The 72,089-nt window shown below is 38.9% G+C and overlaps 4 protein-coding genes and 1 non-coding gene across 7 annotated transcripts; 1 reads left to right on the top strand and 4 right to left on the bottom strand.

Moving 5' to 3' along the window:
* Positions 1 to 19,278: 19,278 nt before the first annotated feature.
* Positions 19,279 to 21,580, bottom strand: LOC118484819. The gene is made up of 2 exons (XM_035980850.1): positions 21,437 to 21,580; positions 19,279 to 21,104 (listed from the first exon to the last, which is right to left on the bottom strand). The coding sequence occupies exon 2, from the start codon at positions 21,099 to 21,101 to the stop codon at positions 19,392 to 19,394; it is 1,710 nt and encodes a 569-aa protein (XP_035836743.1). The 5' UTR covers positions 21,102 to 21,104; positions 21,437 to 21,580; the 3' UTR covers positions 19,279 to 19,391.
* Positions 21,581 to 27,260: 5,680 nt separating this feature from the next.
* Positions 27,261 to 27,366, top strand: LOC118485260. The gene has a single exon (XR_004875565.1). It is a non-coding gene; the product is annotated as a small nucleolar RNA R71 (small nucleolar RNA).
* A 16,193-nt stretch (positions 27,367 to 43,559) lies between these two features.
* LOC110894381 (14-3-3-like protein GF14 iota) lies at positions 43,560 to 49,240 on the bottom strand. Of its 2 annotated transcripts, XM_022141604.2 has the most exons (8): positions 49,096 to 49,240; positions 48,908 to 48,996; positions 47,364 to 47,670; positions 46,428 to 46,515; positions 44,906 to 45,015; positions 44,672 to 44,820; positions 43,918 to 43,967; positions 43,560 to 43,825 (listed from the first exon to the last, which is right to left on the bottom strand). In XM_022141604.2, exons 2-8 carry the CDS (start codon positions 48,978 to 48,980, stop codon positions 43,814 to 43,816), a joined length of 789 nt encoding a protein of 262 aa, XP_021997296.1. In that variant the 5' UTR covers positions 48,981 to 48,996; positions 49,096 to 49,240; the 3' UTR covers positions 43,560 to 43,813. The 2 variants fall into 2 exon arrangements, with proteins under 2 accessions (XP_021997296.1, XP_021997297.1); XM_022141605.2 differs by lacking the exon at positions 49,096 to 49,240 and having other exon boundaries at positions 48,908 to 49,089.
* A 3,096-nt stretch (positions 49,241 to 52,336) lies between these two features.
* LOC110894379 (probable methyltransferase PMT5) lies at positions 52,337 to 58,408 on the bottom strand. The gene is made up of 10 exons (XM_022141603.2): positions 58,188 to 58,408; positions 56,604 to 57,399; positions 55,978 to 56,113; positions 55,579 to 55,819; positions 54,981 to 55,185; positions 54,122 to 54,291; positions 53,719 to 54,022; positions 53,488 to 53,620; positions 53,198 to 53,404; positions 52,337 to 52,663 (listed from the first exon to the last, which is right to left on the bottom strand). Exons 2-9 carry the CDS (start codon positions 57,119 to 57,121, stop codon positions 53,255 to 53,257), a joined length of 1,857 nt encoding a protein of 618 aa, XP_021997295.1. The 5' UTR covers positions 57,122 to 57,399; positions 58,188 to 58,408; the 3' UTR covers positions 52,337 to 52,663; positions 53,198 to 53,254.
* Positions 58,409 to 60,127: 1,719 nt separating this feature from the next.
* On the bottom strand, positions 60,128 to 64,965 carry LOC110894378 (COBW domain-containing protein 1). Of its 2 annotated transcripts, XM_022141601.2 has the most exons (9): positions 64,748 to 64,964; positions 63,861 to 64,078; positions 63,646 to 63,760; positions 63,387 to 63,476; positions 61,335 to 61,496; positions 61,122 to 61,241; positions 60,907 to 61,017; positions 60,746 to 60,827; positions 60,128 to 60,604 (listed from the first exon to the last, which is right to left on the bottom strand). In XM_022141601.2, the coding sequence occupies exons 1-9, from the start codon at positions 64,886 to 64,888 to the stop codon at positions 60,540 to 60,542; spliced, it is 1,104 nt and encodes a 367-aa protein (XP_021997293.1). In that variant the 5' UTR covers positions 64,889 to 64,964; the 3' UTR covers positions 60,128 to 60,539. The 2 variants fall into 2 exon arrangements, with proteins under 2 accessions (XP_021997293.1, XP_021997294.1); XM_022141602.2 differs by lacking the exon at positions 61,335 to 61,496 and having other exon boundaries at positions 64,748 to 64,965.
* Positions 64,966 to 72,089: the final 7,124 nt, after the last annotated feature.

Raw genomic sequence — 72,089 nt, 5'->3', positions numbered from 1 at the left:
TTATAATAACTCAAACAAGTGTGCACTCCCGTACCTCCTAACTTATTTGATGTGTATTATTATTCGTTTTGATCACCAAGTTAATCCCGATTACACTAAAATATCTAACATGTGGTTCCCTCTAACCTTAATTATATGTTTAATTCGCAAATGAATACTCACAACAGAAAATATATCAACTTGCCAACCCGACACGATTGACCCATTATTATTGTATATGTATCTACACTTACACTATGTTCCCGAGTATCATTTAACAGGGGGGGGGGAGGAAAATTTTCTCTCCTAATCTCTCCAATTTGGGACTATGAATATATGGTCATATTTTCTTCTCTTTTCCCTCTCCTCCTATCCTTAAAAAAACTCGAGAACATGGTTTTTTCATTTTTTTCATCTCTCCAGGGGCTCTGCCCCTTAGACCCCGCCAGGGGCACTGCCCCCGGACCCCGGCCAAGGGGACGTTGCCCCCTTGGAACCCCCGTAGAATATGGGCTCCGTCTGTACACTTCGAATTATAATAACTCAAACAAGCGTGCACTCCCGTACCTCCTAACTTGCTTGATGTGTATTATTATTCGTTTTGATCACCAAGTTAATCCCGATTACACTAAAATATCTAACATGTGGTTCCTTTAACCTTAATTATATGTTTATTTCACAAATGAATACTCACAACAGAAAGTATATCAACTTGCCAACCCGACACGATTGACCCATTATTATTGTATATGTATCTACACTTACACTATGTTCCCGAGTATCATTTAACTGGGGGGGAGGAAAATTTTCTCTCCTAATCTCTCCAATTTGGGAGTATGAATATATGGTCATATTTTCTTCCCTTTTCGATCTTTTTCCCTCCCCTAATATCCTTAAAAAACTCGAGAACATGGTTTTTCATTTTTTTCATCTCTCCCCCCTGTTAAATGAGACTCCGGACCAGAATGTTAAAGTTAGATATTAATTTCTGGTAGCGGCGCAGCTTGTTGCCCGTTTACCAACTATCTCGATGTAAATTATCAGTAATCTGAGAATTTCCAGGAGTATTGTTTTTAATTAACCTTAAGTGTCATTCTAAGATACTACATATCTCACCCTCCAGTTTATATGTTACCATGAACATCTAGTCTTTTGTATTGAATTTAGGGTGTGATTTTTCAACTTTGATATTATGGATCTCATATTTCTGGTGGTCCGGTTTTAACGTCAAAGGGTAAGTGGGGATCTGACAACTGGATTGATCCTTGATCAGGCTAGGTAAATAGTAAATGGGAGAACAATGAGCGCGATTTCAATAATGATTTGAACGTGTGGGTGGAGAATCAATGTTGAAGGCGATGCTGGCCGGTTAGGATAACTGGGAAGGGTTGCGACACATGGTAGCAAACTCGGGATAAATGGAAAAAAGTGTGACACTATTTTTCTTGTTCTTCTTTTTGTAACACCTCGGAAATTTGCGTCCTATAATGTATTGACACGTGTCATAGGTTTGCACGTGGTAATAAATACTAAAGAAGGACTAAAGTTGACAAACATAGAAAGTATGTGAATTTAAGGGTTCAAAACGTCAATGAGGGATAAATATACTTTACAGTGACCCTACAAGATGCTCGTACCTTCAAACGAATGAATCATGGATCATACGGAACGAAATGTGGAAGAAAGTGAGGAATTACAAACTATATGGGCCAAATGTGTCAACATGTTTAAGTCATACCTCTGAGTGACCCTTTGGCATACCCGAGGCTTTGTAATAGTAAATTATACTCACTAGAATACGCGATATAAATTTCATCACGTTCCGTTACCATATGAGGAAGTTATGATCGAATTCGTTTAAGAAGGGCTAAAAGCGTCAACATTGAAAGTTATGACTTTTCGGGTAGTTGTAAACTAACCGAGGGCTTAATAAGTTGGGTAAAAGTCCCGAGGCCCTTATTCGTAAATAAGAAAGGCCCAAAACGCAAAGTTACCCCTTCGAAACGCCAAGAGCCGACGGTAATAATTGAAAAAGATTTGAAAATCTTACAGCAGGCCTCAGGCGGGCCGCGTAAAGGTTGCAAAGGGCCTTACGCGGGCCGCGCTGACAGTGGAAGATATGGGCTCTGACAAAAGGATTCAGACGGGCCGCGTAAAGGTTAAGAGGACCCTTACGCGGGCCGCGTCAGCCTCCCAGATACAGAAAATGCGGACAGAAGCACTGTTTGCTGTTTTAACCGACTTAGGAGCCATTATGAGCAGCATGGGCACCCCCTAAACGACCCCTAGCACTCAGGGACACTTGTTGGTGATCTAGGAACTCTTGTAGACCTTGTTGTCATGATCTAATTCATCCAAGATTGCTATAAAAGGCCACTAAGTTGCATCAAGTTCTTCACACCTCATTTCTTCACTCTTGGAGCATTTCTGGAGCACAAGAGTCCTCTCTAAGCATCTCTGGTCGTTCACTAGACTTCATTAAATGTGCCTAACCCTTCTTAGTTAAGTTTTCGCTTAGTTATTGCTTAAAAGTCAATCCGTCGTAATTAACGATTGACTTAACGGTTAATCACAAATGGTCCAGTGATTAGTTGAATCAAAGGTAGTTATATGTTGGTAATTATGTGGGCATTAAACCCTTAAAAGGGCACTCTCTGATTCCCACTCTAACTAGTCCAAATGACGGGTCAAAGTTGCTTAGAAAAAGTCAACAGAATGCTAATTTTCGATTTAACGCATAATTAACAATGTAGATGGCATGTAACCTATTTTATCACTCATATAACTTGATAATAAGTATTATAACTGGTCTAAGCTCGTTTGATCCGACCATTTTCTGTTTTGACCCGGTTTGGAACCGAAAGTCGCAAAACTTTGACTTTTGCTTTGACTTCAGTTCTGACCCGCTTTGGTATGTTTTAGATATGCCTTAGGACTCTCTTAGGACCAGGTTACATGATGGTATAACCCTCTGTGGCTGGTCCGTTGTTTGTCCGAGTCGTTTGCACATTTCCGTTATATGCTTAAAGTTGACCATAATGCCCTTTTGACTTTAAAACAAGAATTTTGGATATGTAAAAGAACAATAACCTTATTTACTGATTTCTAAACATGTCCCTAAAATTTCATGTCAATCCGAGGTCTAGAATAGGAGTTATGCTAAATAGCGCAATTAAGAAAACTTTAATGATTAATCTGCGCAATTAGCCTAAAGCCTATCTAAACCCAGATTTCGACACCAAACCTTTTACACCCTGATGTAAAATAATATTTTTAGATTTTTAAAGATTTTTAATTATTTTTAACCTGCTCATAACCTGCGGTTATGGCATTGATTCGGTAAATACCGAATATACCCTTTTCGAACATAAAATGAGTTCTACGTGGTATTTTGACCCGAATCCAATTGCTACTGATTTCAAATAATAAATAAAGTATTTTGAACTTTATAACCTGTTCAGAAAACTCAGGATTCCTGTAGAACCCGGAAATCTCTTTCATAATCTTTAAAAAGACCAAATTACCCCTACGGGGCGTATATTGGGATTTAACTCATTATGGGCGTAATGGAAGGTATCCTACTGATACCACAACCTCTTCGGGGCATATTAACTTAGGAAACCTGTGTAGGACTCATACGGTTACCCGTTACGCCATTTACGCGTTTGGTCTGGTTTATGTAACTAGTTTACATAAATTAGCCGAAACGGGTCAAACCTTGTCGTTTTTACCTCAAAATCCAGAATGTGTCTAGTTTGCCCATAATATACGAGTCTCCGAACTTGTTGGGTCCAAACCACATTCCATTCCCGGTTTTTGCCTTTCATGCGATTAAACCGTCATTATCCTTTGAAACTAACCGATCTAAGCTTAGGCTAAATTAAAGACCCGTTAGGATTCTAATAGGTTATTATAAACCTTCGTTCCAGAATAGGAGAACAGTAAAAGATACTTGCATTTGCTTGTTGTGGTTATTACTTGCTCAGGTAAATACTTTTAACTTATTTCCCTTATACGGGCTTGGGGTACGGTATATAAAGTACCGCTTGGTCGGGCAATTGACCCTAACTCATTAGTAGTTAGGTATTATCAATGTGACCCGCTTGAAAATTGGTTTTGTTTGTTTTATGCCTTTGGGAGTTTAATGACCATGTCCCGAATATCCTTGGCATCATTTTACGAAATGGCCACGACCTTGACACGCGGGTGTAGGCGTACACCCGACAAAGTGTCCATATTTATAAAGGTATAACCGTTGGTTTCCCGCCACGGTTTTATACTATGTGGTGTGTTAATTAACCTTAAATCCGGCACGAACCGGGCGGCTGAACGCATAACGACATGTAATTCTTTTACAAGATTAATTTGATTAATTATCCAAAGTTATAAAAGTTTGTGCCTCGTGCATTCAAATCAATTTTATTAAACTTTTTAAAAGTGTCGGTTGAATGTATTTACCAGTGTAAACTGACGTATTTTCCCCAAAAAGATTAAATGCAGGTTCTGCATGAAATAGGCTGGCCATTCCTTAGCATCGTTAGAGTCTCGCAAGCCTGGATGCCACTATCTGTTGAACATTATTTCCTATTTTATTTTTGATCCCATGTGGATTATTTCGACTACTTGTGATACTTGGATATTACATTTAATGGTTGAAATATATCTATCTTTATGCTTCCGTCGTGCATTTAAATATTGTGTGGTTTGACTATATTGTTGCCAACTACGTCACGGTAATCCCCCACCGGGCCCACCGGTGAAACGTGTGGAAATCGGGGTGTGACAGGTTGGTATCAGAGCCAACGTTGAGTGAATTAAACACTATCCTTATGTGTTTAATCTCAATGACACAATTGCACATACTCGAGTCTAGACAAGAACATAGGACAAATTCGAATTGTGGTTCTAGTTTGTCTTTTATTGTTTGTTGTTGATTTAAAATTTGTTAAGCAGGAAATATGCCACCAGCAATCAGAAGAGGAGGAAGAGGCAAAGGGCCGATCACTACCCACAATGATCACGAGGCCGGACCTTCACACATGCGAGCTCCTTCCAGCACAAGGAGTGAAGAACCTCAGAGGCGTAGGAGGAACCTCTTTGAGCCCGCTAGACGGTCTACCTCACACAGTTCGACGCCTTCATACCGTCACTCTTTGGGGCCGAACTCAGAAAACGAGCCTAGTAACCCTCAACCTTCGTTCATACCTCTCCAGCGTTCTGTTTCACACCGTTCATATGGCGATCCCACTCCTTTCTTCCAACGCCAGTTCAACCCGGCAGACTATGTCCAAGAACCAGTAGGTTTTAACCCTCTAGGACCAGAGGACCATTTCTCCGAAGACAATGCGGTAGACATGGATGAGGACACGGATCCCATCGAACCTGCAAGAGGTACCCCCAACCATCCTATCGAGATCTCTGATGGGTCATCCTTCCATGGAACACCCTATCAGGGTCCAGACAGCTATCAGGCGAGGTTCAACCAGTGTGAGTGGTACTTTACACCCTCTCACCATTCATCACCTCACCAGCAGCAGCAGGATCCCTCCGAGGATTCGCGTTTCGTGGCAGTTACGCCACCGCCTCCGCCGCCACCAGTTCAACAAGCACCTCCGGATCCGCCAAGGCGTAGGAGATCAGGCGCGCGGATATCCGCACGAAGAGGGGATTTTCATTTCAGCACCCCTCGACACTCCAGTGGCAGTCATTTTCCGCCACTGCCAGAAGACCCACAAATGGGTGGACCTTCGAGTCACCCTGCAGAGGTGAATTCTGCACCAGTTGCACCACCTCCGCCACCATTCGGTTATGATAACCCGATACCTGCGTACGCCGGTTCCACCGCGTACAACCCATTTGAGCAGCCAACTCACACTCACTACAACTATATGGGTGGCGACCCATACATAGAAGCGGCGGCAAATTATCACTCCCTTCACCCAGAAGTACCGTATGAAACACATTGGGGAATGGGATACTCAACTCATGGGTCTCCAATAACTGCTAGAACTCCGGCTCAACACTTATCGCAGCAGCCACGTTTTTCCCTACCAGAACAGGTAGAAATCCTCCACCGTTTGAACAGAGTGGAACGAGACTTTGAGCAAGAGCGTAGGAACAATCGTGGATTCCTCAAAGGCCTAGCAAACCTGTTAAAAGGGAAGAAGAAGCGAGATCACTAGTCTCTATCTGTATTATTGTATTTCCTATTTTAATCAAGTCCCTGCGTGGACATTTATTGTGTATTTAGTCCCTGCGTGGACTTGCCTTTCAGTCCCTGCGTGGACTTATCTTTCAGTCCCTGCGTGGACATCTATCCTAGTATTTGGTCCCTGCGAGGACTTGTTTTCTGTATAACCTCTGCGTAGGTATTTCGTCTTTTAAAAGTCCCGTTTAGGGCAGTGTGTAACTTTTTATATATATATTGGAATGTTAAGTTTATAAATTTCATCTCTGTCATTATATGCATAATTATATGAAATAAATAAATCAAAAATCATTCCTTTTAAACTAATCTGCCTACTAGTTGTTAAATAAAGAATCTTAATGGTGAAACCTAGCCTGGTGTCGTTATAAGACCCGGCCAAGATGGTAAGACCTGATTAAAAGATTCAGATTCCGGTTAACCTCTACAAACATGTTAACCCTCCTGGCAGATGTGATTCGTTAAAATCACACGTGTCATTTTGCACAAGGATCCTTCTAAGGATTCCAAAACCTAAATTAATGATTTATAAATCATGGGTTTACATCATCAAGTAGATGATTACTTATCAAACATCAATTAGTGATGTAGTACCTACGGGCTATACTCATTGTCATATAAGACAAAAGACAGTTGTAGTCTATGACTCCCTGTCAGAAAGATAAGGAACTATGTTCAAACCTGCAGGCCTTGATTTTCTGAAATCCTGGCTTATAATATAAAAATGTCCCTATGACTAGGCTTCTGTGCCACTAATAATATTATTTGTAATTAGGATAAGTTATATTAGAATCCTAAATAAATGTGAGTAACAAATTAACCAGATATGGTCTATGTTTACCATGGTTGATGAATTACCCAATAAGGGTAATTCCATAATAAACTCACGAATAAGACTTCATTTATTATCTTTTGTAGCAGATCAAGATTTCAATGGCTGACTCGGACGAAAATAACAGTCATCCAAACGAGAATGAGAATGATAACGCCCAAGTTAATATAACGGGTGCTGAATTAAAAGCGTTAGTAGACAACGCTGTTAAAGAGGCCTTAGAGCGGCAGTATGAAGAATATAGCGAGTCTCGAAGTAGGACCCGGTCTGCACCACACTCTAAACCAAGAACCCATTCTGAATCTCATAGCAAACCACCCTCTAAACCTAAGAAAGATGATGATCGGCACTCATCAAATGAGAATAGTGTCCGCCCTAAGAAGATAGTGTTTGATAATGCACCTCGCGCCAAGGGTTGCACATATAAGTATTTTGTTTCCTGCAAGCCCCGAGATTTTACTGGGGAAAAAGGCGCTGTAGATTGCATGACATGGCTGGACGAAATGGACACTGTTGTGGACATTAGTGGTTGTGCTGAAAGAGATGTGGTGAAGTTTGTATCCCAGTCATTTAAGGGTGAAGCCCTAGCGTGGTGGAGGTCGTTGGTTCAAGCCTCAGGAAAGGTTGCTTTGTACAGCATGTCATGGGAGCAATTTGTTGCTCTCATCAAAGAAAACTACTGCCTTCAACACGAGGTCGAGAAGATAGAATCTGATTTCCTATCTCTGGTCATGAAGAACTTGGATTGCCAGGCATATCTCACAAGTTTCAACACCCTGTCCAGATTGGTTCCGTACCTTGTGACCCCGGAACCCAAACGGATCGCGCGTTTCATTGGGGGTCTGGCCCCAAAAATCAAAGCTAGCGTGAAGGCCTCTCGGCCCGCTACATTTAGGGCCATAGCAGATATATCTCTGTCTCTCACACTGGATGCAGTGAGACAAAGATCATTGAGAAATGCTGACTCTGAGAAAAGAAAACGTGAAGATGATAATTCACGTCGATCGAGCAAGAAGCATAGGGGAACCGCGACCACAAGAAGGGATCTGAGACCAAGAAGAATGACCAACAGTCGGGCGATAAGCCCAAGTGCAATGTTTGCAAGAAGCACCATTTCGGGAGGTGCAGGTATGAACAGAAATCCCAGCCGAAGGCGTGTGGGATTTGCAAGTCCTCTGAGCATAGGACTCTTGAGTGCAAGAAACTAAAGGATGCAACTTGTTATAGTTGCAATGAAAAAGGGCACATCAAGACTAACTGCCCAAAGCTGGTGAAGAAGGCTGAAGAAGGGAAAAAGACCAATGCCAGGGTCTTTCAGATGAATGTTCAAGAGGCTATCCAGAATGACAACGTTATAACCGGTACGTTTCTCATTAATGATGTATTCGCAAGAGTATTATTTGATTCTGGAGCAGATAAATCCTTTGTGGATAGTAAGTTTTGTGAGTTGTTAAAATTGCCTGTTAAAGCCTTGAGTGTAAATTATGAGGTAGAGTTAGCAGATGGGACTATGGAAACAGTCTCAACTGTATTAGATGGATGTATCATATCCATTAGGAACCACCCATTTCCTTTATCCCTGTTACCCTTTAAGCTAGCTGGTTTCGACATAGTGTTGGGTATGGATTGGTTATCGCATAACCAAGCTCAGATTGTGTGCAACAAGAAACAAGTGGTGATCAAGACTCCGTCTGGAGAGCCACTTACCATTCAGGGAGATACTCGGCATGGATTGCCTGCGCATGTGTCTATGCTAAAGGCATCCAGATGTTTGAAAAAGGGATGTGTCATCTATATGGCACAAGTGACCATTGGTGAGGAGAAACCCAAGATTGAAGACATCCCAGTCATCTCTGACTACCCGGAAGTTTTCCAGGAGGAACTACCTGGTTTGCCACCAGATAGGCAAGTGGAATTCAGTATCGACATCATTCCAGGAGCAGCGCCTATTGCAAGGGCACCTTATAGATTGGCACCCACATAAATGAAAGAATTGAGAACACAGCTAGATGATACTAGCCAAAGGTTTTGTGAGACCTAGTTCGTCTCCATGGGGAGCGCCAATCTTGTTCGTCAAAAAGAAAGATGGTTCGATACGTCTATGCATCGACTACCGTGAGCTTAATAAGGTTACTATCAAGAATAGGTATCATTTGCCCAGGATCGACGATCTGTTCGATCAGTTGCAAGGAGCAAGCTACTTTTCCAAGATTGACCTAAGGTCAGGCTACCATCAATTGAAGGTCAAGGACGAAGATGTGCACAAGACTGCATTTAGGACTCGTTATGGTCATTTCGAGTTCCTAGTGATGCCTTTTGGGCTCACTAATGCACCTGCCGCATTCATGGATCTCATGAACCGCGTTTGTAAGCCTTATTTGGATAAATTTGTCATTGTCTTCATCGATGACATCATCATATACTCAAAAAGTCAAGCCGACCACGAGAAGCATCTTCGATGCATTCTTAAACTGCTTCATCAAGAAAAGCTTTATGCCAAATTCTCTAAATGTGAATTTTGGCTACGAGAAGTCCAATTCCTTGGACATGTAGTCAGTGAGCGTGGTATCCAAGTGGATCCCGCCAAGGTTGAAGCCGTCATGAATTGGCAGGAGCCGAAGACGCCTACGGAGATTCGCAGCTTCTTAGGGCTGGCGGGATACTACAGGCGCTTCATCGAAAATTTCTCAAGAATTGCAGCACCCCTAACTTTGCTGACTCGCAAGAATAGCAAGTTTAATTGGGGCCCTAAGCAGCAAGAAGCTTTTGATTTCCTTAAGCAGAAGCTAAGCAATGCTCCTGTGTTGACATTGCCGGACGGAATGGAAGAATTTGTAGTATACTGTGATGCATCACACACCGGGATGGGATGTGTGCTTATGCAAAAAGGCAAGGTCATTGCCTTTGCTTCACGTCAGTTAAAAGTGCACGAAAAGAATTACACCACCCATGACTTGGAGTTGGGTGCCGTTGTATTTGCACTAAAGCTATGGAAGTATTATTTGTATGGCATTAGATTTGTGATCTATTCTGATCACAAAAGCCTTCAGCACCTGTTCAATCAGAAAGATTTGAATATGAGGCAGCGACGTTGGATGGAAACTCTGAACGATTATGACTGTGAAATAAGATACCATCCAGGCAAGGCCAACGTAGTCGCAGATGCCTTGAGCAGAAAAGAAAGAGTGAAACCAATAAGGATCAATGCCAAGAGCATTGAAATCAAGAACAGTCTGAATGAACGATTGTTAGCTGCATAGAGGGAAGCTGTGTCAGAAGCTAACTATCCCAACGAAAAGCTAGGAGTAACTGAAGAACAGTTATCCTATGGCAAGGACGGAATTCTGAGATTAAATGGAAGGATATGGGTTCCTGTTTATGGAGGTCTTCGGGACGTTATCCTTCAGGAAGCCCACAGTTCCCGATATTCCGTTCATCCTGGAGCAGACAAAATGTACCAGGATTTAAAGGCAAACTTTTGGTGGATAGGCTTGAAGAAGTCTATAGCCACCTATGTAGCAAAGTGTTTGACTTGTCCGCAAGTAAAAGCTGAACATCAAAAGCCGTCAGGCTTGCTGCAACAGCCTGAACTTCCCGAGTGGAAGTGGGAGATGGTGATGATGGATTTCATCACCAAGTTGCCAAAGACAAGGAAGGGAAACGATACGATATGGGTAATAGTTGATAGACTGACTAAGTCAGCACATTTCCTACCCATTAAGGAGACTCATAGCTCGGATATGTTAGCCCAGTTATTCGTAGATAAGATTGTATCCCTTCATGGCGTGCCTATGTCTATTATCTCTGACAGAGATACCAGGTACACGTCACACTTTTGGAAAAGTTTCCAACAATCTTTGGGCACACAACTAAACTTCAGTACGGCTTACCACCCTCAGACAGACGGACAGAGTGAGCGTACAATCCAAACGTTGGAAGACATGCTTCGTGCATGTGTGATTGATTTAGGTGGTAGTTGGGATAACCACCTACCATTAGTCGAGTTCTCATATAACAATAGCTACCATACGAGCATTAAGGCTGCGCCTTTCGAAGCCTTGTACGGTAGAAAGTGAAGAACGCCCGTTTGTTGGGCAGAAGTTGGAGATGTCCAGATGACAGGACCTGATATAATTTTTGAAACGACGGACAAGATTGTCCAGATTCGTGACCGATTGAAAGCTACCCGAGATAGGCAGAAGAGCTACGCAGATTTGAAGCGTAAACCTTTTAACTTCGAAGTAGGTGACAAGGTATTGCTTAAAGTATCACCCTGGAAGGGAGTGATGCGATTCGGTAACAAAGGCAAATTGAGCCCGAGATACATTGGACCCTTCGAGGTAATCGAACGTGTCGGATCGGTTGCCTATAAGTTAAACTTACCGGAAGAGCTCAGTAGTATTCATAATGTGTTCTACATCTGCAATTTAAAGAAGTGTTTCGCTGATGAATCACTAGTTATACCGCATACAGATGTACACATCGATGAGAGCTTAAAGTGTCACACCCTGGCTTTGCGGAAGCGTGGTTAATTTGGTGTGACTTCTTAATACCTTAGCTTAATCATAACAAAGCTATATGAATTAAAAACATGCAAGATCATCCATTAAGTTTTGAAAACCAAATACAATACCATTGTTTTAACGGGAATACACCCTAACAACCATAGTCATGTTCAACAAACAAACAAAACATAAACACAGTTTAAGGACTGTGACTTGTCCAGGAAAGAGTCACATTCCCTAAACCCCGGATGACCTTGGAAACTAGTGTAGCGGGAAAACGTGCCATACCGTGCCAGATCCTTTAATTCCCTGAAATACATGTAAGTTGAAAAATCAACAATAATGTTGAGCGAGTTCATGCGTTTAGTATGTGCGCGCGAATAAACCTTTATAATCATTGTAAGTGTGAATATTTTGTAAACTCTGGTATGAAAGCAAATAAGGGAACATATCAGTTAATGTGTAACCACATGGTCCAACCTGCGGGCGCATGGGAGGGGATAGGACAAGGTCACCACATGGTCCAACCTGCGGGCGCATGGGTGGTGTTACGACAAGGTCACCACATGGTCCAACCTGCGGGCGCATGGGTGGTGTTAAGACAAAGTCACCACATGGTCCAACCTGCGGGCGCATGGGTGGTGTTAAAACAAGGTCACCACATGGTCCAACCTGCGGGCGCATGGGTGGGGTTTGTTATGCTCAAATAGGCCTATCACTTGTATCCCTCGATCGTACTACGAGGACTAATGTTCTTAAGGTTTCACCTACCCAAATCACATAACCTAACAGTTCCTTCCTTAGCTGACCATACCATGTAAGAAATATTCGTAATCATAGTAACATGTATTTCACCCCCGCAGTTTAGAAAACTGAAAACAGTTAAGAGAAAAGGGGGACATGAACTCACAGTCAGTACGTCGCTATACCAAGCACTCCAAATATCCGATAGCTGTGCAACGACCTACATGTGCTAATTCTATTAGACGGATGGCCGTGCCTTAGCTTTATAGTTTAAGTTTTGGGAAACGGTTAGACAACCGTTCCTTGTATATACTTGGTAATTTAATTTCCTTCCCAAGGATGGGGGATTTAATACATGTGTATTCGTATCATCTCATTAAGTCCCACTTAATATATTTTTACTTCTCATTCCAAAATATAAATATTTTTCTCAAAAATATTATATTTTCTCTTCACTTAATACTTTCCAAAATAATACGTTGACAAAATACGCGTTTATGAATATTTCCGTATAAAGCGTAAGTTACGTTTTAACGATTAAGTGGTAATAATAATTACCGGTGTAACTTATATATTCGTCGTGTAAGCGTTTGTATTATTTTGGGTTCATCAACGTTTGTAAATATTATTTTTACTCTAAAAATAATATTTATATATCTTCACAAAATAATCATAAACAGTGTGGTGAAAAATATATTTACTGAATATATATTTATCACGTTTAGTTTTGTGAAAATCCCACCTCCGAATATTCGTAAATAAAGTCATGGCGAATTATTTTTGAAAATATGTCAAAAGTAGTCTAACACTTGTAAATAATTCTAAGTGTTAGATTTTAGAAAAATTTTGCCAGAGTTTCCCCTGTAACTGGAGGTGGCCACGCTTTCAAGCGTATCATTTTCTTTTACAAAATCACTTCAACACTTCTTTAAATCATCCAATCAATTTCCAACACATCAAACTAATTTTCAACACATGAAACTTGCCGACTAGTATGTAAAATCGCATTATTACATGAACTTGTAGTTTTTCCGAAAGTTATAGTGTAGATCACCTTATATTTAGTGGATCTATGTATAAAATAGTTTAGTCTTGTAAAACCCCGTTTTTGGAACAAATCATCCTTTACAACTTCCCGACAACTTTTATAAAAATTGTTACTTTGTCGGATCTTTCATTTCACAAGTGTTTATACACTTGTAGTTTGTAAAAATCATATTTGTTAACATGTCATCCAACTTTTATAAAACATGATTTTCTCGACACTTGGTTCTACGAATATACCACTTGTACATACGTAGATCGGCTCGTTTTAAATACTATTTTACAAGTCAAAATACTTTTACACAAGTTCATGTTTCTCGTGTGGTGGAGTTTCACCTTTTAACCCTCGTACTGATAGAAACAAGCGTATGTCAAGATTCGTGATCTTAACAAAGTCGGGTTAAATGATGATAAGAGCCACCTCATCGTAGATCGGGCCTCAATAATCAACATGTTCGAATACTACAACATTTACACATGTTATGAGCTTTTAACCAACAATATTCGAGTTTTAGTAGACTTTATAGATTCAAAACGCATGATTCCGACTTTTAACCGTTAAAATCATGCTTCCTTATACGTGATCCGTAAGCCTTGTATAAGCTTGGAATGTATTGATCAAGAGCCGACAATGGGTGTGTTGAAGTGTGGGTGTTCGGCCGAGAATTAGACAAGAGGGAGAGAGAGTGATTTTGGTGAAGTGTGGATGTGAGAAGTCTTGTGTGTTTGGTGAGGATTTTATAGACAAAACTTTGTTCATCGTCCAACGGATTTTATGTTCTCTAGATATCCACACAATCAAATAAAATATTCAAATGTGTACTTCCTTGTCTACTCTAGTTTGGCCGATCCCATTAGGGGGGGGGGTATCCGGTTGGGTTTCAATTGTTCAGTTAGAGTTTAGTTATGTTAAGTCGGTTACTTTAGAGATTAACCCCGTTAGTTGCATGACGCGTTATAAAGCGGGTGTTAGGGTAATCAGGGACCCTAACTGGCTCAGAAAAAAGCTAATAATATTTTTGGCAATATTTTTGTGTTCCGGGTATAGTCCGGTTGTTCGGTTGGATGGTAATCCGTTAAAGTGCTTAAGTAATCTTTTAAGCGTCGTTAATAATATTTTTAGCGACACAATTTATTCTGCAAAGTGTCAGGAATATTTCCTTATGTTTTGGCACTTTATTAGTTAGCTAGAAGCTAGTATGTTGATAAAAGTGCTGTGTTTTGTGCTTAGAGTACGTTTTAGGCACATCCAATCATTACATCTTATTCCTAGAGACGCAGTTATACAACCCTTGTATCCCTACACACACTATGGGTGTAGTAAAATATTTCTGGCTCATTCAGGCCTTTAGAGGCAATGTTTGACTGATGCTGGCTATATCAGCATGTTCAATAGGTTATCCGTTCAAATGCTACTGTGCTTTTGTGCATCATGTTTGTCACTAGAGTTCAATAAGTAAATAATGTAGTGACGGAAAGCAAAGTATGATGCAGATATGTACAAGTATCAACAGTCAAGTAGCAGTTCATCAGTAATCTCAGTTTAAGCACAGTAATTAAGCAGCAATTAATAGTTAATTAAGTCGTACGGATACCTGGTTTAGTGAGGGTTGTCACATTCTCCCCCTGTTAGAAGAATTTCGTCCCGAAATTTTAGGTTCTGCTTGTAGAAGCAGGGTTCTTAGGAAATAAGTGGGGGTATTTCTCTTTCATTCGGTCCTCACGCTCCCAGGTGAATTCAGGACCATGTCTAGCATTCCAACGAACTTTGACGAGCTTGACACTGCTCCGGCGGGTCTTGTTTACTTTCCAATCCGTGACCTCGACAGGTTCTTCAACGAGGTGGAGCGTGTCATCAACATGAATTTCGTCGGTAGGAATGGCAACGTTATCTTGAGTTGGACTTCTCTTTAGATTGGATACATGAAATGTATCGTGAACACCATTCAGTTCGGCAGGTAGGTCCAACTTGTAAGCTACTAACTCGATTCTCTCCAAGATCTTGAATGGTCCAATATACCTCGGGTTCAACTTTCCACGTTTCCCAAATCGTGCCACACCCTTCCAGGGTGATACCTTCAACAAAACCATCTCACCAACCTCAAACTCTAGAGGTTTCCTGCTTCGATCTGCGTAGGCTTTCTGCCTGTCACGAGCCGCGCTGATACGGTCGCGGATTTGCGCGATCTTATCTGTGGTTTCCTGTACCATTTCAGGACCAACCAATTGTCTATCACCTGCGTCAGCCCAACAAAGCGGCGATCTGCACTTGCGCCCATATAAAGCCTCGAATGGCGCGGCACCAATACTGGTGTGGTAGCTGTTGTTGTATGAAAACTCAACCAGGGGTAAATGCTTATCCCAGCTACCGCCCAAATCCATCACACATGGTCTCAGCATGTCTTCTAACGTCTGAATCGTCCGCTCGCTTTGACCGTCGGTCTGTGGGTGAAACGCAGTGCTCAGATTCAACTTGGAGCCAAAAGCTTCCTGGAAGGATTGCCATATCCTTGACACGAACCTTCCGTCTTTATCGGAGATATTCGAGAGAGGTACTCCATGGCGCGTAACAATCTCTCTCATGTAAATCTCAGCCAATTTACTCGTATGATCCTTCTCGCGGATAGGCAAGAAGTGTGCTGACTTCGTCAATCAATCCACTATCACCCAGATAGTGTCATGGCCTCTTGGCGTTCTTGGCAATTTTGTAACAAAATCCATGGAGATTTGTTCCCACTTCCACTTGGGAATCTCTGGTTGCTGCAGAAGTCCTGAAGGCTTCTGGTATTTCGCCTTAACCTTGGCGCATGTCAAACATTTGCTCACGTAAACTGCAACATCGCCTTTCATCCTAGGCCACCAATAATAATCTTTAAGATCCTGGTACATCTTATCCGCTCCAGGGTGGATAGAGTACCGCGATTTGTGAGCTTCGTCGAAAATAACCTTCCTTAAACCACCAAACAAAGGAACCCAAATCCTTTTCTCAAAACATAACGTTCCTTCCCTGTTTGGTACCAATAACTTCTCCATCCCACGGAGATACTCTTCTGCAAGGTTTCTTCCTTGAGAGCTTCTTGTTGCGCTGCACGAACGCGCGAGGAAAGGTCGGTTTGGATAATCATTTCCAAGGCTCTAACCCTTATGGGTTTGATTCTTTCTTTACGACTTAGGGCATCGGCGACCACATTCGCCTTCCCTGGGTGATACTTTATTTCACAGTCGTAGTCGTTCAGCAACTCGACCCATCGTCTTTGCCTCACATTCAACTCCTTCTGGTTGAATATATGCTGGAGGCTCTTGTGATCTGTGAAGATTGTACACTTCGTACCATAAAGGTAGTGTCTCCAGATCTTCAAAGCAAAAACCACTGCGCCAAGCTCCAAATCATGCGTGGTATAGTTCTTTTCGTGCACTTTCAGTTGGCGTGACGCGTAGGCAATAACCTTTTGGCGTTGCATCAACACACAACCCAATCCTTGACGCGAAGCGTCGCAGTATACCACAAAATCATCTGTACCTTCCGGTAGAGCTAAGATTAGCGCGTTACAAAGCTTATCCTTCAATATCTGAAATGCTTCCTCCTGTTTGATTCCCCAATCAAACTTCTTGTCCTTCTGAGTGAGGAGTGACGTGATGTCGTGGGTCACGCAAATTTAATCCCTAAACAACTGTAGTTAGTGGTAGTAGGGTATCGAACTCAGGGAGTATGTGGAAAATGTGTTGATTGTGTAGCTTTGTATTTATACTAAAATTAAACTAAATTGCAGAAAATTAAAATTCAAGATTGTGGATTGTTGTTTTGGAAAACTAGATTAAGAACTAATTCAAATCAAAGTTGGTTGTAAACAATTAGGAGAGAACAATGATCACCCTAGGTTTCAGTTTCTTTAAACAATTGTGTGCAATTTCACTAGAAAGAGTTACATAGACATAACTCGTGTATGTGTGATTGAAGTGATAAAAGGGAACAAAGTACTCGGATTAGATAATGCGAGGTTGTTTCCCGATGACCTATTAACCAATAACCAACCCTAACCCTTCCCGTGATATCTCGGTTGCCAACGGCACCAAGAACGTACGATCAAGACTAGAGATTGTGATATAGATTAACGCACTACAAACAATCAAACATACACCATGACATTCAAGCAACGCAAAATATCATTCTAGAAATGCAGAAATTAACACACAAAAGTCTTAGAAACATTCACCTAGGATGATCACCGAAGAGTTTAGCCGGACATGGCTCGGTGAATCATCATCAACATCAATCTAATGTTCATACGAATTAAAAAACACAAACCGAATGTTTAGAAATGTTCACAAAGCAAGCAAGTACTCCAAAATCGCCCCCAAAGTGCCCAAGAACCGTCAATGATGAGAATAATACCAAAAGACACCCAAAAAACGAGTATATTGTGGCAGTTACACATTTCACGTTCAGGCACCACCGTAAATTACGGCTCCACCGTAATTTACGGTGGCCATCAGATTGTTACGGTGAATCAAGCCTGGTTTACGGTGCAAAAATCAACAAAAATCATGTCTACCGTAAATTACGGTAGGACCGTAATTTACGGTACTCAGCAGTCTTGTCTCCTTTGTTTTGTCTTGTCTTCTTCTCTCGACCCGTTTTCCACCAAAACATTCATGAACTGCCTTTTATCCATCTCTTATCTCCTAATTCGCACCTGAAACATAAGCATCGTAGTTATCTAATCCAAGATAATTACACGGCTAAATGGAGGATTATTTCATGTTTTAACATACTTAAGGGTTGTCCAAAGGACCACCCGTCACATCCCCACACTTAACCGTTGCTTGTCCCAAGCAACTCATCAACATAGTTTCGAAACAAGTGATCAAATCAGCCAAACAAATCATGCAATTTCTTTACCAACCCCCTTTTTAATGCCCCAAGCAATACACCCCTCACAATTTCTCTCCTCTCGGCTACAAGTGGAAACTAGCAAAGATAAGCTAGACACACACTAGGCAAACGGGTGGTTGCGCAATCATAAGCTTGTACCTGAATCAACTATCCTCCTATAACGGGTCAAACATGAATGCAAATCAAAAGGGGCTTAAAGGTTGTAATGTGGCTAGGTGTATGGGTAGGAAATGGAATATATATGAGTAGCGAAAATTCGACCCGGTCTTTTTATTACAACTACCAAAAACAACTAACAATGCATACTACTATATACAAGACAATGAAACCTTCTTTTTTTTTTTTTTTCTTCTTCATTTTTTTTTCTTTTCATTTTTTTTTTCAATCACACAATACGATAATACACTAACCATGACTATTTCAAACTCATAAACTACTAATTATATCACTAATGCTATAAGACCGGGTCAAATTTGGGTACATTTTCAAGTAAGTAGCTAGGGGAAACAAATGATAGGCTTTAGGCACAAAATTGGGCAACTAAATGACCAAACCCCCGCCCCTCTCACTACCATGCTCATATATATAACTTATGAGGTCCAACCCCCCAAATCCCACACTCACTCACACAACCGACGAGGCTACCTAATGCCCTTATCCTTTCTACATTCATGTCTAACAAAGATTCAAATTGCATTCAAGCACAAGTTCTTACGCACCCCCACCCGTAGCCACTCTCATCAAAGATTATTTATATACACGTGTGGCTACAACTCTTACCAAGAATGAAAAGGGTAATAAGGGTTGCCGGTGTATTGACTTGGGGATAAATTGGGGCGACAAGATTTCACATTGTTTTGCTCGGCTTAAAATTTTTTCAAAAATCTTCAAAAAATTCCCCCCATCCCCACACTTGGGATACATTGTCCCCAATGTATGGCTTAGGAGGTTTTGATCACTACTTCAATCAACATCCACAAGAAGCTTCTCATCTCAAACCCCAAATTTCTTTTTTTTTTGTATTTTTTTCATTTTATATTTTTTTATGTTTTTCATTTTAAACACAACACCACCAACCAACCAAACCCAACAATCAATCATATGATCAATCACCACCCATCCTCCCACCATAATCAACATAAACCAACAAATATATACAAACTATACAAGAGAGAGAATACCACCTGATCAATAATAACGCGGTCCTGGGGGCCCAAAAATGGACGACATCATATCGTTCCATTCTCCAAACCCGAACGAGCCGCTACTGCTTCCCTCTTGTTGTTGTGGTCCCTCTTGCCGTCTTGGATCAAGCCACTGAGAATGGTGGAGTTGTGGAGTCGGATACGAAACGCTGCCATCATACGGTGGCAATGAGGCATAATCCACATGTTGTGGATCCTCAACCACCGGCCTTCCGGCATGCCAATCCGCATGCATCCGCCTCATCTGATCATCGTGATATCGGTTATTCATTTCCACCTCCTGCGAATATGCGTGGGTCCGGTGCCATAATTCATTGCGGTCGAAGCTATGTTTAAGCGCCCGCTCAATACTAGCGCTATTCCGCGTGCCTTGATCAAATAACGACCTCTCCGAACCCGACCAAGTATCAAAGATGGCCGCCGGCGGGCGTTGGCTCTCGATCACCTCCTGCATTGAACCACTATAAGCCCACCCCGGCTCATATGGTTGCTGCGCATAGTCGTAAAATGTGCCACCATGACCACCATGAAAAGCCCCAAAACCAACATTTGCACCACCCGTTGGCTCGTCTGCGTAATCATCATCCCCACTCGGAATTAACTCTTCATCGCTTTCAGGTTCATCCGGTTCTCCCGGTAACAACTCCCTTGCACCTAATTTCAACGCCCTCCACCGTTGACCCTCCGATTTCAGCTTGTGATAACGTTCAGACGAAGTGTATGTCCAAACGTTTCCCAACCTATCCAAAGTAAAAGGCAAGTGCCTTTTCGTTAAACCGCGGTCTTCAGATGTGAGTGCCTTCTGCTGTTTCATTAAGCCCGTTATGATGCGACAGTACGGGACAATGTCTCTCCCGTATTTGTTCCGGCATATCCACAAATGGTGCATAATCAGGTAGCGAATTGGAAAGCGTGGGGAGCCATGCATCAATGAATACAGAACAGGTATCTCTGGAAACCTCACCTGCTCTTTATCCCCTCTCCTTGGGATGACATTAAGTAAACAGATCGTATGCAAGAGCTTGGCTTCTATCTTCAGATTTTTTCGGTATAACACGCCACCATACCTACCGGGCAAAAACAAATCCGCCAACATACTGTTCCATGTCACGTGCTTCTCGGGTTTGAGCAATAAATCATCAAGCGTGGGAATCATGTACTCCCTAGTTGGAAGGCTATCATATTTTCCCAACTTCTTCAACGTATCGAATGACATTTCAACTGGTACCCCATGTACCATCCCAACCAACTTCATTTGTGATGGCCTGTGGAAGTTGTGACATTTAAGCGTTGCCATCCACTCCTGAATCTCAGTCAAAAACAAATTGCTCTTATCCTTATCCCAACACTTGAGTGCTCCTTCCCAACCCAAAGCACGGAACTTGTCATACACCCCGAACTGGCCCAACTGAGGCTCATCAACCTCTCTTTCACAGATGAATGCGGCTGCTTTATTCTTTAACTTGTTCATGCAGTCGTTATACAGGGTTGGTTGCCAGATTTCGGGTTGATCATCCAACGACCCCGAATTCCACACCGGTTTATCACTTGGGTCTAACTGCATCTCTTCTTCTTCCTCGCTTTCGCTTACCCTACCCAGATATTGCCTCTTCTTCGATGGCTGCTCCTTTTCCTTGCCCTTGCCTCTTGATGAGGATGAACTTGACCCCGGCTTTTCCTTTGTCTTTGCCATTTCCTACACACATGAAGAAACAACAAAACAACACAAAAATTAACATTCTCTTCACACATCATCCCCACACTTGCTTGTTGCCATGGTTGTAGATGTTAGTGAACCCAAAATGTATCAAGGATTTTTCAAAAATTGGGCATGGTGTCTCTACAATGTAGAACATCCCAAAAGTTCACTACTTTAACCATAATTCCTACATCTACAACCATCAACCATGTTCAATAACAATTCCATACTCATATCCTAGCAACAAGCAAGTGGGCAAGAACATATAACCTAAATCACCTTGTTTTTCACAATGCATCTCCATAATATAGTAAAATAAGTGTTCATACCTTGTTTCAAGATGAGAGGATGCTTGTGAAACTAAAAATCCCAAAAACCCCCAAATTATCTCAACCTAGGGTTTCAAACTTCGACCCCAAAACCGCGTTTTCTCTGGAATTCCTCCTCACAATCACGAAGCTTGGGAAAAATTAGTCGATTGAGACCAAAACCTCACTTGATTTGGGCAAGGATTGAAGGTTTTATGAAGAAAAGAAGGTGGAAGAAGAAGAAGGAGGATGTGGGTCTTAGAGAAGAAGAAGTTGGTGAAAAGTGAGGAATGAATAAGTGGCTAGGGTTAATACACGTGAAATCCTGTTTGTTTTCGTTTTTTTTTTTTTATGTATATGCAGAATCCCAGCCGACGGAGACAGATTCATCGCGTACCGTAATTTACGGTCTCACCGTAAATTACGGTGAGACCTGGATGTCAAATGTGCACCGTAATTCAGGCTTGATTCACCGTAAACCCCAACCAATTTTTTTCACCACCGTAAGTTACGGCATTACCGTAATTTACGGTAAACTCCAATCTTCAATTTTCACCGTAAAACAGGAGGTTTACACCATAAATCCCAAAAAAATTTTAACTCCCACCGTAAATTACGGCTCCACCGTAATTTACGGTGGACACTGGGCATCCATTCTTTTGATAAAACTTGGAATTTATGTGACCAAATTTTTTAGATTTTTTTTTTTTTAAATTTTTTCGATTTTTTTATGTTTTTTAATTATTTCAAAAACTTGGAAAAAATCACCCTACCCCCTCAAAAATCCCGTGTTGTCCTCAACACGATGTAAGAGCAATTCGCGACCCGAATTTCCCCACACTTGTTTCGAACACGGACTTCGAAAAGCTATGGCAATTGTGCAAAAATACAAAACAAAACAAAATGAAACTACTATGTACACTACCACCAAACCTGGGCCTCTTAAGATTGTTCCTCCTCAACCGGGCGTAGGATGTAGCCCGCTTTGTCAAGCTCCAAGTTATTGATGTCATTTCCTTCCAAGTACGGCTTCAAGCGGTGACCGTTCACCGTTTGTTGTTTCAACGTTTGCTCATCTTGGATGTCCACATCACCAAATTGCCCAACTCGTCGAATAACATACGGACCCATCCATTTACTTTTAAGCTTGCCCGCAAACATTTTCAACCGTGAGTTGTACAACCAAACCTTCTGACCCACTTCGAACGTTTTCTTGCGTAACTTCGCATCATGTACTTTCTTTAGCTTATCCTTATAAGCCGATGCGCATTCGTACGCCTCATCTCGAATTTCTTCTATCTCGCTCAATTGTAATTTCCGCAACTTACCCGCCTCGTCGTAATCCGCATTAACTGTCTTGATCGCCCAATGCGCCCGATGCGCCAACTCCATAGGTAAATGACAACCCTTACCATACACCATCCGGTAAGGTGTTGTGCCAATCGGAGTCTTGTAGGCCGTACGGTACGCCCACAAAGCATCATCCAACTTGCTCGACCAATCCTTTCGGTCTGTTCTTACCGTTTTCATGAGGATCTCCTTGATTTGCCGATTGGACACTTCGACTTGTCCACTCGTTTGCGGATGGTAAGGTGTTGCGACTCGATGATTCACGCTATACCTCTTCAACAATTTTCCGAAGTTAAAGTTTTTGAAATGTGAACCACCATCGCTTATAATGACCCGCGGAATTCCGAAGCGCGAGAAGATGTTGGATTGAACAAATTTACAAACAACCGAATGGTCGTTTGTGCGCGTTGCAATAGCCTCAATCCACTTCGAGACATAATCTACCGCCACAAGAATATAAAGGAAGCCATTCGAATTTGGAAACGGACCCATAAAATCTATTCCCCATACATCAAATATCTCTACAACCAAGATTGGTTGTAGTGGCATCTCATCCCTCTTCGATATGCTACCCATCTTTTGGCAGTTTACACAATTCCGGGCGAACTCAATTGCATCCTTGAAAATAGTGGGCCAATAAAACCCACAAGATAGTACCCGATAACCTGTTTTATGTCCACTAAAATGACCCCCGCAAGCGGACGAATGGGCGTGCGTTAAAATTTCCAACACTTCCGTCTCGGGCACACACCTCCGAATAACTTGATCCGGTCCGATCTTGAAGAGATCCGGCTCATCCCAAATATATTGCCTCACTTGGACCATGAATTGTTGACGACGCTTTTTGGTCCAATGGGTCGGAATGGCACCCGTGGCTAAGTAGTTAACATAGTGAGCGTACCACGGGGCAACAAAAGTGGACACGGCTAACAGTTGCTCGTCGGGGAAACTTTCATTGATTTCACTTACATCATCGGTCCCCTCTACCGGAATCCTAGACAAATGATCCGCGACTACATTCTCGCTTCCTTTCTTGTCTCGGATCTCTAGATCAAATTCTTGCAACAATAAAACCCACCGAATCAAACGCGGCTTCGCATCCTTTTTCTCCATTAAATACCGAACCGCACTATGATCGGAATAAACTACTACCTTGCTTCCCCAAATATACGAGCGAAACTTATCCAAAGCGTACACCACCGCTAGTAATTCCTTCTCGGTTGTGGTGTAGTTAAGTTGCGCTTCGGATAAAGTTTTGCTTGCATAGTAGATAACCACCGGCTTCTTGTCAACCCGTTGACCCAAAACTGCACCAATAGTGGTATCGCTGGCATCACACATTATCTCGAACGGCTTTGACCAATCAGGTGGTTGCAAGATAGGCGCCTTGACCAAATGTTCCTTCAAAACAGTAAACGCTTGCATACATTCATTAGTAAAGTCAAACGGGACATCTTTTAATAACAAATTGCATAAGGGTTTGGTGATAACACTAAAACCCTTAATGAAACGTCGATAAAAACCCGCGTGTCCCAAGAATGACCGTACACCCTTAACATTTTTAGGAGGTGGCAACGATGAAATTACCCGTATCTTTGCCTTATCCACCTCCATCCCCCTTTCCAAAATCACGTGTCCCAACACAATGCCCTCTTGCACCATGAAGTGACTTTTCTCCCAACTTAGCACCAAATTTTTCTCAACGCACCTTTTTAAAACCTTTTGCAATTCGTTGAGACAAGCATCAAAAGTAGTGCCAAAAATGGAAAAATCATCCATGAACACTTCGAGCGACTCTCCAACCATGTCCGAGAAAATACTCATCATACATCGTTGAAAAGTTGCCGGAGCATTACACAACCCAAACGGCATTCGCCTAAAGGCAAAAGTGCCGTATGGGCATGTGAAGGTGGTCTTGTGTTGGTCATCCGGGTGTATGGCAATTTGATTATAACCCGAATACCCATCTAAGAAGCAATAATATTTTTGACCCGACAATTTTTCAATAATTTGGTCAATAAAAGGTAGCGGGAAATGGTCCTTAGAAGTGGCGGCATTCAGTTTTCGGTAGTCAATACACACCCGCCATCCGGTAACCGGTCGGGTGGCAATTTGTTCACCACTTTCGTCCTTGACTACTTGAATGCCGGCCTTCTTAGGCACAACTTGGGTGGGACTCACCCAAGCACTATCCGAAATCGGATAGATAATTCCCGCATCCAACCATTTAATTACCTCCTTTTTTACTACCTCCCTTAGGTTCGGGTTCAACCGCCTTTGAGCTTCTCGTGTCGGTTTGGCATCTTCGGTTGTGATAATTTTGTGCATGACGATAGATGGACTAATTCCTTTAAGATCGGCAATCGTCCATCCAATAGCACCCTTGTTCGCTTTTAACACCTCCATCAAGGCTTGCTCTTGTGCCACTTCCAAATTAGAGGCAATAATGACCGGCAAAGTGTCATTATCCCCTAAAAATACATACTTCAAGTGGCCCGGCAAGTCCTTGAGCTCTAACTTTGGTGGTTCCTCCAACGATGGTTTTGTACCCGAATCGATTTCCACCGGTAGACCCTCGAATTGATGGGTCCATGGTGGTCTACCTTCTTTCAGCGCCATCACATCTTGTGCTTCCTCTTCAACCCGTAGTGCATAAGCATGTACCTGTTCAGAAAAGTCACACAGGCAAATATCCAAACCATCCTCCTCATACTCATGCGGGTTGCATCCATCTACTATGTCTGCCATAAAACACTCATCAACACCGTTAGCATTAGAATTGTTAGTAAAAACATTCAAACGCATTTTTCGATTTCCGAATGCCATATCAACCGTACCAAATCTACAATCGATAATAGCATGTGCGGTGCTTAAAAATGGCCGACCCAAAATTATGTTCTGTTGTTGTTTAGGGTCCGCCGATGAGTAGTCCAAAACCAAAAAGTCCACCGGGTAGTAAAACTCATCAATTTTAACAATAACATTTTGAACCATACCCCGGGGCAACTTATGAGACAAATCGGCCAAAACAACCGTCGTCTCCACCCGTGCTAATGGACCAAAGTCATATTGGTCGTATAATCCCCCCGGTAAAATGCTAACTCCGGCTCCAAGATCTAGCAACGCCTTAGCCATTTGAAAATTACCAACTTGTACATTAATCAATGGCGTGCCTGGATCTTGGAGCTTAGGAGGAAGCTCCCCATTCAACACCGCGCTCACTTGCCCGGTTAAATCCACCCGCTTAGGCACTTTTTTCTTGTTTTGCCTTTTTTGTGTACATAATTCTTTTAAGAATTTTGCATAAGCGGGGACTTGTTTTATTGCATCAAGGAGTGGGAGATTTATTTTAACTTGTTTGAACATATCCCACATCTCCTCCTTTTGAGGACCTCTTGACACAATAAAATTTTTCTTTCCCGGGTCAAGTAGGGCCGATGGAAATGGAACTTGACTCGGTTCACCCTCTGTTTTTTCATTCTTTTCATTTTTACTTTTTTCACTTTCACCCAACCCCGGTTTTTTACTAGTTGTTTTTTTTGGTTTAACCGGTGCAAGTTCATCATCACTTTCCATTCCCGTGATGTCCTCAACCACCCCCTCGACCAATTCGGGTGACAAATTGGCCTTAAACTCTTTCCCACTTCTTAACACACTAACATGGTTAATATTAACATTACCTCGTGACGAACCGTGTGAAGGGTTTACCTTTGTGTCGCTTGGAAGTTGACCCTTACCTTTCTTCAATTCCGCCACCTCGGTCGCTAATTGACCCATTTGGGTTGTTAGTGAATGGATGCTTTTATCGCGAACCTCATCTTTTTGCATCCGCACTTCATCAAGTTGATTCCGCTTTTGCATTTCCAATTGCATGCTTTTAAGCATCTCCATCACCTCATTTCCACCCGAAGATCCCCTTTGATCTTGACCCGTTTGGTATTGTTTTTGATACCCTTGGTTATTTCCGCCCCGGTACCCACCTTGGTTATTATAAGATGGCCGTGAACCAAAATTACCTTGGCTACCTTGAAAATTTGGGTTCGCTTGATTTGATGGGTTCCCATATCTAAAGTTCGGGTGATTCCTCAACCCGGGGTGGTAGGTATTAGAATTCATGTTATTGTAGTTCCTACCACCTCCTCCTTGGCCTTGACCTTGGACCGCATGAACTTCCTCATATTGCCCTTCCAACATTCCTTGGCAATTTTCGGCCGCGTGACCTATTTCATTACACAAAGCACACACATCATAAATTTGATTAGTAGTTTGAACATTACCTTCATCTATGGCATGCACTTGTGGTCGGTTAGTTGTCGGTCGGGCTCTCCTCGAAGCTTGGGCTTTCCTTTTTGATGTAGTTGCCATACTCTCCAAAAACTCCCAATCTTCATTCTCATAATTCGTTCCAAATGTCCCTCCGGTGATAGACATTAAATCCCGTGCATCTTCGGCACTTAACCCCTCATGAAAAGCGTTCATTAACTCCCATAACTCAATCCCATGATGAGGGCAGTTTTTAATCATCATGTTAAAACGCTCAAACGCCTCATGGAACATCTCACCGTGTTGTTGTTGAAAGCTTCTCAACCCCTTCCGCGCATCATTAGTCTTTTGGGCGGTATAGAATTCATCCAAAAAGGTTTGTTGCATCTCCCCCCATGTATAAATTGATGCTGAAGGTAATGTATAGAACCATTTCTTAGCTTTCTCTTCCAACGAAAATTGAAACAACACTAATTTGATGTCGTCAGCTGAAAACCCTTGACTCCCAAGAGTATTGCATATAGAGTCATAAGCCTCCAAATGGAAATAAGGTTCTTCATTTGCCAACCCCTTATATTTTGGTAAACTTTGTAGCGAGTTGGTTCTTACTTCGAATGTGCGCCCTTGGTCATTATGAGGAATGACTACCGGTGAAGGGTTTTGTGTAATTACCGGCCGAAAATGTGCTTCAATGCCCCTCACATTTTCTCTAAGATGTCTTCGTGGCACACCATACCTACCTCTCGGAATAATCAGCCCATTCGGTCTTGGTACTTGCCCTTGTGGTGCGATCGGTTGTTGAAACTGTTGTGGTCGCATCGGTGGGCGCTGAGGCGGTCTTTGAAATGGTTGTTGGTGTACATGTTATGGCCGGACCTGTTGCAATGGAATCGGTTGTGGCATTGGTGGCCCTTGTGGTCTTGGCCGAATATGTTGTGGTATAAGTTGTTGATGTTGCATTCCACCAACACTCGCCATCCCTTGAGATTGATTCTGAACATACCCAAAATCCCCTTGATCACCATAATCTCCATAACCATACCCATCATCTTCATACCCCTCAAAGTCTTCAAATCCCTCATCATAATCACCCCCTTGCATTCCCGAGGTTTGCCCAAATGGAATGTTTGAATACTGAAAACCCGATTGTTGTGGTCTAAAGGATGGGGTAGTATGCACAATAGTTGAATTGGGTGCAATTGTGAAGGTAGATGATGATTGACCCGTAGTTGGGGGAAAGAAGTGAGATAATGGTGGGATTGTGGTGGATGGATCGTAAGTAATGGTAGGCTCATTTTGAGTGGTGATTGGTTGAGTGGAATTGGTTGGTGTAAATCCAGCGGTGGTATTAGGTAATGTAGTGTTTGGTGATGGTTGGGTGGAGGTAGGTATAAAGGATGAGGTTGTTTGACTGGTTGTAGGTGGTATCTGAGAATCAGCCATGATGTTTCTCGGTGTAATGGGTGAAGTGGGTGAACCAATGATTTTGTTTTCTCGCACTAAAACTCGGTTTTGTCGTAGCGTTCTTTCAATTTCCGGATCAAACGATAGCGGTGATGACTTGTGAGAGCCTCTAGTATGCATACACCTGAAGTACCTGCACACTAAACACAACCAGCGTAAACCCGAAAATAACAAACAAAACTATTAAACTAACACACGTTGCGCACTACTCCCCGGCAACGGCGCCAAAATTTGACGTGATGTCGTGGGTCACGCAAATTTAATCCCTAAACAACTGTAGTTAGTGGTAGTAGGGTATCGAACTCAGGGAGTATGTGGAAAATGTGTTGATTGTGTAGCTTTGTATTTATACTAAAATTAAACTAAATTGCAGAAAATTAAAATTCAAGATTGTGGATTGTTGTTTTGGAAAACTAGATTAAGAACTAATTCAAATCAAAGTTGGTTGTAAACAATTAGGAGAGAACAATGATCACCCTAGGTTTCAGTTTCTTTAAACAATTGTGTGCAATTTCACTAGAAAGAGTTACATAGACATAACTCGTGTATGTGTGATTGAAGTGATAAAAGGGAACAAAGTACTCGGATTAGATAATGCGAGGTTGTTTCCCGATGACCTATTAACCAATAACCAACCCTAACCCTTCCCGTGATATCTCGGTTGCCAACGGCACCAAGAACGTACGATCAAGACTAGAGATTGTGATATAGATTAACGCACTACAAACAATCAAACATACACCATGACATTCAAGCAACGCAAAATATCATTCTAGAAATGCAGAAATTAACACACAAAAGTCTTAGAAACATTCACCTAGGATGATCACCGAAGAGTTTAGCCGGACATGGCTCGGTGAATCATCATCAACATCAATCTAATGTTCATACGAATTAAAAAACACAAACCGAATGTTTAGAAATGTTCACAAAGCAAGCAAGTACTCCAAAATCGCCCCCAAAGTGCCCAAGAACCGTCAATGATGAGAATAATACCAAAAGACACCCAAAAAACGAGTATATTGTGGCAGTTACACATTTCACGTTCAGGCACCACCGTAAATTACGGCTCCACCGTAATTTACGGTGTCCATCAGATTGTTACGGTGAATCAAGCCTGGTTTACGGTGCAAAAATCAACAAAATTGTCTCCTTTGTTTTGTCTTGTCTTCTTCTCTCGACCCGTTTTCCACCAAAACATTCATGAACTGCCTTTTATCCATCTCTTATCTCCTAATTCGCACCTGAAACATAAGCATCGTAGTTATCTAATCCAAGATAATTACACGGCTAAATGGAGGATTATTTCATGTTTTAACATACTTAAGGGTTGTCCAAAGGACCACCCGTCAAGGAGCGTCAATGGTTGGGCGATCTTTGAAAAGTTCTCAATGAACCGTCGATAATAGCCAGCCAAACCCAAGAACTGCCGAATCTCGGTTGGCGTCTTTGGCGTTTCCCAATCCTTGATCGCCTCGATCTTGGTGGGATCCACGTGGATTCCATCCTACGTGCCCAAGGAATTGGACTTCGTGTAGCCAAAACTCGCACTTAGAGGATTTGGCATACAGCTGCTCTTTCTTTAGCAGTTCCAAAATGGCTCTTAGATGCTGTTCGTGCTCAGCCTTTGTTCTTGAATAAATCAAGATGTCGTTGATAACACAATCATGAACTTGTCCGAGTACGGCTTGCCAACTCTATTTATCAAGTCCATAAACACTGCAGGTGCGTTGTCAAACCAAACGGCGTAACAAGGAACTCGTAGTGTCCATAACGAGTTCTGAAGGCTGTCTTCGGGATACTTTCCTCTTGTATCCTTAACTGATGGTATCCAGATCGCAAGTCGATCTTTGAGTAAAAGCTTGAACCTTGCAGTTGATCAAACAGATCATCAATTCTTGGCAGAGGGTATCTATTCTTGATCGCCGGCTTGTTCAGCTCCCGGTAGATGATGTTTATCTGAAAACCATCATCCCTCTTTTTGACGAGTGGTAATGGGGTTACCCCAAAAGGAAATTTTTGGTCTGTTATCTTCCTTTTCTACCCATGGCTAAAACTTCTCTGTCATTCCTTGCATCTCCGAAAATGTAAGTTGTTACGATGCATTGACTACGGGTGCAGTGCCTGGAATTTATTTTGGAGGAGACGATTCCGACAAGTCTTCGAGGAAGACTTCGGGGTATTTTCCAACCACAGGGATGTCTTCGGGTTTTGGTTCTTCTCTGCCTGATGATCCGTAGGAGCATATCCTGCTCCATGAATCACTATCATTTCTCCGTTCGTCGTCGGGGTGCGGCTGACAATCTCCGCTGGGTTATTCGACAACTAGTCCATCCCAATTATCACATCGAAGCTTCCGGTAGGCTTGTTCTATCGAGAACTGGGTATCTAGGTTAATTACTACTAAAACAACTATATTTTCTGAAGCTAAAATTTGACAATACTGTCAAATAGAGCGTAACATTGACTATTATGAGACGTACCGATATCCACGCTTGGATTCTATCCCCGCTATTGAGCTTTCATCCACGTGCCTGAGTGTTCTTAGGGCAATACTTCCGGAAATGCCCCACATCACCGCAATTAAAACATGCTTGGCCACAGCCTTGATCGTCACCATCCCTGTCTTGATAGTTGTTGTCGTTGTGATTTCCTCCGCGATTTCCGTTACCATCTTGACCTCTATTTCCATGTTCAGTACCTTGCCGACATGTTTCCTTGACATGTCCCACCTTACCATAGTTACCACATTTTCCATATCTACACCGCCCGTTATGGGGACGTCGACAGTTGTCGCACTTTGGTAGAATACCCGTGTACTCTTTTCTCTTTTTGGCCTTGTCGTCGCTACTCGACTGGGTACCCTGTTTGAAATTCGTCAACTTCCTCTTGTTGTTCCCAGATGACTCCACATGAGTCCCCTTCTTCTCCTCAGAGGCTGAAAATTTGTCCATCCTGATTGCCTCTTCCGTCAGGGCTACACTTAGATTGATGGCCTCAGAGATTGTGGCAGGCTTTGATGCCGTTACCATGCTCATGATTTGGGGTGCCAATCCCCAAATGAAACGCTCAATCCTTTTAAACTCCGGATCTACCATGTAAGGAACGATACGCGATAAAACTTGGAACTTCTCCACATACTCAGCTATTTTTGGACCTTCCATCTTCAAGTTCCAGAACTCAGTTTCTACCTTCTGGCTTTCTGTTCTCGAACAGTACTTTTTATGCATTAGCTCTTTCAGTTCGTCCCACGATAGAGCATACGCAGCAGCCTCGCCCATTGTCTGAACCTGAAGTTTCCACCATGACAGAGCCCCATCTCGGAACAGCCCGGAAATGTACGTGACCTGATCTCTTGGGGCGCATTTGCTCGCACACAAAACAGTGTCCGTCTCCTCAATCCAGCGTACGAAGGCTACGGCACCCCCAGTGCCGTTGAAATGTAGGGGCTGGCAGCCTAAGAACTGCTTGTAGGTGCAGCCGTTGGGTGGGTTATCTCCTGAGGTACCTCCGTTGCGCTCGGAGTGATGGGCCTCGTATTGTGCGATGACTGCAGCAATGATTCCCTGAAGTTCCGCCTCATTGGTGGGTATGCGTACATCCCGTTTTGGAGGCATCTTCCTATGATGATCGTATGGGTCAGGTCATAGTAAGTATAATGTGCGTAAGTACACAACAATATCAACACATAACATCTCATGTTATCAATAAATCAATCACGTAACATCTCATGTTATAGAATATAAACAATAGATCACTTCGATTTCATTACCACAGATCGAGACCAGAATGTAAGGTTTACAGGTACCCAACTGTATCATACAACATCAATGACTTAGTAGGTGACGACCCTAGGCAAGTCGTGCGATCGCTGGTCATGTTCAGGAATCTCTGATTCGTCCATTTTCAAATTCCAAGACTCCATCTCAAGCTTCTGTTATTCCAGTCTTAGAACCATATTTCTCCTTAATCATTTCCTCTAGCTCATCCCAGCTTAGTGCATAAGCAGTATCTGTGTCAAGGGCCTGAACCTGATGGTCCCACCATGAGGGTGTGCCGTCTAGAAATGACCCCGAGGTAAAGGTATCACTCTGTTGGGGCGAACAGTTAGTCTTTCTTAGAATGGAGTCAATCTCTTCGGACCAACGAACAATTGCAAAGGCGCTTCCTGTTTCGTCGAAGTTCAAGGGCTTGCAGTTCAGGAACTGCTTATAGGTGCGGTCAGCTGGGGGGGGGGGGGTTATTTCCAGTAGTGCCGTTGCTGTGCTAAAAGCGGAGAGCTTCACGTCGTGCAATTGCCTGTGAGTTGCGTTTTTGCAGCTCGGCTTCTATCCTTGGCAACATACTGGTGTTTGTGTCACGCCTGGGTGGCATTCTCTTCTGCCGAAATGGCATGAAGTGGGTTAGACAAATTTCCAATTGTCTACGAGATACATAGCACCATAAGCCATCATGTACTCACCCAATTTTACACATAAATATACTCATTGTATGGGTGGGGAAATAAATTTTTCTGAGCCTCCACATAGGCTTGCCAATTTGGCTTGTTGCTTGAAATAGAATGAACTCGAGGCTTCATCGCCTTGGTCATTCGTGTTTGAGTTATTTCCTGCTACATTGGTTTTCATTAGCTTGGCCCGCAGAGTCCACCAGGATTTCTGTGCACTACAAGTTGCTATTACGTGGGCCCCCGTAATAATAAATTGTCTTGCACAGTTACCCCAAATTTTCTCTCGTCCAAGCAGATGATCAATCAAGGAGCAACAGCAGGTGCATTGGCATGAACAGGGTCATGCTCCAATGCGGTGTTAGGAGCAACGCCTGGCTCAGGGGCCACGGCTGGCTCCGGGTCAACCAACTCCATCTCAAAATCAGCTGGATCAACCATCACAGGGGGTTACAGGATCCTCCAAGGGCTGGCCTAAGCGTATGAACTCAAGGTCATGGTCTGGATCAAAACCAGATGGAAGAACAGGATCACCCTCAATACTGTGATCAAACTCAAAGCTGTGTGCGGGAACCGGTGCAGCTGATGATGCCGTATCATGGTCGGCATCGAGTGAATGGTGCTACATTCCCTGTATATGCGAAAATGCGGATGTCAGAAACTCAAATGAGTCTGGGACAGGGGAATGGACATGAGTTTCCCCTGCAGGAGCGTCCGCAAGCAGTAGGCTAATACCAGCAGCAATAGGGCCTCGCCCTCGAATGGGTCCTCCTCTAGTAGATCGTTATTGTCGTCAGAGGCCACGTCGGGGGGGGGGGCATATCAACAATGGGATATGCGGCAAGGGGCACAGGAGCAGGGATCACCGTGAGTGGCAAATTCCCAATGAGATGGCCATCAGTAGGCTCTGTTACGACATCAGGCAGCGCAAAAGGGCTGAAAGTCGTCATCGTCTGTGCCGGTAGTATCAGAAATGTACACCTCGTGCTCCGATGAAACTATGTCGTCTGATACTATGGCCATGGGATTCGTAGTGTCCATCTTTCTAGTACATGATGAAGGTATGGCGTTTGTGACACATACGTATAACAATCAATCATATAATCATATAAACATATTAGTCACCAAGTAAGAAATCAAATAATTCTCCTAGTCCCACTAGCCTTCCAGCCTCTCAGACTGCTCTTCCTAGTCCCACTAGCCTTCCAGCCTCTCAGACTGCTCTTCTTAGTCCCACTAGCCTTCTAGCCTCTCAGACTGCTCTTCCTAGTCCCACTAACCAATTCTCCTAGTCCCACTAGCCAACCACCTCGATCTCCCAGACCGAGCCTCGGCCTCCAAGACCGAGCCTATAATTAATAAATAAAATGTGCTCAACATTTGTTTGTAAAAACGTTTTGGATCTGGACTTAAGTGGTATGCAGTAAAAATGTTTTCGTGAGAGCCCTAGTGATCATAGTCTAGACTCGAGAAGGAATCCTAGTTCGCTATGATCAGAGCTCTGATACCAAGCTGTCACACCCTGGCTTTGCGGAAGCGTGGTTAATTTGGTGTGACTTCTTAATACCTTAGCTTAATCATAACAAAGCTATATGAATTAAAAACATGCAAGATCATCCATTAAGTTTTGAAAACCAAATACAATACCATTGTTTTAACGGGAATAAACCCTAACAACCATAGTCATGTTCAACAAACAAACAAAACATAAACACAGTTTAAGGACTGTGACTTGTCCAGGAAAGAGTCACATTCCCTAAACCCCGGATGACCTTGGAAACTAGTGTAGCGGGAAAACGTGCCATACCGTGCCAGATCCTTTAATTCCCTGAAATACATGTAAGTTGAAAAATCAACAATAATGTTGAGCGAGTTCATGCGTTTAGTATGTGCGCGCGAATAAACCTTTATAATCATTGTAAGTGTGAATATTTTGTAAACTCTGGTATGAAAGCAAATAAGGGAACATATCAGTTAATGTGTAACCACATGGTCCAACCTGCGGGCGCATGGGAGGGGATAGGACAAGGTCACCACATGGTCCAACCTGCGGGCGCATGGGTGGTGTTACAACAAGGTCACCACATGGTCCAACCTGCGGGCGCATGGGTGGTGTTAAGACAAAGTCACCACATGGTCCAACCTGCGGGCGCATGGGTGGTGTTAAAACAAGGTCACCACATGGTCCAACCTGCGGGCGCATGGGTGGGGTTTGTTATGCTCAAATAGGCCTATCACTTGTATCCCTCGATCGTACTACGAGGACTAATGTTCTTAAGGTTTCACCTACCCAAATCACATAACCTAACAGTTCCTTCCTTAGCTGACCATACCATGTAAGAAATATTCGTAATCATAGTAACATGTATTTCACCCCCGCAGTTTAGAAAACTGAAAACACTTAAGAGAAAAGGGGGACATGAACTCACAGTCAGTGCGTCGCTATACCAAGCACTCCAAATATCCGATAGCTGTGCAACGACCTACATGTGCTAATTCTATTAGACGGATGGCCGTGCCTTAGCTTTATAGTTTAAGTTTTGGGAAACGGTTAGACAACCGTTCCTTGTATATACTTGGTAATTTAATTTCCTTCCCAAGGATGGGGGATTTAATACATGTGTATTCGTATCATCTCATTAAGTCCCACTTAATATATTTTTACTTCTCATTCCAAAATATAAATATTTTTCTCAAAAATATTATATTTTCTCTTCACTTAATACTTTCCAAAATAATACGTTGACAAAATACGCGTTTATGAATATTTCCGTATAAAGCGTAAGTTACGTTTTAACGATTAAGTGGTAATAATAATTACCGGTGTAACTTATATATTCGTCGTGTAAGCGTTTGTATTATTTTGGGTTCATCAACGTTTGTAAATATTATTTTTACTCTAAAAATAATATTTATATATCTTCACAAAATAATCATAAACAGTGTGGTGAAAAATATATTTACTGAATATATATTTATCACGTTTAGTTTTGTGAAAATCCCACCTCCGAATATTCGTAAATAAAGTCATGGCGAATTATTTTTGAAAATATGTCAAAAGTAGTCTAACACTTGTAAATAATTCTAAGTGTTAGATTTTAGAAAAATTTCGCCAGAGTTTCCCCTGTAACTGGAGGTGGCCACGCTTTCAAGCGTATCATTTTCTTTTACAAAATCACTTCAACACTTCTTTAAATCATCAAATCAATTTCCAACACATCAAACTAATTTTCAACACATGAAACTTGCCGACTAGTATGTAAAATCGCATTATTACATGAACTTGTAGTTTTTCCGAAAGTCATAGTGTAGATCACCTTATATTTAGTGGATCTATGTATAAAATAGTTTAGTCTTGTAAAACCCCGTTTTTGGAACAAATCATCCTTTACAACTTCCCGACAACTTTTATAAAAATTGTTACTTTGTCGGATCTTTCATTTCACAAGTGTTTATACACTTGTAGTTTGTAAAAATCATATTTGTTAACATGTCATCCAACTTTTATAAAACATGATTTTCTCGACACTTGGTTCTACGAATATACCACTTGTACATACGTAGATCGGCTCGTTTTAAATACTATTTTACAAGTCAAAATACTTTTACACAAGTTCATGTTTCTCGTGTGGTGGAGTTTCACCTTTTAACCCTCGTACTGATAGAAACAAGCGTATGTCAAGATTCGTGATCTTAACAAAGTCGGGTTAAATGATGATAAGAGCCACCACATCGTAGATCGGGCCTCAATAATCAACATGTTCGAATACTACAACATTTACACATGTTATGAGCTTTTAACCAACAATATTCGAGTTTTAGTAGACTTTATAGATTCAAAACGCATGATTCCGACTTTTAACCGTTAAAAATCATGCTTCCTTATACGTGATCCGTAAGCCTTGTATAAGCTTGGAATGTATTGATCAAGAGCCGACAATGGGTGTGTTGAAGTGTGGGTGTTCGGCCGAGAATTAGACAAGAGGGAGAGAGAGTGATTTTGGTGAAGTGTGGATGTGAGAAGTCTTGTGTGTTTGGTGAGGATTTTATAGACAAAACTTTGTTCATCGTCCAACGGATTTTATGTTCTCTAGATATCCACACAATCAAATAAAATATTCAAATGTGTACTTCCTTGTCTACTCTAGTTTGGCCGATCCCATTAGGGGGGGGTGTATCCGGTTGGGTTTCAATTGTTCAGTTAGAGTTTAGTTATGTTAAGTCGGTTACATTAGAGATTAACCCCGTTAGTTGCATAACGCGTTATAAAGCGGGTGTTAGGGTAATCAGGGACCCTAACTGGCTCAGAAAAAAGCTAATAATATTTTTGGCAATATTTTTGTGTTCCGGGTATAGTCCGGTTGTTCGGTTGGATGGTAATCCGTTAAAGTGCTTAAGTAATCTTTTAAGCGTCGTTAATAATATTTTTAGCGACACAATTTATTCTGCAAAGTGTCAGGAATATTTCCTTATGTTTTGGCACTTTATTAGTTAGCTAGAAGCTAGTATGTTGATAAAAGTGCTGTGTTTTGTGCTTAGAGTACGTTTTAGGCACATCCAATCATTACATCTTATTCCTAGAGACGCAGTTATACAACCCTTGTATCCCTACACACACTATGGGTGTAGTAAAATATTTCTGGCTCATTCAGGCCTTTAGAGGCAATGTTTTCCTGATGCTGGCTATATCAGCATGTTCAATAGGTTATCCGTTCAAATGCTACTGTGCTTTTGTGCATCATGTTTGTCACTAGAGTTCAATAAGTAAATAATGTAGTGACGGAAAGCAAAGTATGATGCAGATATGTACAAGTATCAACAGTCAAGTAGCAGTTCATCAGTAATCTCAGTTTAAGCACAGTAATTAAGCAGCAATTAATAGTTAATTAAGTCGTACGGATACCTGGTTTAGTGAGGGTTGTCACATTCTCCCCCTGTTAGAAGAATTTCGTCCCGAAATTTTAGGTTCTGCTTGTAGAAGCAGGGTTCTTAGGAAATAAGTGGGGGTATTTCTCTTTCATTCGGTCCTCACGCTCCCAGGTGAATTCAGGACCATGTCTAGCATTCCAACGAACTTTGACGAGCTTGACACTGCTCCGGCGGGTCTTGTTTACTTTCCAATCCGTGACCTCGACAGGTTCTTCAACGAGGTGGAGCGTGTCATCAACATGAATTTCGTCGGTAGGAATGGCAACGTTATCTTGAGTTGGACTTCTCTTTAGATTGGATACATGAAATGTATCGTGAACACCATTCAGTTCGGCAGGTAGGTCCAACTTGTAAGCTACTAACCCGATTCTCTCCAAGATCTTGAATGGTCCAATATACCTCGGGTTCAACTTTCCACGTTTCCCAAATCGTGCCACACCCTTCCAGGGTGATACCTTCAACAAAACCATCTCACCAACCTCAAACTCTAGAGGTTTCCTTCTTCGATCTGCGTAGGCTTTCTGCCTGTCACGAGCCGCGCTGATACGGTCGCGGATTTGCGCGATCTTATCTGTGGTTTCCTGTACCATTTCAGGACCAACCAATTGTCTATCACCTGCGTCAGCCCAACAAAGCGGCGATCTGCACTTGCGCCCATATAAAGCCTCGAATGGCGCGTCACTAAAGAAGGACTAAAGTTGACAAACATAGAAAGTATGTGAATTTAAGGGTTCAAAACGTCAACGAGGGATAAATATACTTTACAGTGACCCTACAAGATGCTCGTACCTTCAAACGAATGAATCATGAATCATACGGAACGAAATGTGGAAAAAAGTGAGGAATTACAAACTACAGGGGCCAAATGTGTCAACATGTTTAAGTCATACCTCTGAGTGACCCTTTGACATACCCGAGGCTTTGTAATAGTAAATTATACTCACTATAATACGCGATATAAATTTCATCACGTTCCGTTACCATATGAGGAAGTTATGATCGAATTCGTTTAAGAAGGGCTAAAAGCGTCAACATTGAAAGTTAGGACTTTTCGGGTAGTTGTAAACTAACCGAGGGCTTAATAAGTTGGGTAAAAGTCCCGAGGCCCTTATTCGTAAATAAGAAAGGCCCAAAACGCAAAGTTACCCCTTCGAAACGCCAAGAGCCGACGGTAATAATTGAAAAAGATTTGAAAATCTTACAGCAGGCCTCAGGCGGGCCGCGTAAAGGTTGCAAAGGGCCTTACGCGGGCCGCGCTGACAGTGGAAGATATGGGCTCTGACAAAAGGATTCAGACAGGCCGCGTAAAGGTTTAGAGGACCCTTACGCGGGCCGCGTCAGCCTCCCAGATACAGAAAATGCGGACAGAAGCACTGTTTGCTGTTTTAACCGACTTAGGAGCCATTATGAGCAGCATGGACGCCCCCTAAATGACCCCTAGCACTCAGGGACACTTGTTGGTGATCTAGGAACTCTTGTAGACCTTGTTGTCATGATCTAATTCATCCAAGATTGCTATAAAAGGCCACTAAGTTGCATCAAGTTCTTCACACCTCATTTCTTCACTCTTGGAGCATTTCTGGAGCACAAGAGTCCTCTCTAAGCATCTCTGGTCGTTCACTAGACTTCATTAAGTGTGCCTAACCCTTCTTAGTTAAGTTTTCGCTTAGTTATTTCTTAAAAGTCAATCCGTCGTAATTACCGATTGACTTAACGGTTAATCACAAATGGTCCAGTGATTAGTCAAATCAAAGGTAGTTATATGTTGGTAATTATGTGGGCATTAAACCCTTAAAAGGGCACCCTCTGATTCCCACTCTAACTAGTCCAAATGACGGGTCAAAGTTGCTTAGAAAAAGTCAACAGAATGCTAATTTTCGATTTAACGCATAATTAACAATGTAGATGGCATGTAACCTATTTTATCACTCATATAACTTGATAATAAGTATTATAACTGGTCTAAGCCCGTTTGATCCGACCATTTTCTGTTTTGACCCGGTTCGAAACCGAAAGTCGCAAAACTTTGACTTTTGCTTTGACTTCAGTTCTGACCCGCTTTGGTATGTTTTAGATATGCCTTAGGACTCTCTTAGGACCAGGTTACATGATGGTATAACCCTCTGTGGCTGGTCCGTTGTTTGTCCGAGTCGTTTGCACATTTCCGTTATATGCTTAAAGTTGACCATAATGCCCTTTTGACTTTAAAACGAGAATTTTGGATATGTAAAAGAACAATAACCTTAGTTACTGATTTCTAAACATGTCCCTAAAATTTCATGTCAATCCGAGGTCTAGAATAAGAGTTATGCTAAACAGCGCAATTAAGAAAACTTTAATGATTAATCTGCGCAATTAGCCTAAAGCCTATCTAAACCCAGATTTCGACACCAAACCTTTTACACCCTGAGTAAAATAATATTTTTAGATTTTTAAAGATTTTTAATTATTTTTAACCTGCTCATAACCTGCGGTTATGGCATTGATTCGGTAAATACCGAATATACCCTTTTCGAACATAAAATGAGTTCTACGTGGTATTTTAACCAGAATCCAATTGCTACTGATTTCAAATAATAAATAAAGTATTTTGAACTTTATAACCTGTTCAGAAAACTCAGGATTCCTGTAGAACCCGGAAATCTCTTTCATAATCTTTAAAAAGACCAAATTACCCCTACGGGGCGTATATTGGGATTTAACTCATTATGGGCATAATGGGAGGTATCCTACTGATACCACAACCTCTTCGGGGTATATTAACTTAGGAAACCTGTGTAGGACTCATACGGTTACCCGTTACGCCATTTACGCGTTCGGTCCGGTTTATGTAACTAGTTTACATAAATTAGCCGAAACGGGTCAAACCTTGTCGTTTTTACCTCAAAATCCAAAATGTGTCTAGTTTGCCCATAATATACGAGTCTCCGAACTTGTTGGGTCCAAACCACATTCCATTCCCGGTTTTCGCCTTTCATGCGATTAAACCGTCATTATCCTTTGAAACTAACCGATCTAAGCTTAGGCTAAATTAAAGACCCGTTAGGATTCTAATAGGTTATTATAAACCTTCGTTCCAGAATAGGAGACCAGTAAAAGATACTTGCATTTGCTTGTTGTGGTTATTACTTGCTCAGGTAAATACTTTTAACTTATTTCCCTTATACGGGCTTGGGGTACGGTATATAAAGTACCGCTTGGTCGGGAAATTGACCCTAACTCATTAGTAGTTAGGTATTATCAATGTGACCCGCTTGAAAATTGGTTTTGTTTGTTTTACGCCTTTGGGAGTTTAATGACCATGTCCTGGATATCCTTGACATCATTTTACGAAATGGCCACGACCTTGACACGCGGGTGTAGGCGTACACCCGACAAAGTGTCCATATTTATAAAGGTATAACCGTTGGTTTCCCGCCACGGTTTTATACTATGTGGTGTGTTAATTAACCTTAAATCCGGCACGAACCAGGCGACTGAACGCATAACGACATGTAATTCTTTTACAAGATTAATTTGATTAATTATCCCAAGTTATAAAAGTTTGTGCCTCGTGCATTCAAATCAATTTTATTAAACTTTTTAAAAGTGTCGGTTGAATGTATTTACCAGTGTAAACTGACGTATTTTCCCCAAAAAGATTAAATGCAGGTTCTGCACGAAATAGGCTGGCCATTCCTTAGCATCGTTAGAGTCTCGCAAGCCTGGATGCCACTATCTGTTGAACATTATTTCCTATTTTATTTTTGATCCCGTGTGGATTATTTCGACTACTTGTGATACTTGGATATTACATTTAATGGTTGAAATATATCTATCTTTATGCTTCCGCTATGCATTTAAATATTGTGTTGGTTGACTATATTATTGCCAACTACGTCATGGTAATCCCTCACCGGGCCCACCGGTGAAACGTGTGGAAATCGGGGTGTGACACTTTTTGTAAAGAAAATGCTTAGGTGACCTTTAAATTTTAAAATTGCCACACGTTTAAATGATTAAACAAATTTAGAAGTTTTGTATAGGACTTATTCTATGATAAAGTATATAATTAATAACTATATGAGTATAAATATATATTTAACAAAATGAAAAGAATAAAAAATTAATGACAAATTAAAATAGGCAAAAAGAGGAATAAAATACATAAAAAGAATTCAAAAGTAGGAATGATAAAAGTTGGAAGTATTCTTCCAAATATGCCAATTTGTATGAGGTGGCTTTTACATTACTTTAGCTACAGATGGTATGGTATGGTGTGGTGTTCATTGAAGGTTTGAAATTTTAGTTGCCTTTTCTATACTTTGAGAATCTTACAATGCCAAACACCAATTTAAATATAGTTTTAAACTTGTAATGAATTTCAATATACAAAGCACAATGATATTCCTTTATGTTAATTTTTTTATTTAAACTGACTCAAGATTACTTGAAAACTTGTTTTCTGAGAACCGTAAAACCGCCATAAGTAATCAGTTCGCATGGTTTATGGTAGGAAAACATGTACAAATAACATTCATATCGCATCATGTAGGTTGCATTGATATTAGATATAGTATGTAGGCTGTCCGCTGTAGCAAACTAGATAAAGGGCTGTTTGTCAACTTCTGAATGTCTGACCAATTCAGATTAGAGGTCTTAACCATTCAGACTCAGTATAATACTTAATCATTCAGAGGCAAATGTCTGAACCATTCAGCTATTTGCTCGCGAAACAAACAGTCTGAACCATTAAGTGCTGAACCAGTAAGAGGTCTGAACCATTAAGAGCCTCGTTAAGAGGTAAACAAACAGCCCCTAAGTTATACGTTGTTATTATATGCTGCGAATTTTTTAAAACTCTAGAATATGGTAACATGGGCCATTTAAAACTCGACTTATAATGTATCGGGCTGGTGTTGTAAAGCCCATGTGAATGGCCCAAAACTGCTAGTGGGCTAGATACTGTTTGATAACTTGCCTCTACTTGATCCGTTGGAAGTGTTAGAATAGAACTTATCTATCATATTACAAGCCATAGCTCGAGTATTAGAGAAATTAAATTAAAATTATACAAAGAAACAAACATGCACAAATATGAGAAAGAACGTATACCATTGGTAATCACCAACTTCCTTTTGGAGTAGATCTGTATAAGAGGTGCCACTTCTGGCTCATCAAATACCTTTGCTATTTGTTCTTTAAGAGTCACTGTATTACAAAACGTTGGAACCATCTTACTATATGAAATCATAAAATAAAACACAAGCATGAATATGAATATGAATTCTCAAAAGACATATTTCTATGTTAGGTGTTGTTATAATTTATACATCTATGTTACCAGCTACTCTTCCGAGTAAAAACTACAAATGTGCAGATAATATCCACTCATGGAGAACTTGGATACAAAGGTGCATCTCATCCACAAGATCATCGGTTATCATTAATCAAGCACCAACAAAGGAGTTACAAATCAATGGTGGGGTTAGGCAAGGCGATCAGTTATCTCCTTTCTAGTATTCGCTATGAAACACACCACGTGTCGGTAGCCACACAACATGCATGTTATGCATATATATAGAAACATGGTCTAGAAGTAACAAGTTCAGTGCCAATCTTTTAAAAACCTCAATATCTAATACGATATTTTGTTTACTTTTAAGCTCTGATAAGCAATTATTTATTTAAAATACTTCAACCATCTTAAGAAACAAAATGAATCACAACATTTATGGAAACTATACTGAAGGAACAAAGCTCTTATGAAGGTAGTAAGATGAACAAGAAAACCCCAAAAAAGATATTAAAATAAAAAGGACCGCAATTTTGACAAGTTCGTCGATATTTTAATGGCCCAAAAAGATTGATTGAATAATCCCCTTTTGACCAAAACAAAGCCCAAGTACTTGAATTCTTTTGAACTGATTGTGGGCTGGGCTGGGCTTGCTATTTATCTCTACCCGTCACTGCTTCTTCTGCATAAGGGTTGGTTTTGGAAACAATTAGTTGTTTAGAGACTGAGACACACGTGCATGTAACATGCATAAACTTAAAGCCTAATGCTAACCTCTGGTTCAGCTGGTTTGGGTTCTTCACCCTTGGGCTGGTTTTCATCACCTGAAACAAAATGCATCATCTTTGACACTTTGTATTCGTATACACAGTTTATGCTTATGCATGATAAGAAGCTACATGTACAATAATTATAAGGTAGGGTAGACTGTCACTGGGTCGAAATGGGCCTGGGTTAGGCAGATTCAAATAGAACTTGAAAAAAACGAAATTCGAAGCAAATCAAACTTGAGTTGAGAATTCAAATTCGGTTTTGAATTTTTAAACTAGTTAGAAAGTACTGAATTATGAAGTCGGTTTACAACTCAAATTAAACTTGTGATTGTTGAACGGATTTGACTGAATATTCAAATCCGAATTATACATATAAATTTATTTTTTTCTCATAATTTCTTTTATTTGAACCAACCCGAATTCGATTTTTTTTTTAATTCAGTTTCAAATGCATATAACTTGAAACTGACCCTATTAAACATCTCTAATAGTTGATGCATTACCTATATGATTATGACCTAGATCTTAAAAAAAAAACATTTATAATATCTTTTTGTTTAACACAGACTTTTGGTGACTTTCAACCTGTTCCCATCTTAGCAAAAGTTTCTGGCCTGACCCGTTCTGAGATTTTTGGAATAAAATACAACCCAAATCGACTCACTCATATCTAAACGCGTCAAATGTGCATGATCAACAAATGAACCAGACAAAATAACTGTGTACTGTATGTATGTGAGAAGGGTATGAAGTACCTCCATCTTCAGGCAGATCAGAGGTCCAAAGAGTGAGGTTATCTCTCAAGAGCTGCATGATCAAGGTGCTGTCCTTGTACGATTCTTCACTTAACGAGTCCAGATCAGCAATTGCCTCATCAAAAGCTTGTTTAGCCAAATGGCAAGCCCTGTAAATTAGTTTACAATGAAAAAAAATCGTGTAAATTTCTTCAAAAAGGAACAATAAGTTACATTGAAAAAAATGAAAATCACCTCTCGGGAGAATTCATAATTTCGTAGTAGAACACTGAGAAATTGAGAGCAAGGCCGAGACGAATTGGGTGGGTTGAAGGGAGTTCTGTGTTCGCAGCAGCAGCTGCAGCCTACATTAGTAAAGAAATGTTGAATAAATGGTATTAACAGTTTAAAAAGAAAAAAAAAGCCATAAATTAGTACAAGCACAATATAACTGACATAATCTATAGGGCTGTAAACAAATTGCACGTTCGTTTGGCCGGAAGTTCGTTTATGTTTAGTTCGTTTAGTTAATGAACAAACACGAACAAGATATTTCGTTCAATTAACTAAATGAACGAACACAAACAAAGGTCTCGTTCTATGTAGCACGGGGACTCCATTTATGTGGTCGTACCCGTCTCGGGTACTTGTCGGGGACGGAAACACCATGGGTACTCGTCGGGGACGTTTCCTAAACGTTTCCAATGTCGGGGACGTATCTGGTAGAAGTATCCATCCCGTTTCCATTTATTTTTAGGGTTTTTTACCCTTTCAAATTCCACAACCGGCCATTAAATAAATAGACCTATTATATTCGGCTTCTCTAATCTCTAAACTCTCAAGTCTCATCATCTCTAATTCTCTATCGATTGCCGATCTCTCACTAGATGAACCGGAATTTGAAAATGATTTGATTATTGATAATTAATTATCTTTGGAAGATGTAGTATTTTTGGAATTTGTTTAATGTATTTTTATTTTTTTATATTTTTTATTGCCGTACCCGTATCTTGGAATTTTGAGTTTTGCCGTTCCTCGTTCCCGTATCGTCCCCGTACCCCGATCCCGTACCCGTTCCAGTGCTACTTAGGTCTCGTTCGTTCGACTGCGTTCGTGAACGTTCGGTAATATGTTCTTTTACATTCATTCATGTTCATTCGTGTTCGTTTGTTTATGTTAAGTTATTAAAAGTTTTTAATGTTTTTTTTTTTTTTATTTCACTTCCTACTTAAGTTTTACTTTCCCCCCTAAACATTAGTTTATAGTTAGATTTAAAAAAAAAAATAGTAAAATGTAAACCCTTATCAAAACCTATGAAGAAGTTGGACACTATGGACATTTTTTGGGACATGTCCAAGTAACGTAAGATAATTATGCCTTAGTTAGGTAAACTTGATTTATTGTATAGTGCTTGTAGTAGATTTCATGTGTCCTGAATTCTTGATTTATCATTTAGTGGTTGTATTTGACTACTTATATCGGATGTTTAAGGTTAATGGTGTTTTTCTAGTTTCAACTTTAATGTTCATTTGTGTTGACTTGTGTCCGTTTGCGTTTGTTTGTGTTCATGACCAGTGTTCATGAACAACTAAAATTCATTAACAAACGAACACGAACATAAACTTCTGTTTGGCAGGTGTTTGCGAAAATTTCACGAACATCTGCATTTTCTTAACGAACGAACACGAACATGGCCTCGTTCGTGTTCGTTCGGTTCGTTTAGAGACCTAACAACCTGTTCATTATAATAGTAAACAGGAAAAAAGAAAAAACATACCTCATAGCCTTTCAAAGACTGTTCAGCAGCATCCTTCCGTTCCTGGTCCGTCTTGAATTCAGCAAGGTACCGATAGTAGTCGCCTTTCCTGTATTAGCATGTATCGGAACACAATAACAAACTTAAAATGTAAAAGGGTACTCTACAAGAATATACGGAATATTGTCACACTGCAGGAATCTTAGTTACATTAGCAAGATTCGTATCTAAAAACTGAAATGGTAACATTTAGTTCCTAACTTGTGATGTGATATGAATTTATATAATACATAACTTGCATGTAAGGACAAAAGAACTTTATCATCCTATATAGCTTGCCAGACCAAAAGGGAAGTATAAAAAATCTGTGTACGTTTAGGTGGCATTGTTGGCAGCCGTAATGTGTAGATTGAATCGAAAGTGAAAAATAAAAGAGATCAAAGATCACTAAAGTTCGATAAGTTTGATCTTTGTACCAAACTTTGGTTGCGATTAGACAAAAGTAATGGATTAATCGGAAGTTTATAGATTAATAGTTAAGCCGTTAATCGGCAGTTATTCTTGACGCCAATAACTAACTGTTAACAGTTAATGTTTACAACGTTAATAACTAGTTAACTACAAACGACGCCCACTAGTTATCCTAAATAATTATCCTAATTACATAGCATTTGTCGCATAAAACAAACACAAGATATAAACATAAGTACGCTAATTATTTAGTTTATATACATGCTAATAGGCATTAGGTTTGCCCTCAGGAATCACTATGGGTATGGGTTTCATAACTGGAATTAGAAGATACCCAATTTTATGGGTATCAACCTCATTCCTCCAAACCCAATAATGAAAACTAAATAAAACCATACCCTAAAACCAAACACCCCCTTAGAAGACTAAATAAGCTACATAAAAAAAATAAATGCAATAAGAGGCTGATAATTCGATATGACTCACATCTTGTAGTAGAAAACAGTAGCTTCTCCGGAACCCGAAGAAGGTATGAGATGCTTATCTATGATCTCAAGAATGTCACTGCAAATTTTGGCAAGCTCGTCTTCAACCTTTCGGCAGTAGCCTTTTATTAGGGTAACATTGCTTTCATTTCCCTTTGATTCCTCTTTTTGTTCAATTGATGACATGATACGCCAAGATGCCCTCCTTGCACCGATCACATTCTTGTATCCAACTGAAAGCAGGTTGCGCTCTTCAACAGTAAGTTCAACGTTTAGTTTTGCAACACTCTTCATACATTCAACCATCTCTGAAATAAGGAATCCATTATAGGATTTATAATAAATCAGTTAATGAATAAAATCCTAATATTAAACTGTTTCTAGGAAAGACACACTTCTAGTACTTAAAATCAGAAGTTCAATGCAAATAACCATTAATAAAGGGATCGGGTAAACTGAATTTAAGATCAATCATTCTAACCTTTTGTACACCTAATCAGTTAATATTCATCATACTGCAAGCCTACACTGATATGGATCAAAACAACATTCCAAGCTGATCAAACAACAGAACTGCAGATCAACTAGCAATACCAGTTCATGCTATAAGCACACCACATTTTTTTATTGATGTCAATATTATAAAGCATGCATACATTAGATACGGTATAATGCAAAATTGTGAAGCGATAAAACGAAGAAAAGTCACATAATAACTTCACGTTTGAAAAACTACACTCATACATCCAAATCAACAAATGACAGTTAAAAGATATTTATTGTTCACCTACTGACAAAGTTACAAGTGATATCAACTGTAAATCATGATTTCATGCATTCAGCTTTACATATCCAAACATTCCTATCATCCTAACAGCATCAAAATCATCTCATAAAACAAATTCACCTTCCAAACACACACTTTCACATCTACGGATGCATACATAAAGTCCATACCAAATCGCACACCAAGTTTTTGACCGGTGTCAATATTATAAAGCATACAACAAATGCAACATAATGAAGCCACAAAACGAAAGAAAGTCTATATCACATTATAACTGCATGTTCAACAATCTACTCATACATCCAAAATTAACAGATTATTGATGAATTTGATAACAAAAAATTACTGAAAATGTTTTTTCACCTACTGAGAAATTTACAACTGATATCCATTGCCACATTCATGCTGATTACACAGATCAAAACAACACTCCAATCAACCTAACATCATCGAACTCATCTCATAAAACAAATTCACACTACAAACAAACACACGAACTCCACACCAAATCGCACTCCAATTTTTCGATTAATATCCATTCTACATCATAGATTCAGTTACACACACCTAAACAACACTCCAATCAATCTAATCGCATCAAACTCATCTCATAAAACAAATTCATGTTACAAACACACACACACACACACACACACTCACACCTACAAACAAACACACCAAAATTGATCTATCTACATGATAAATCGATCAACAACAAGCATCTGAACGACTGAAAGCAGAAACAGATGAAATTATACCTTCGTAACGCTCGGCTTGTTCCGCAAGCTTGGCGGTGTAAACATGAGTTTCTCTCTCCTTTTCGTTAGACATTTTGGTGATCGATTATCTGCAAATGAAATCGATCAATTAAAAACGAAAAAGTGTTGATCAAAATCAAATGAGGAAGATGATGATTGAGGTTGTTAGGGAAGGAGTGAATCTGGACCGTCGGTTTTGTTTGAAGAAATTAAAGGAGAATAGCGCGCGAATTTTGTGGTGGTTAGTTATGGGGACTCCAGATCCCATTCAGTCGGAGACTGGTAGTTTCTGTTTATGATTTTCCCTTCTTTGGCCCTTTGTATTTTCATATCTATTTATTATTTCACCCATGTTTTATAATTGTTGTATTCTAGTAAGATTACCCACGCTACGAGGTTTCGATCGATATCTATTTTGGTTTAGTATAACATAGCAACCGAAAGAAATATGCTCAAAAGAATATCTATACATGTTTACATCCACTGAAAACCATAAACTTAAATTTAAATCGAAGAGCGGTACGAATTGATTTTAAATTTTTTTTGTAAATGGAAATGTAAACGTTATCTTAAATATAACTTTAATAAAAATGTACGTCTAAACGTAAATCAACTTGAATTTATATGACAAATGTATATAAAATAAGCACGTGAGAAAATATTGTATTTTTAAGTTAAAGAATGCCACAGCGCGTTATGGCAGTGTCGAAACGTAAAGTGACTCAAATTTATACCTTCTATAATGAAAACGTATTATATTTAACCCGAGTTGTTTCCGAACAAATTCACGTCAAAACGTAAAGAAACTGAAAACAATGGTTTCTTTCTTTTATTATATTAGTATAGATTTCTAGAAAGTTTATTAAACATATTGGAGTTTTAATGTTTTAAAAATAACTTTTCGGACATAGAATAATGGAAATCTCATAAGATACTATGTATTATTGATCAATTTATATATATTTAAGGGTCATTTTCCGTCACTTCACCATTATAACGCCCCTTTTAAAAAATATGTAATGGTTAACACCCCTTAATGCCTTTTCGATCATTACTTTCCGTTTTTTTTTTCTCTCCATTGGGCATTATACTAGAAATTAACCTCCCTCTTCATGTCACTATAACGTCCAAGGGGTGTTGTTAGGGGCGTTATCAAGCACTTTCACGCCGCTATAATGCCCCCTTACGGCCTTACGCATGACCTAATAGTCTCCTGTAATCGGACTTTGGGAATAGGAGCGCAAAACATAAATATGTTGGTAAAAGAAAAATACACAATTTGAAAAACATAAATATATACACAAAAAATTTCTTGCCACACAACAACGTATTGTGAAAGGTGCTAGGACTGCAGGGACATGAGCTAGGACTGTGACCAGGGCCAGACCTATAGTATAAGTAAGCTATATTCGGACCTAGGGCTTCAATTCAAAGAAAATTTATATGCTAACTATTAATATTAGTGGAAATTTATTGTTTTAGATTTGTTTAATTTCTTATACAAATTGTGTTAGATTTGCTTGGTTCCAAACACGGATAAAGGAGTATTTTTTTAATAATAATAAAAAAAGGCCTCAAAATTTCATTTCGTCTTGAACCTCCAAAAAGATTAGATTGAAACGACCCTGTGTGTGACGGGGAAGAGAGCCGATGACCAACCAAGCTATAGCAGCAAAAGCGACTAAGAGAGATCAAGGAAAACCTAATCTAATCATATCTCCTAATTATGGTACAACTTACTACAATAAACTCTACTAGAACTAGAAGTGCCTTGTTCACTCTTAATAAGTGGACTTTGGAATAATAGAAGTGCAGGATCCATGGGTACTAACCCCGAGATGTGTTTTCGTTGATAGTCCTACAGGTATCACTTTCTTTTATTTTGACCCTTCAAATTGTTACAAATAGATATAAAAATAAATAAATCGTTGTGACCCTACATTTATGTTCCCCACGCTTTACCATCATCTACTCATCTTCTCTTCTAAAAACACGTTAAAAATTAGTTCGTGGTTTCCATACTCTAAATAGCAAATATGTTTTTAATTGGTGTTATGGTAAAATATCATTTTAAGATTTCGTTCACTGATCCATTGATCCTGACTTCCAAGTGTCTCCTAGAACCTTTGATAGAATTTTACTACCGGTGATAAAATGGGTATAATCCAATTTTTTAAATCAATTTTTTTAAGAGTTTTTTTGGGTCAAATATTACTAGAGTTTTTAAAATGGGCAAATCTCAACACGCTGACTTGTTCGATCCATTTTCTTTAAGCTAACTTTATTGATTTTATTTATTGACCATAAAAGATTAAAAATAATAATAATAATAATAATAATAATAATAATAATAATAATAATAATAATAATAATAACCACAACTACATGACACTTTGGACGACTTTCAACCCGCTTGACCCATTTCCTTTTAAGCTAACTTTATTGATTTTATCGTTTGATTAAAGATATAAAACATAACCACAACTGACGCATACCACTGTAGGCGACTTTCAATCTGTTTGTCCCGTTTGACCCATATCCTATCAAAGCAAACTTTATCGATTTTACCATTTGACCAAAACTGCATATGCATTCATCATTGCACACACAATGCCGGATACTTGACATAATGACTTCAGAAATAGCTAACATGATGGAGATTGGTTAAAAGAATGAAATAAAATACCCACAAAGCTCTCTTTTTTACATATGAGGCCAATCACATAACCAGCGAAAGAATCATACCACAACTTGAATGTGTTGGCAAAGCGCAACGGATATGGTGAAGTGATTGGCAGATCAATAGTAAACATTTTGCCACGCGTCTAATAACATCGGGCAAAATTGATGGTTTGAGCACCTAGTCAATAAGGCGGTTTGAGTAAAGGGTCAAAATGGGTCCTTTAACTTGGGTCGGGTTGGATTGGCCCATCATTCTTTTCAAAGTTTGCATTTCTATAACATTGATGTACTTGAGTCATTACACAAACTATAAAAAAAATATATAATTTGTTAGAATAAAATGACTAGTAAGATGTCTCCTTGCTTGTTAGGAGAGTGTTTTTGTTTTTTTGGTGGTATTGTGTTCTCGTTTGTTTCGAGTTGTAATCCCTTGCGGCATGTCGCTTGGGAGAACTGTGAAGTGCTTTTGCTTCTCACTTGGTTTTATTTTTTGATATAAAATTCACCGGGGTAACCCTTTACCCAAAAAAAATGACTAGTAAGATTGACGACATATATATCAGCTTCAACACTATTAACCTGCTCGACTCGTTTTGGTTTTAGAAAAGTTTAAATATTCGGCTGACTTGACCTGTAGGGGTAAAAATTATAACTCATATTGACCCGTACTGCAGTTCTGTATCACTTCCAGTTCATACAACTGCAGCGCTTAGTCATTGGTTATAGTTTGACTTAAAACAATATGCATTTGGTATATTTGAGGAATTTGTATTTAAGTATAACCATGTTTTCCATACGATATGTGAATCGGGTTACAAAATTGATGAAGAAACAGAGAGATCATCGACATGGAAAGAGAGAAAACAAATTGGGATGAATGAATTGCAACAACCCCTTCAGAGATGTTTAGAAAAAATTAACCAAAAAAAAAAAAAAAACACTTGTACTACGTGGCAACAAAGCTTTTCTAATCTACACATCTTGCTAGTACTTCGGTTTCTATCTCAAGCTTCAATTTATCTACAAATATGACATGCCAAAAATCGAGTGTAGAGCCTCTCACCTGACTCGTGCCTGGTACACATTGTTAGAAATCTTGTATCATAACAAGTGAACAGTTTATATTATGAGTGGAAAATGGGCACGTTGGGTAACGGGTCGGGTGACACAAAACACTTTTTTGCCAAATATGATTATTAAAATTATATTTTTTTCAACAAAAATTTGATTTTTTGAAGAAAATGATTCAAGACGTTTTACATCTTACAAAAAAGCCATGCAGTTAATGCGGTAAAATATCGGGTATCGGTCAAGGACCGATATTTGAGATATAGGCTATCGCGGTGGGATATCAGTAATTTTAATATCATGCAGAAATTATATGTATAGCAATTTAACACTAACAATTCAGCGATATATTGGTGATATCACTTATATCGGTCAAATATCGGTGATATCGGTCAATATCGCCGATAATATCGGTACTGATATTTGACATTGATATTTTACATGGGGACCGGTAACCGATATTAACTGCATAGCAAAAAAGACTTTAGGCAACTTTTACCCTGTTTGACGCGTATTACATGAAAGACATAGAGCAGTTACCGGAGTTTATAACGTCGGATGATCGGAGGAACAATGGACCTTGTTTGGCTGCAGGATTCATTTTCTTACAAACGGCTTTTGGCAGACAAGTATTCTCTGGTTACTGCCGTTTTCAAGATCAATAACCCTTGCTTCCCAACGAATTTGTGTAGCAATTGAACGCGCCTTCTCTATGGACCTCGCTTCATCTGAAAGAACAACCCATCCCTGGAAAAGAATGAAACTTTGAGTTGGATCATGCAGAGTGAAAGGACATGTAAGTTTGTGCTGAGTTAAACAAGTATGTGTACCTCAGGGCGTAGGATACGATCCATCTCCAAAAGTAAGTTTGTGATGCTGCATTGTTCGGAGATAAGGTATGAAAGGAGCCCATTTGCATGAAGCATGTCGTATGTCAGTGGATAAGTGGGAAATGGTTCACACCTACATTTAAAATAAAATTTCACATAAGCGGATAAATCAAAGAAAAACACACAAGATTACGCTAACATATAAAAAGGAATAAGAAACCTATTTCTTACCAATCATGCAAGACACCAGCAAAACCTTGATCAAATATCACTGGGAGTGTGTTACGAGCCTTTATTGGCACAACATTCATCACCCAAACTGATTTTCCTTCTTCCAGAAACGCAGCATTTAAACCACCATAACGCGCATTCATATCCATCACGTTTCTTATCATATTATACGGAGGTAACGGATCTTCATCACCAGGCCTTTTAGGATGATCAGAAAAAATCAAGGGTGTAAGCAAAGACCAGTAGTTTCTTAAAGCAGATAATGAAGATTCAAAGTCTTCATTGAGGTCATCCTGTTGGATCCCTGAAGAAAGATTTAAATAAATAACATCAACATCTTATAGGCTAATACTTTCCATAAACGTTATCTGGAATTATTAACATTCAAAAGGCTAATACTTTCCATAAATTTCGAGCTCAGCTGACGTAATTATGGAGCTGGATGACCTGTTCTGTATAGGAACCCATCGTTTGCTGGTAGTCCCGCTCATACACGATGCAAGTGGCTGATAGTACGACTGAATATTCTCCCTTTCCCGTTCTTCTATACAAGGAGGAATTGTACCCTGCACACTACAATTGACAACAAACCAGATTATAATAACAAACTAGTGGGGTACCACCCCACGCTTCGCGGCGGGTTCAAAACGTAGATAAAAATAAGCAAATCGTGACAGGACATTCTTGGTGACGATAAAAAAAAACAGATCGCAACTGTATATTCGGAAGTCACGAAAAGGTTACCGGTTCAGATATATCATTACGGTATCAGCACTCGTTATAACAACAAAACAAATGCCCGCAGCGAATTTGGAAAATAAATAATAACCCACATGCGACAGTACATACAGAATCAATATAAATATTACGTTGAGAAAAAAACTAAAAAGAGACGACAAAAAAGATAAGTAAAAGGAAAAAAAAAACAAAAAGTTCAGGGTCTAAATGGTAATTAAAATAAAGTGTAAAGGGAGAAAACTAAGAGTTGAGGATCCAAATAGCAATTATAATAAAGTGTAAGGGTAAATAATGCAAATTAAAAGAAAATGAAAACCTAATTAAAGTTGAGGGACTAAACATGTTTTAATCAAAGTTGAGGAGCTAGAAATGGTTGATGTTGACAAAATAGCCTTTTAATACATATGATAATGATAATTCCCAAATCTTTACCCATAACTGGAAAAGGAAAGAAATACTGATTATCTTTACCTATAACTGGAAAAGGAAAGAAATACTGATTATCGTTTTACTACTAGCCTCACCTAGAATAGTAGCATTGTGGATCAGTGGTTTTTTGCCATATGTAAGTTTCTTCTTGCTGAGCTATAAAAGCCCAACAAATTTTTCGGGCAAATTCTTCAATTGGGCTCGCCATACTTCCCTTCTTTGTACTTAACGAACTTCCATGTAGAACAAAGTAGCCACCAGGCTTAAGTATCCTATCAGCTTCGATAAGTAACAATCCATCTGATTCATGAAAATTTTGTTAGAGACAATAAATTGTACTTTCACACTACTTAGAGAGTGGTACAATGGCTAATAATCTTTATACTTCGGATAAATATGCATCAAAAAAATAAGAACGGTACAAAAAGAGTAAAGTACACTGACGATCCATGTGGTTTGCTTTGCACTTTGTAACGTATGTAGTCCCTAGCCAACAAATCTAAAGTTTTTATCATGTCCCCCAAGTTAGGGACTAAATGGGTTATAAAGTGCAAACCACAGGGACCATCTGTGTACTTTTTGAAAGCTTGGGACCAAATCTAAAATTTTTGTGAACCACAGGGATGATCCATGTACTTTACTCTAAAATAATATTATATACAAGATGGACTTCACATCTACGAACTCAAGTACCTTTGTCATCCCATAGAACCCCACACTCTGCACAGTGAACCATGTCATATGACAATGACGGAAATGGAAGCTGTCGAGAATTAAAATTGCCAATTATTGCTGGAAGACCTCTTTCAAGAGATATTTGAACTTGGCTACCAGTTAACTCATATGCAGCCATGCAAACAGTCATTAGTTTCAATGACAGCAAATGAGCACCAAAGCTACCAAACCCACACCCAATATCAAGAACAATGCGCACCTGTTTGAGGAATTTCACATGAATCAGACCCATATGTCAACTAAACTAGCATTACATGTTTACTGAAGCTAATCAAGAATATCCAGCAGGCATCATAAGACCAGCCTCTACAATGAATTAATTATAAATGCAGATATGGATTATATGTTAATACTTACACCAGCTTGATGAAATTCTGCATCACTCGCTAGTCCTATCATCTCTGCAACTTGGTGGGAGTAATCTTTGACACCGTCAAACATCAAACCGTCATCTGATTGGAAAGAAATTTGGTTCTCTTCCATTAGCATTAACCTAGAAGAAGCAAAATGTTTTAAAAGCTATAACTAATTCAAAAATCACAAACGTTGACGCATTAGTGAATGTTAAGCTAGTTAAGAGGTTTGGGTGGGCCCGTGGGGGTGGTTGGCTTCTTGTTAAATCCTTCGGGACTAGCACTTGTTTCTAATAAGTGTGTGTATTATATTTATAATTATAATTATTTTTATTTTTTTTATTTAAAGATAAAAATAAAATTTTAAAATTAAAGAACAAAAAAAATAAATGGGTAAATTGCCAAAATCGTCCCTGAGTTAATGAAATTGCCAAAATCGACCTTGAGTTAACGATACACTTTAACTGAGTTAGTGATTTGGATGGAAATGGCAACAAAAATGAAACGTCAGGGGTCCGGTTACAAAAAATTCTTATTTTGGATGTAACAGGCAAAAGTGCCTAAACCTCCGGGAAGATTTTGGCATTTTACTCTTTCATCTATTTATCCAACTTCATATTAAAAGGTTACCTTTTCGTCATGCTTCCGGAAGACAAGAATTGCTCTTTGGTTATCTTCACATTCTCATTCCATATCACATCTCTACCAACCGGCCAACTCAGGGGCGTTTTATAGTCTTTTGGAGGACGAACCAAACAGTACGGTTCCCCTTTCGAAACTTCACAATGCCGATCAAACTCCTCACCATTTGTAAACCCAATTAAGATATTCGCAGACACATTATAGCAAGGAACATAGTGTTCTCTTTCCTTTCCACAAACCTTAAGATCCTTCAAGTTACTAACTCCTAAAGATAAACTACTCAAATCCAAATAATCGTTTAGTGCTTGCTCTTTTAGCCTCCGGTAGTTCGCATAAATGTCTGGTTTCACAGTCAACGTAGTAACAGAATCAATTGAACTAGAAGTCGATCTAGACAAAACTATAAGTACAAAAACACTAACAACACACAGGATTAACCATATCCTTTGCAGTCTATGCCTAGGGCCAAAAACCAAACAAATTTTTTTGACCAATGGCCTTCTCATATCCAAACGTGCGCGATCAACAACCTTTTCACCTTATACTATCATATCGTAAAAAGCTCTCTGAACTATCACTTACAAAGCTCTCAATTTTCAAAGGCAAATGAAGGTTATCTACAATCATTACATCAAATTCCAAAGTCTCTTCATCACCTGATGATCATAACTACTGAAGTAGATCGATCGAGCAACCAACCGATGAACATCGGATACCTCAATTCCAGAAACTAACAGTGTGCAGTTCAATAACCAAATGCCAGCAGAAATATCTTCAAGTCAACCTATAATTGTCATCAAAGCTTCAAATTACAACCTTACAACTTGAAAATGCAAAGGAATATACAATTTCACATAATCGAAACAGATCTGAACCAATTAGATATGAATCAACCCTATCATATCATAAAATCTCTCTGAACAAACTCTCAATTTTCAAAAGCAAATGAAAGATATCTACAATCATTACATCAAATTCCAAAATCTCATTTCATCAAACACCTGATGATCATAACTACGGAGCAAATCGAGCGAGTAACCGACGAACGAAACCACCAGTTACCAGTTCAATAACCAAATGCCAGCAGAAATATCTTCAAATCAATCTATAATTGTCATCAAAGCTTCAAACTACAACCTTACAACATGAAAATGTAAAAGAATATTCACAATTTCACATAATCGGAACGGATCTGAACCAGTTATCATAAAAGCTCTCAGAAATATAACTTACAAAACTCTCAATTTTCGAAGGTAAATTAAAGTTATCTACAATCATTTCATCAAACACCTGATGATCATAACTACTAAAGTGAATCGAGCTAGTAACTGATGAACAAAACTAACAGTTACTAGTTCAATAACCAAATGCCAGCAGAAATATCTTCAAATCAATCTACAATTATCATCAAAGCTTCAAACTACAACCTTACAACATGAAAATGCAAAATAATACACACAATTTCACAGAATCGAAACGGATCTGAACGAAAAACAGATAAATGTAATACACAAAATTCAATAAAATAACTGAAAAAACAGATAAATGTACAGTTAGGTATAGCAATCATACCGGAGTATAGACAGGAATTCGAAAGAACAACCGCAAATGTGACTTTTAGGGTTTTCGAGCGGTTAACAGGCGGTTGAAAGTGGTGAATAGATACAACGGTACGTGTATACGTATATATGTATATGCGTGGATTCGGTTAAGCTTTTTTGGGGGATAAAGCTCAAGGTTAGTTCTGATTATTATTGACGATGGGAGAGAACGAGAATGGGTCCGGTCATTTCGGTTAATAGTTTTCGAATTTTCAAACTTATTCAAATTTTACTTTTTTATTTAAAATTTGTTTTTGTATAAAGTTGTCCAAGTTTAACTTTTCACTATTCAAGTCTTTAGACTTTTTTCTTTTTACTTTTTAAAATTTTATATTTTTTTGTTAAATAATTTTATATATTTAAAGCTCAATAATAGTTCTGATTATTATTCGGTTTCAATATTCGGTTTCAAACTGAGTAAACCGAAAATCAAACCAAAGTGAAACTGTTTAAAATGGACCAAACTACGTAGTTGGATTTTGTTTCGGTTTTAAACCGAAACCAAATTGGGTTATCGGTTTAGTTTGAAACCAAAACCAAATTTGTTGATGTCAAATTACCATTAATAACCAAGTTCTAACTACCGACCAACTTACATGATAAGTAGTAACTTACTATTGATTAGTAGTAACTTACAAGTGATGATTATTTTACCATTGATAATCAAGTAAGATTGATGACTAGGTTCAAACATTTTTAATCAATTATGTAAATTCGAAGCACCAGATTCCTTTATGCCTAAAATTACAATAGTATCACTGAAATATATACCCTGTGACTTTTAACTTGTATCGATAAACACTATTTTACTTTGGTCGTAGACTATGTTCATTGGTGACCCAACCCAACCTTTTATTAAAAAATTAATATCTCTTTCTTCCACCTACACAACCCAACCCTACTCAATTTTTAATACACATTCACAACTCAACCCATCCCAACCTAAAGATATATGTTTTTGAACGAACTCGGTTTTTTAAAAAATTTATATCGGGATGTTCACAAAAAAATTAAGAAATATCGTGTGTTTAGTTTTTTTTAAGTTTAAATATTATAAGTAATTTGATTAATTAAATTATGGTTATTGTATTTTATCACCCCCAACTATCGAACTTTGGTTGTTGCCACCCCCAATTAACACTTTGACGTCCGGCACCTCCAACTTGACATTCAGTTTGTGCTGGCACCACTCTGTTAATAGATTACTAACTCTGTTAGTTTTTTATCCTACGTGTCACCACCTTGCTTACCTGGACATCAATACGTGGTGATTACGTGGCACATTTTCCATATAAAAACCCTTGATTGTCTGGCCAATGTTACTCCACGACGGTTGTCACTGTCATCTCCACCACTTAATCAACACCACCCTCCTCTTCTTCCTCACCACCCAAACCACCGGCGACGCGCCGCCGTCATGTCAAAACTCTCCACCACCCTCTCCCCCACCCCACCCACCTAGACAACTACCACCTCCTTCTGCAACTGGGACAGTGGGACGGCATCCAATTACAGTCGTGTCCGTATCCCTATATGAGCATGTATAAATACCAAGCTCGAGCTTTTATCAAAGCAGCCAAAAATTCATACCCATATATATAATTGTTTACTCTTACATCTGATTTACAGTTCTACAAAGAAACTATACCAAAGTTCAGTTATAGCTATTATGATTCACCACTCATGATATCTGAAAAATCAATTGCTCTCAAAAGGAAAAAAAAAAAAAAAGAGGTCATTCTTTTCAACAACTAATTAGCCAAACTTGAAACTGAGTGATTGCTTGTAAATTTTCATAACCAATTTTAGCGCTCTTTCGTTCTCCTGATTCTTAATTTTTCATTTTTCATTTTATGGCAACTCAGTATAGCGATTTCAATCTTCAATCAAAACTCTTTGAATTTGCTTTAATAATAATAAAAGATGTGTCTACTAAGCATTAACCACATTCTTGTGAATACAACACCTTAGCCGTCTAGATTCTTTAGATTTTTGCATAACTTGATGACTGTCATTAGTATGCAGCTTCTGAAAATCAAACAAATTATTAAAGCGACTACCCTGACTAGTTCACTAAAACATCCCTCCTCACACATCCAGTTCCATCTATTTCTCCATTCATAACTTTTTCCCTCTGTATATCGAGCCCAAAAAAATAGCATTTGTCTCCTACCACGAAAATCTCTTCCATCTGTTCGCCAGTTCCAGTCCGACCAGCACATGGCTAATCGAATACAAATCACAATGAAGTTAAGTTTAGGTTCAGTCGAACCACACAAGAGCTAAGGTTAACTTGTTCTTAACATTACAAAATACACATTCATTAGCAAGTTGTTGAGGTACAAGCTCTAAGACAGTCCATAAGAATATCCTCATTTAGTGACCGGCCTGCACAAACCAAAGACACATTTTGAGGGCGGACCACAAATTACTTGACAAATTATGAATAGGTGAAGATGAGGACCAACAAAACGGGTCAAAACTATCATCTTTAGCTAGTACTAATCAGAAGGGTGATTATAAGTTTACCTATGAACACGATTTTATTCGTTTGTTTTTCTCCACTTCTCCATTTACGTGCAGGAACTATCTCGTATATCTCCCTCACAGCCTGCAAATAAAACACGCTTTTTTTTTTCACTTGAAAATTTATATCAAGAGATTAAATAGGTGTTGTATCAAAAGATTACCTGTACCGTGTGAAGTTCATCAGAATTCACAACACTAAGAACACCTTTGCAACGATACACATCCATGTCGTATTTCTTATCCCAAAGGATCTCCTCAAGCCATAAACGCACCTACGAAGTTACTAAACATTATTATGACAAATATAATAGAAGCAACTTAATAGCAAAAGAAAAGGCTCTACAGAGAGTCTACTATAAACCATTGTTCAAAATACCTTATCAAGATCAAGCGGTTGTGAATCAGAAATACATATGGTTCTCACACCGCTATCATGTAGATCTTCGGTAGTGAGCGACTTATTTTCCTCTAGCAACTGTTCCATATGAGCAGCATGCTGTTAAGGCAATAAAAGTCACGAGCAAAAGTTTAGTCGTTAAAATAATAAAAGAAAATCATTTGGAATGAGAAGGGAGGTCATGTCACTAACTGAACCCTCATATGCTCTACAATTTAATACTATGGATATATCAACTTGACACCTCACGGAATGAACAATATTAGCTAGTGAATTGATACTAATTATCTCCTTCTCGAGCTCCTCTAGAGAATCAGGAGAAACCAGATCAACCTTATTAAGAATTACAACATCCTACAGAAAAAATTAAAAGGCAGTGAGCATATATACAATATGATGATCAAACAAATTAAGAGCGAATGTTGATATAAATTACAGGTGGCAAAATGTGTTGGGGCCTAGGGCATGCATCTTCGTAGACAGTTCAATACGGGTTTAAGTTAGAACATGTCGTTTTTCAGTGCATTAATCTGTAGAAACTTTTTTGTCCATACAATCTAAGTTGTAAATACTTAACAACGGAGTGTGCACAGTCCATAAAACCGAACCGAAATGTTCGGTTTTCGGTTTTTGAAAACCCTTCAGTTCTGGTTTTTCGGATTTAGCAACGATTCAGTTTGGATTATCGGTTTTTGGAACAAAATTACGTAAGATTCAAAAATAAAAAGTATAATCCAAGATTTAAGAATCTTTCTCAGATGTGTATATTTAAATTTATATATGTAAGTATTTAACATTTTCAATTAATATCGTCCACATAAACCTAACCGTATAATCAATTTTATGTTTCTCCAAAGTTTTTATAAATACATTCTTTTATAATACTTTGAAAATCATTTAATTTTTATGTTAAATTTTGTTATTTCTTGTAGGCAATGGATAAATCATTTCAAAGATAATAAACATGTTAATGTTATCATTATAAACACCTAACATTCAAGAATAAAATTAATAATTTCTAAATGGCTAAATTGCACTTTTCGTCCTTTACGTTTTAGGGTTTTCGCAGAGGCGCTGTCCTTTAAGTTTAAAAATTACACTCTATGTCCTTTATGTTTGCAACATATAACAGGCGGTGTCCTTTCTCATAAACCCAGTTAACTTTTTTATGTTAAAACCCCTCACCTTAACAGCAGGGACCATATGTGTAACTTTGTAAACATAAGGGACCTGTGCAACAAAACATAGATGAAAGTAGTGCCCTCACCTTCACCCTCTCTCTCTCTCGACAACTGCTCCGGCGACGGAGCCGGAGGTGCCGGCCATTGCCGGCTGTTCTTGTTCCAACCATACCCGACGAGACACCCACGCCACCCCCCTCGCTTTCTGTTGGGTCACCGGAGCCCGTAAATCCGGCGACTGCACCCACTCAACAACCTGCAACCCCCTTCGACCCTCTCGTTTCTCTGACAACTGCACCCCAGCCCCTCGGTCTCCCCCCTCACCAGTCGGGACTGATCGTTTTCCCGGCGAATCTCGCCGGCGGTTATGAAGATAACAATGATGATGATTGTGCACAGGGTGAAGGTGGACATGGGTGGGGAATATCAGCGGCAACAATGGCGGTTCAGGGAATGACGACGGAAAAAAAAAACGAAGCCGCCACGCGGCGGTAGCCGGCGGCGGCAGTGGTGGTGCAGCTATGGTGGTGTCAGCGGCAACAACAAGCAACGAAACCCCTCCGTTTCCAATAAGATCCGGTGAGCGTTCCTTGTTCTGTTTTTGGGTAAACATGTTAATGTTTTGGGTTTTAACATTAAAGGTCCCTTATGTTTACAAAGTTACACATATGGTCCCTGCTGTTAAGGTGAGGGGTTTTAACATAAAAAAGTTAACTGGGTTTATGAGAAAGGACACCGCCTGTTATAGGTTGCAAACATAAAGGACATAGAGTGTAATTTTTAAACTTAAAGGACAGCGCCTGCAAAAACCCTGAAACATAAAGGACGAAAAGTGCAATTTAGCCTTTCTAAATCAATATATAACAAACAATAAAAAAATGATTTTTTAGGTTATTTGGTTCGGTTTTTTTCGGATTTCATAAAATGCAATAACCAAACCATAAATTTTGGTTGGGTTTTTTACGGTACAGTTAAATCGGTTTTTTCAGTTTCTGCTCGTCCCTACTTAGTATTATGGAGATTAGTATTAGAAAAACAATTATGTGGTTACGTTATCACTTACTGCAAACGCTATTTGTAAGAAGGCTTCGGGAAACGTGGACGAATCTTCATGCTTTTTTAGTTGAAAACGGAGATTTTTGGCATCTACAACCTGTTCAAAAATAAATTTCATAATGCAAAGTTTAAGTAGTCAACATTCGCTAGCATCTTAGATGTGTGGTTTTATATACGAATGATTAGGTTATGCCTTTGACAACCAAAAAAACCTGCTTGAAGTTAAAATTTACCATTTTAACCTTACATTGGAACAAGAAACTTACAGTGATAATTGAGTCAAGCTTGACGGCTGCTTCCAACTGATCATCCAGCCAAAGAATAGATGCAAGAGGTGCAGGGTTTGCTAACCCTGTGGTCTCTAGTAATATATGATCCAGTCTACATACAAGATAATATTTATCAGAATCACACGCAAAATTTACGTCTTTTCTATGCGAGCTGATATGATATATCAGTGACATAAAAAAAAGGGCATTACCTTTCTTTTCTCTGAACAAGTTGTTCTAAAGCTTGAACCAGACTATGTTTGACAGTGCAACAAATGCAGCCATTTGCTAGCTCGACCCATTCTTCAACAAGTGCACCGCCTTCACCTTCATTGATCATAGCTCTCTCAACTCCAATTTCTTCCCCAAACTCATTCAATATAACAGCTATCTTCTTTCCATGTTGTCCGTTTAATATATAATTAACCAGCTGAAACAAAATAAAATATTCCAAAGCAAAAAGAAATAAATTTAATAAAAACGTCATCACCCTCGATCATACAAACATTAAGATCGGTTGCATAGCAATTAAAACTTCACTGAAAACCTATTTTAATTGCCAACATAACTGATATCGTCTACGTTCGTACATGAAAAAGAAATTCCGTTCGATTAATTAAATGAATGAACACAAACAAAGGTTGTGTTCGTTTAATTGCGTTCGTGAGCGATCGGTAATATGTTTGTTAATGTCGGTTTCATGGATGTTTGTTTTGTTTAGTTTATGTTCAATCATTAGAAACACAGATCTTTGAAACATCATTTCAAAAAAAAAAAAAAAAAAAAAAAAAAAAAAAAAAAAAAACTATGTTTACGCTTATTATGTCTAACATGTGGCTACTTAAATAAAAATATTACCACTCTGAATCATACAAACATTAAGATAAGTAGCATACTAATTAAAGGTTAACTGGAAACCTAATTTCCTCATTTCAATTGTTAACATATCTGATATTAAACTGCCAAAAGCTTAACCTAACTTAATGTTCCTGTCTATACTATTTAGGATACAGTTGGCATAATTCAATATATACAAACTCTATACCGCTAAAGTGTAGTGTAAAACTGAGGATTGATAATATAGAGTTAGAAATAGTACAGTGGATTTGCCGGCGCCGAGATAGCCGGTGATGACAGTGACGCCGACTGGCGGAAGTTCGTCTTCGTTTTGGTGGTTTTGAGGGTCTAGGGTTTCGTTGATCGCGACGGCGAGTGGCGGTTCTCCGTCGTCATCCTCCATTTTCGTCTTCGTCTTGTGATTTTTCCACTACATTGAACAACTTTTTATTCGAGTTAAGGGCTGCTTAGAAAGTTGTTAAGGGTGAAGGGGGTGCTCACGTAATAGGTGAGTCCCCTCTCTTACGCCAAACCAATGAGTGCCACGTTAACTCCCCTCTTAAACTCCCCTAACACCCCAATTTGATGGCGCCACTCCCCTCTTAACTCTCCTTATTTTTTTATTCTCAAAAAAAAAAAAAAGGAAAGCTTTGATTGGTTGGAAATTATCTTGGCCCCACCATCCCTCTCCTTCTTCAGCGGTGAACCCACACCCAAATCACACCCCGATTCGGGACCCCGCAGTGATGGCGGCGGTGTTCCCGATCGGGGAATCCCATCACCGATCGCCTTCACCGCTTACACCCCGTACACCCTAAGTCATGAATCCACAAAACAAAAGGTCTAAATGATTAAGTGTTGAATCAGGTATACACCATAATGTTAACCGTTTAGAGACAAATGTCTAATCAATTCAGATTAGAGGTCTTAACCATTCAGACTTAGGGGTTGTTTGACAACATCTGAATGATTAAATGCTGAACCAGTAAGAGGTCTGAACCATTAAGAGCATGTATAATGGTTAACCGTTCAGAGGCAAATGTCTGACTCATTCAGATTAGAGGTCTTAACCATCCAGACTCTGTATAATGCTTAACCAATCAGACATTTACTCGTGAAACAAACAGTCTGAACCATTAAGTGCTGAACCAGTAAGATGTCTGAACCATTAAGAGCCTCATTAAGAGGTAAACAAACAGCCCATTAGTATAATGTTTAACCATTCATATGCAAATGTCTGAACCATTCAGACATCTACTTATGAAACAAACAGTCTGAACCATTAAGTGCTGAACCAGTTCTGAACCATTAAGAACTCATTAAGAGGTAAACAAACAGCCTCTTAATCTGATAAAACTTTTATATTTATCTGTGTAAAAGAGATTAATTACCTGCATATAATTTATTAACATAGATGCGTAAAACGCAATGGATAAAAAACACAAAAAAATGATTTTTTTCTAAAACACAAAAGAAAGTGTTCTTTCTAAATGTTTTTTTTTTTTCTAAAACGCAATGGATCAAAAACACAAAAGAAAGTGTTCTTTCTAAAACACAATGGAATAAAAACACAAAAAAGTGTCTTTTCTAAAACGTAATGGACAAAAAACACAAAACAAAGTGTTCTTTCTAAAATGCAATGAAATAAAACACAAAAAATGTGTTGTTTCTAAAACGCAATAGACTTAAAACACAAAAATGTGCCTTTTTTTAAACGCATTGGACAAAAAACACAAATAAAAATGTGTTTTTCTATTGTGTTATACTAGCTGGGTGTCCGCGCGATGCAGCGGGGGCGACACTTTGCATTGTGACACTCGTTTCAGGTAGTTTTCTTACTCGTATAATATTTATGATAACATTATTGTGGTGCATATATGTCATAAGTTTACACATATGTAAAAGTTTTGTTTTTTTTTATAAAAATTAATAATCAATTGACAAAAAATAATGTTTTTTTTATAAAAGTTAATAATCAGAAGACAAAATAAAAGATAAATTGTTATAATTGTAAAGTTTGTTTATTTTATTGGTTAAATTATAAAGTATAATTTTATTCTTTAAAGCTTATAACTTTTTCTAAATATCCAAATAGTACCCATCCAATAAACTTTAAGTTTAAAATTTTCGTTTTTATAAAAAAAATAGTATTTGACTCTTAAGTACATTTTAGAGCTTTAACTTAAATTGTTAAATTTCGTTTTTTTTACAAATATAAAAAATTTATATTTTTATAAAATTTCAATAACTGTTTTTATAAAAAATTAGGATGATAAGAGTTTATATCTTTATTAACTTTATATCATATTAAGTTCAAATTTTTAGTTCCTAAATAATCTTATCTATATGAGTCTACTTTTAACTAATAATCCCTAAAAATATGCAACACAATCTACTACTATGTATCTAGTAAAGTTGGTAAATAATTATTTTAGAACTGACTAATATTATCTACAACAATATAGTTGAACTTATAATTCCTAAAAATTTGCAACCCAGTATAGAATTTATCAGTTTTTTAGGTTAGCTTTAAAGTTTATTATTTTATTACTTTTTAATTAAGAAATGCAAATTATTAGATTAATATCCAAAAATAACTGCAATATTTTATAATTTCAGCTTGACTATATCTAACTGCAATATCTATTTATTGCAACTTTAGGATATTAACTTATATAAGTTCAGCTGACTCGTAAATTTAGGATATTAACTTTATTTTGAACTTTATTAGTATGGTTAATAACTGCATTATATTAACACCAAAGATAAAGTTCAAATATAAAATAAACTTTATTCATACGTCTAGGTCAAACATAACAGCTGAAAATGAAAAAAATAATATAAAAACACTTGATAGATTTCATATTAGACTGCATGAAATCTGTTCCGCTTCTGAATTGACACTCGACGTATTTTTAATCGGGTTTTCTGGTTTGTGCTTGAATCGGCAGTATCTTCTAATTCCACTTCTTTGTCATTGTCCTCAGAATCGTCTAAATTAATAATCTCACTCCATTTCCATTAAGAGAGCCTCTTGGATCTCTTACTTTGAGTCTCAAACTTTCGATCCCTATGAAGACAAAAATTAAATACAAAAGTTAAAAAAAGATTAAATAAACCTTAAAATTACATCTTCACTAAATTCACATTGAAGATTAAACTTGTATGGACTATACATTGCACCATAAGAAATAATATCAATACTTTTATCACCATCATCCTGCAATAAAACACACATATAATAACATAATGAACATGTTAATATGAAAGATATACGCAAAAATAATACTTAAAAACCAGCAAAATCAATACCTTAGAAGCTTGTTCGACAAATGTGTTATTTAAATTGGCATGTTCATCATGCAACTGAATCTGAAAAATCAAATAAGTTAACATTCACATAAACGTAAATAAAAGAAAAAAATATTCACTGCTGCGATATAACAAAACTGACCTTTCGCAACAATTGAATTCAGATCTGGATCCATTTTTTGAACTTTATTTAGCAATAGATATAGGGGTGTCCTGTTATATTTATAGTAGTAACTATAGAAGTGCATTAGGGTTTTGTAACGTCCATAATTTTCTTTTTAAATTTATTAAATAACAACGTACTTTTCTAACGAAATTTGGGCATGACCCGTTTGAAAAACGAGCGGTCCCCTGTTTTACATAATCCGAAATCATTCGAAAGACACAACATACACGTCAAAACATACCATGTTTTACTTGCAAAACCATTAAGTTTATGTACGTACTTACGACAAGTTTTCCAAAAGACAAACATTATAAAAACTAGGTTTAACTACTAGACGAAAACATAAGTGACAAAGTATTAAACATTGACTTTTACAAAATGCGGAACGCTTGACGGGCTTGAGGCGTGTTCGAACCGGGCGAAGCTTGATAGCTAGACATGAGATTTACCTACATGACCACAACATCGAAAACTCATTAGAACAAAAATTACTTTCTTTAAATCAAGAATCTAACTTACGGACTTGAAACAAATGTGACATTCACAACTTGTGCTTTACTACATTCTTTCATTCTTGCACGGTAATGTGTTCCAACGGAACTTCATACCATTCCTTCTAGACTTACAATAACATCATTCGACCCGTTCAAGAGAAGGGTCTATACATACATCTTTCTCCATACTTGATTTGAATTAACACATTATTGATAAACACATATCTATAATGAAAACCAAAAATTTGTACAAGAAGCGTAACTCGGTCTTGATCCCCTTGTTGCTTCACTTGACTCGAACTTTCTTCCTTAACGCCTACATATAACCATCCATTCTTTTAATTCATGTTTCATACTCATTTACACATATCAATCGATAAAACATCATACAATTTACTCATGCTTCATAAACATGTTCAATTCACATAAAGTTTATGACTTATATGTCTAGCATTTTCATTGAGGCATTTTGTCAAACACTTGATGTGCACATTATCAACAAAGCACAAGGTACAAGTATTTATAGCATAATCCTACATGTTCCCTTTACTAGTATAACAAGAATCAATCGAATTCACATATTTCTTTCATCCTACCTTAACTTATCTAATTTCTCTATCACATTCAGATTATGTATCAATTCACCTCCATAAGCATATTATCATAATTCATCATGTCCATCCTTTTTCCTACAACAAGTGGGTATGAACCCTAATCATCCAAACAATCAAAATTAAACAAAATCCTCAGCCTATTATAAATTCCTGATGTGGAAAAAGTAGTTCAACTAATTAAACTAAAATTACCCTAAATTAAGACTCAAGTAATAAAAATCTAGACTCTTTAACTTGACTAAACTACTCACCGGCAAGTGTACCGGTCGACTCTAGCACAGAAAAGTAAGTCCGGATGTCGAACCCACAAGGACTCTAATGAATTACGTTAACGACTAAACTTAGACTAGACACTGACACGACTAAACAAATATTGTGTTTGGGGGGGGGTTACTAAAATCCTAAAATTGTGATTAAATTGAAATTAAATTAAGATACGAACGAAAGCTAAGGTTTTGTTTCAAATGAGATTAAGGGCTACCTAGACTTGAATCCAGTTTAACTACGAATGGACTTCTAACGGTTTTATTGTTGTATGGAGCCGGGATCGTAAACTACTAAACCTTAAGGTATTTCAATGCTAAGACTTCCCGACCCTTCTCAGGAAGAAACCTAGGAAACCCTACAAGGCTGTTATGATTACCGACTGTTAGATTTCCTCCCAGTCCTCTAACGACTCTAAAAGTGCCCTAATACGACTATCTACCTCTCAGCGCGACAATTTAAAGGCAATTCTAGGTTCTGACTTGGTTTACTAGACACAACTGCAATTAGGGAACTAATGTCGACTTCTCTCAAAAACTAAATTAGCTATATATTGCACCGCGACCTAATAACTAACCCGAGCCTCTCAGCGACAAGTTAAGCAGAATATTTACTTCTAATTGTATTTTAATTACTGTTTCTAAGGCTATCGGCCGATTTACCCAAAAATTACCCGAACCCGCAAGGATGCAAATAATCAACACAGATCTATTATGTGATAAAGACCGTCACTAAAATCTATGTGAAACAGCAAACAATCCACAATCAAAAGTAAATACGCACACGCACCAAATCAGAAAATCTAGAACACTTTACTTTCAAAGTAAATCCATAATCAATTCAATAAAAACCGTTAAAAGATCCAAACATAAATTAAACCTTCATCAAATCTAGGTAGTATCTAAGTTTAGCCAAGAAACATGTTGTTCAAATCAAACAAAACAAGTTCAAAACAAGAATTCATCATAAAGTATTGAAAACGCGAAAATAAGGAACACCGGGAGATAAAACCCGAAAGATCTTCACTCTCACGATCCAAGCTTCAACTGGATGATTCCCGTTCGGCAAAATACTCCAGAATGCTCAAGATCACCTCCGAAATTCGTCCTAGGGTTTCTTGATTCGTATTCAGAGTTGTGTTCGGTTTCTTTTTCTTCAATCCAACAAAAACCCTAATTTCCTCCGGATTTCACACCCCTCGCGTGACGCCTAGGGGGGTCGCGTCACGCGGCGCCTCCATTGTATATTTTTTTATTTTTTTATTCTTATCAGCTTCCGGCTCTTCCCGACGCGCGTACGAATCCCGATTTTCTTCCAAACTGCTCGGTTTTGCTCGTTTTTCAACACTTTAAGCTACGGGACCTAAAATCAAAGCTTAACGTCAGCAGTATCGCAGTTCTAACCTAAACTAGACTCTAAACGACTGAAAATTGACCGAAATATACACTATAAACATATGTACTTTGCAGTACATCAAACATCCCCACACTTACTCTTTTTTCGTCCCCGAAAAAGAATTATGCAACGGAATCAGAGATAAATATTCACTTGGGTCGAAATTTATAGGTATAATTAATTAAAACCAAGGCTTGCGTTAGCTGCGATTGCGAATATACTTTATCCACTTTAAACCCGAATCCAATCCCAAACCCTTATCATGTGAATTTAATTTAAGTGCGGTCAATCCACCTAGGGTCTCACACTAGAATCAACAGTCCACCTACTCCCAACTCAAGCTTATAGGACTAAAAGAACGATCATTTGACCAATTCCTAACCGTTTTATACCAAGATAAAGAGAGTTTGAAATCAAATCTATATTTTTTCCATTTTTTTTTCTTTTCTAGCTTGCTTTTTTTTTTCAGATTCGTGAGACTAGACGATGCTTTCCCTAACCCAGCGGTATTCCGACTGTAGAGTCACTATCCCCAATCACAGATTACATAGGTTTCGGTACTTTTATTCGGCAAGTCGATTTCACACATCCCAGAGGCATTCCGGCTGTAGAGTCGCTATCCCCAACTCGGATTACATAGGCCTGTGTTACTTTCATTTAGTTTCTAGCTCACTTTTATTCTATTTTTTTTTCTTTTTCAGCGAGATAAGATAAAAAACTCTAACTATCTTAGGGGCTGTTTGTTTACCTCTTAATGAGGCTCTTAATCGTTCAGACCTCTTACTGGTTCAACACTTAATGGTTCAGACTGTTTGTTTCGTGAGTAGATGTCTGAATGGTTCAGACATCTGCTTCTGAATGGTTAAGTATTATACAGAGTCTGAATGGTTAAGACCACTAATCTAAATTGGTCAGACATTTGCCTCTGAACGGTTAAACATTATACTGGCTCTTAATGGTTCAGACCTCTTACTGGTTCAGCACTTAATAGTTCAGACCTCTTACTAGTTCAGCACTTAACCATTCAGAAGTTGTCAAACAGCCCCTTAGCTTATAACGGCATCCCTTATACTATTTTTGCCAGTTTTAGTTTCCCATATTTCCCAGGCGAGAACCCACTAGCAGACCGACAATTAAGGTATATTAACTCAAAGGGACTTAGAACCAAAACCCGGGCCTATCCACATATCCCAAACTAGACGCAAACTCGGTTTATTTAAATCTCATATTATTATTATTCAAACCCAAGCAAAAATTTTCTTTTCTATCATTTTCCGCTTTATTTTGCAAACTTCTTTTTATTTCGAAAGACATTTTCTGATTTTTCAATTTTTTTTTCTTTTTCAATTTTTTAATTTT

This window comes from Helianthus annuus, chromosome 12 (assembly GCF_002127325.2).
Source record: "Helianthus annuus cultivar XRQ/B chromosome 12, HanXRQr2.0-SUNRISE, whole genome shotgun sequence".
NCBI classification, from domain to species: Eukaryota; Viridiplantae; Streptophyta; class Magnoliopsida; order Asterales; family Asteraceae; genus Helianthus; species Helianthus annuus.
Note: the sequence above shows the minus strand (reverse complement) of the source record. Positions and strands in the feature narration are given on the sequence as shown.

Excerpts from the sequence above, each read along its gene's own strand:
- LOC118484819 (XM_035980850.1), bottom strand. The coding sequence starts at position 21,101 with ATGGCAAAGACAAAGGAAAAGCCGGGGTCAAGTTCATCCTCATCAAGA.
- LOC110894381 (XM_022141604.2), bottom strand. The coding sequence starts at position 48,980 with ATGTCTAACGAAAAGGAGAGAGAAACTCATGTTTACACCGCCAAGCTT. Across the intron at positions 46,516-47,363 it reads ACTGTTTTCTACTACAAGAT|GAAAGGCGACTACTATCGGT; the intron begins GTGAGTCATATC and ends ATGCTAATACAG. Across the intron at positions 44,821-44,905 it reads ATTATGAATTCTCCCGAGAG|GGCTTGCCATTTGGCTAAAC; the intron begins GTGATTTTCATT and ends ACTAATTTACAG.
- LOC110894379 (XM_022141603.2), bottom strand. The coding sequence starts at position 57,121 with ATGAGAAGGCCATTGGTCAAAAAAATTTGTTTGGTTTTTGGCCCTAGG. Across the intron at positions 55,820-55,977 it reads CAGAATTTCATCAAGCTGGT|GTGCGCATTGTTCTTGATAT; the intron begins GTAAGTATTAAC and ends TTCCTCAAACAG. Across the intron at positions 55,186-55,578 it reads GGTTCTATGGGATGACAAAG|ATGGATTGTTACTTATCGAA; the intron begins GTACTTGAGTTC and ends TTCATGAATCAG.
- LOC110894378 (XM_022141601.2), bottom strand. The coding sequence starts at position 64,888 with ATGGAGGATGACGACGGAGAACCGCCACTCGCCGTCGCGATCAACGAA. Across the intron at positions 63,761-63,860 it reads CTTGTTCAGAGAAAAGAAAG|ACTGGATCATATATTACTAG; the intron begins GTAATGCCCTTT and ends TCTTGTATGTAG. Across the intron at positions 61,497-63,386 it reads TCTTACAAATAGCGTTTGCA|GATGTTGTAATTCTTAATAA; the intron begins GTAAGTGATAAC and ends TTTTTTCTGTAG.